The sequence below is a fragment of the Hyperoodon ampullatus genome (assembly GCF_949752795.1).
Source record: "Hyperoodon ampullatus genome assembly, chromosome: 15".
NCBI lineage: Eukaryota > Metazoa > Chordata > Mammalia > Artiodactyla > Ziphiidae > Hyperoodon > Hyperoodon ampullatus.
Genome location: NC_136928.1, coordinates 7,259,753 through 7,331,841, shown reverse-complemented (window position 1 = coordinate 7,331,841; position 72,089 = coordinate 7,259,753). Strand labels below are relative to the sequence as shown.

The window sequence follows — 72,089 nt, the reverse complement described above, 5'->3', positions numbered from 1 at the left end:
TTTTTCTTTTCCCCCACAATGTAGGAGATGTAGTTGTTAGATTACTTGAAGTATATTACTCAGGTAACAATATAACAATTGACTTAACATTCAGGACCTTTAAAAATCAAATTAGAAAAACATGACATTATCTTGAGAAGCATGGATCAAAACTCATTTCTATGACTATCACTTGATGATGCTTTCTCATTTATGTCATTATTTGTGGTCCCACATTTATTTTTCATTAGCTACTATATTCAACAAAGCCTCTGTTACATGCAAGCAAATAACATTTCTACATACTAACTCTGTCAGGGTTTTCAATAGTTTTCTAAAAAGTTATAACAATAACTTTTCCATAACCATAAAGTGTAACCCCTTTATGAGACCTCAGGTGATAGGTAGTGATAGCTTGGACTTCTGAAATACATTTCCCCCCACTCCGTGAATAGAGGAGAAAGAAAACTCTTTTTCTTTAGAAGAGACAGGTCCAGAGTGAGCTGTATTTTGATTATTTGTTTTAGTTATAATAACTTTTGTATTTGTCAAGAGTTACAATTGGAATGTTCTGAAGTTTGCACCCTGACTGTAATTGGAAAATAAATTTCAAGTCTTTTTGTTTACCTAGAGATGAGCCTCACATTTTCAAAAACACAAAAGATCTAGATTCAAGGATTCAATGTGAGAGTGTGTGTAGGAATTGAAGCCTCTTACTATCTGTGGACCCTACAAAGGCAAATCCTATGCCTAGATACTGACACTCTTAATTGTGTTAAGAATTTCCCTGTAGGGCTTCCAAGGAGTAAAGACTCCCTCCAGAGTAAGAAATATACAACTTTGGGCTAGTTTGCAATCAAATTAGGATGCATTTTCTTGTTTATTCTGCCATGTTGCATGCGATCTCCTGAGGTACATAGCAAGAAGACTGTGATGGTTTTATTGTCCCAATTGACCCTGGCTCATTCCGTTATCTCAAAAGAACCTGTTTTTCTTTCATCATCACCCACCACTTGTGCTACACTGTCCTGGTTTACATTGGTAAACAAGCAGAGATTATTTCAAGCACAGGGCCCTTTCCCTTGCTGTTTCCTCTGTTTGGGATGTTCATTTAAAGGTGTACATACGTTTGGTTTCCTCTCATAAATGTGGCACAACCTCCATGCCATCTCCCCAGAGAGGCCTTCCCTGACCACATTTTCTAATTTTGGCTTTGTAGGCAATATCCTATTACCTCGGGTTATTATATTTGTTTACTATATATATTTGTTTATTTGATGCCCAGACAATAATGGAAGCTTCTTTAACCATGACCTTGCCTATTCTTAGAATGTACAGTATTACTTTTCTCATGGTGGTATTAATAAAAGCTAACTCATAGCAATCCTTATTATTTTCTAGACTCTGTTCTTATCACATAACTCATATGATGCTCAAAACAACACCGTAAGTTATTTAACTCATTTTCCTCCTTCGAGAGATGCAGAAACTGAGGCACAAGGAAGTTTTTTACACACATACCTATCATCAAGGCATTTAGGACCCAGAGGCTGTGGTCTCAAATGCTAACTACTTTTCTTGAGTTGACACTCAAAAATGTTTATTGTTGCATGAATCAGCACAGAATTCATGAAAGGCTAAGAATAAACATGATTTGCAGCTATTTTCTAAATATATGATAAAGCATAAATCTATACCATACAGGGAATATATAATTCTAACTCAATTCAGAACCATATTATTACAGACGTTTTCTTATCTAGAATGGTTCAGTTTAGAGTTGTTTTGTTGAATTTTTTCAGTTATAGTTCAGAATCATTAAATATTGATGCAAATTTATCTTAAATATTAACTTAAACACCAATGCATGCAGTCTGTGCTGGAAAACCCAAGAGGGATGTGGTGGCTGATTGGAGGCAGGCAGCGGCAATTTCATGCGTTCCCTGCACCTGTTGAAAGTATTGCAGGCGCTGGCTGAGAGACAAGACTTAAATACTTCAATATTAATGTATATTAATATAGAATATTTAATTATTTATATAATAATGTTATTTTTTTTTACATGCAATGCATGTGGAAAATCAGCGAAGAAAGTGCAAATGGGTAATACATGTGGTTTTTTGGATGCAGGCTCAAAGTTTTTAGTTTGAGTACCTTCCCACTAATTTGAAATCTCCATCATCTTTCTTGGGTAAATCACATCCAAAAATGAATTCTAAACAATTTCAGAGTCAAGTTGTTTTAAAAGAGAGAGCGAAATAAAAACTGTTTGCAAAGTCATCTTAGTGCAAAATGCTGTTATTTTTTTCTATAATATCTTCAGTCTTTTTCAGCTTTCGTGCGCTCACTTAATTAGCAAATTTTTAGTGACTTGCCTGGTTGTACTTGAAAGCATTCAACTAATTTTTATGGAAACAACTCTTTTCTGACAATCATAATTGGATTGATGCAATATTTAATTAAATTATGTAAATATAATAACTGATATAGCTGGAATGAATAGGCTTGGAAACAGCAAAATCAATCTTAATGAACATAATATTCAGCTTGTGGGAGCAAATATTCATGAGCTTTTTAGAGAGTAATCTACCAACTGCATGTGTTTATCAAACTTTGGGCTAAGTTAAATTCTTGAGCTGAAGAGTAGAACGTAGATTAATCCTGGAAAAAGTTAAGTGGGCTTTATTTAAAATAAATTCCTCAGTCATAATGGTCAGTCACAGGTATCTGACGACTGTTTATTATGTTGTTCATAACTGTATGTAACTCACATGTGGAGTACCTCCCCCTGCACTGGCCTCTGAAGGGCAGCAGAATATGCCACCCCAAAATATGCTACTTTGACATAAGGTTTATTTTGAGCTAAAATCACTTAAAAAACAGCAGACACGGGAAGAGCATTTCAATCTTCCCTGTCTTCCTGAAGATAGGACGTAAAAACTCCCTTATGAAAGATGTACTCCCTGTACCAGGAAAAAATAAACATTCTTCAATAGGAATCATAGCCGAGAGAATTCTGCACAAACAGCCGTTGGTAAAATCATTCTTATCTTCCTTCAGCTTCCTCACATAGTTTAGCAACTTTTTCACATCTACCTTTCTTTGTTAAACCTGGTATAAATATGTTTAGGTTTTGTTACTTCTTTGAATCTTCTTTTCCTTATGAGGGCTCCTATGTCACATAAAACTTATATAAATCTGTATCCTTTCCCCCTGTTAATCTATCTTATGTCAGTTTAATCCTCAGGTCCAGCCAAAAAGCTCTAAGAGGATAGAAGTAAAAACCTGCCACCTCTACAACTCTTAGTTTTATCATGCCAAGTTTAAAAGCAAGATATTTTAGAAAAAAATATATATTGAATTCAAGTCTCAAATTTGCCACTTATTACTGTGTTATTTTTTAGTAAATTTTTTAACCTCTCCACATCTCAGATTCCTCAACGATAAAATGGAAATTATATATATATATATATACACACACACACACACACACACACATATATACATCAGCTTGTTGCTAAAGTAAAATCAGTATACAATGAATTGAATGTAATGCCAGGTAAAAAGTACAGATTAAAGATATGGTAGCTGTAACTATACTCCCAGTCTTCTATAATACCTATAATCTATAATAACTTCTTTTATCAGAGTTATCCTTGTTTCTATATCTTCTACATACCCTTCAGGCTTGGAAAGGTCTAAGATATATAATTTTACCTCTCATACTTTCTCTTGGAAATGTCTTTCTATTAATTCTCTCACTCTGTCCCTCAGTGAGAAATATTTGGTTAATCCAGCTCCTTTCCATTTATTTTGCCAATGAATATTATCATCTATTAGTTTGTTGAGAAAACTCATCTGAAGTAATTTTCTGACATACCTGTAATTGAATTGGGTGGTAAAAAATCCAACCAACATATTCAATGGAGGAGCAATTGAATATCCTATTTATTATAAGAAAAATCAGAAACTTAATAGAGGGCAAGTGTGAGAGATTATCTTTGAGATATTTAGAGTAATAGTGTAAGAGCAAAGCTAGAAGACAGATAAGTAAAGTTCTGAGACCTGGACGTGTAGTTGTAGAGCCATTGCCACAGAAAAGAGAACTTTCCTGATTATCCAAAAGGCACTCCTTTGCAGGAGGCGTCACATAATCATTATTGTTCAGTTTCTAATTACGAGCACAATCTTCTGCTTTAAGGTGTATATTAGAGGCCCTGATCACATCCTAAACCTGTAAAAAGCCTAATCACTGCATTAAAAGCATACACAGACACCAAAATAAATTTAAGTTTGGTAAATATAGTAGACATATAACAATGATTTTAGTCACTATAGAAATAGGAAAACTAAAAATGTTGTAATTCAAGTCTATAAAATCATAAAAACAACCAGAGACTTGGGAGCATGAAGTGTTTCCCCACATCCCAGAGCATTCATACTAGAGCATACTAGAGCATTTTCTCCTTAAAAACTTGAAAGAGATCATTTCAAGGTAAATAAAACATATTCCACTGTACCTTGAAAGTAAATTCATGAAAATTATTATCCTGAAAAGTAATGAGTCTTAGAGACCAAAAATATAAATTGCATTCTCATGTCAGTTGCTAAGGTTACATGCATAAATTTCTTTAAATTTGCTCTTTCTTCCTTCCTTCTTTCTCTTTCTCTCTCTTTCTTTCTCTCACTCTCTCTTCTCTCTTTCTCATTAGATTTCCCTCATAGATAACTCAATCATTATGATTTTTACTGAAATGTACATAACCAGGAACTTGACTGTAAAAAACAAATCTCTCAATAGGACAAAAAATGCTTTAATGGAAAGGTGTAAAGAAAGACTGAACTACTTCTCAAATTTTATATGTGTTCTCTGAAAACATAGGAACATTGCACTATGACTAATAGAGCTAATGAGTCATTTCCAATACTGATTAGTTGTACGGTCTTGTAAATCTTTCTTTATCTTCAAAATGGAAAAAAAATATTTCTCACGGTTATGTTGGTGAAATAAAGGAGATGATAAACTATGCAACATGTTTCCTACAATTCCTGGTACAGAGGAGGCTTTTGATAAATGGTAAGTAAATTGTTTTGATCAGTATCTACTATTGTACTATAATTTATATGATATAAGGAAGTAAAATTAAGCTGAGTGAATGTTTGACAAGCCAGCTGATTTTGGATTTCCACAAATGACAGGTGCTACAAACTTTACTGTAGTTAGTAATGTCATACTTTGTACCATTTATTCAGATGGAAGCCACTGGACCACCACAGAAAACTCAAGCAAATACTATATGTATGTGTGTGTGTGTATATATATATATATATATATATATATATATATATATATATATATATATATATATATATATACACACATACATATACATATATTCAAGAACTAAACATATGTATTTTTTTTCTAAATCAAACACCATTAGACATTACATTCTAGCCTACAAGGTAGTAGAAAAACCCCAGGAGCTAAATAACAGCTATAGTAAAAAAAAAAAAAATCCTAACCTTATCACATTTCAGGGTCTTCTAAAGCAGCAGCTAGATCTCATTTTCTGTAATATATATGGATACAGATAAAAATACAGAGCTATGTGTGAAGTTTTGTGGACAATATAATAAAGGTATGCCCTTAACGGATGTTTTGGGAAGCTTACAGTCTTTTGAAGAAATAAGAATTTTAGGGGATTAAACAAATAAAAGACTCAGGATAGTATATAATTAATTAGAATATATTATTTAATATATATGATAAGCCATTGAGACAATATCTGGTCTGTTACTAAAAAATGATTAATTCACCTGATGAGTATATAGGACATAAAGCTGTACTTTATTACTTGCAGAGAATAAGACCAAAGCTCATGAATAGACTCAGTTGAATGTTTGACCAAGGCTAATGCTTGCAAGTTCTTCTAATTACACCTACCTGATCTAGAAGACACATTTTCTGTAATTCTCAACCATGATTGACAAGGCACCAAGTAGGCATATGGGAAGAGGAAACTTGTTTATTTGTAATGACTATCACGTACCAGTGTAAGGAACCCATGTTTATTCATTAGAAGTGCAGAGCAAAAGCACTAGGACACCTTTCTCAAGGACTTAATTTCCAAGGAACCTGACTTATCACCCTCACTTGAGAAGCACTGCTGTAAAGAATATTCAGTTCCTGATTTCTCAGATTAAGTGCTCTACAACTTGTCCTATAGTAGAGGAAGTTTATAGAAGTTGTATGCAATTAAAATACTTTGTAAGAGCTTAAAAAATTATACTTCCAAAATATCTGGAGTGGGGTGAGTGAAAAGATGGAATAGAATCGATCTATATTATACCAATGAACAAAACTGGGATTGGTGAATCAAGAAAGCAGACTTCAGTACAGTGTGAACAATTTTCAGGATATATAGAAATGGCCCTCATTCAATGAAGTGTTATTCTATCATGAAAAAGTTCTAGAAGAAGTTGAAATATCAGTGACATATATATGGCTCTCGTGTTCTTCTGCTCTATCAATTATAGTTACAATTAATTGATTATTATACTTTTTTTTTCCTACTGAGCTTGGATGAACTAAGAATGTTTCTGAACACAGCATTGTGGGTAGTGAATAAAATTGATTAAATTTGGCATGCAATATAAAATCTATTTGCTGTACTGGAATTAAATGATTTCTGTCTCTTTAAATCTAAGATTTATGAATCAATATTCAGGATGTTTTAAGAAATATACAATGCATAGTTTTTGTAATTCTAGTGTTTGCCCTTCTGCATATGCATTGTGAAATCCAGAGGGCTTCACCGTAAAGCTATTTCTCCAAAACTGTCAAAATATTCAGAATTACTTTCAAATTTTTCTCAGTAAATATTAATCATATATAGGAGAATAATAGTACAGAATTTCCTAAAATCCAATAGAAATTTATAAAATATTACTTCGTGTGGAAAACATTTAGTGACCTACAATACAGATGCAATTCTAATGGACTTCTTTCAAGTGTAATATATGGGGACATGGAAAATTTTGTTTTAACAAGTGTTATAAAAAAGAAGTGTACTTATGAAAGTCATAATACCCAAAGGATAAGAACTAGAAGACAAAAAATTATTACATCTATTCCAAAATCATATTTAAGATGTTAAAATCATATTATGCTTAGCCATTAAATTCAAATATTGTATTAGTAACATAGGTGATATTGATGTATTAGAAGAGTCATTTGTTAAAACTTTTAGAATGCATCCTGACATTATTTTTACTAGATAATGACAAAATCATTAGTCTTACATTTTTCATGTTCACTAAGCCTATTCTGGTTTAAGTAGCTAAATATTCTGGTTTGAGTTAGTTAATTATTGCTGCATAACAAATTATCCCAGGATAAATATTTTATTATCTCATAACTTCTGTGAGTCAGGAATTCTAGGCACCATTTAGCTGGGTCATCTGATTCAGGTCTCTGACAAGACTTCAATCAAAATGTCAGCTGGGACTATGGTTTCATCTGAAGGGTCAACTGGGGCAATCCACTTCTGAGCTCATCCATATGATTTTCAGCAGGATTCAATTTATTGTGAGCTGTTGAACTGAGTTCTCTGTTCCACATTGGAGCTTCTCACAGGTCTTTATCACATAGATCTTTCCATAGGTCAACTCACACCATATCAACTCTCTTCCTTCAGATTCAGTGAGGGAGAAAATAACAAATGACTTGCAAAAGTATTTTATCAATAGTGCTGGTTACCTAAGTAAAATCTGATGAAGAGCTCATACTTTCCATAGAATTATGGGGAAAAAGTGACTGTTATTAAAGATAACTTTAAATCCTTGCACTTTATTTGGTTTAAAATAGAGTTTAGTTGTAAGAGCAATATGGATCTCCAATGTAAGAAAAGCAGGATATTTCTTTTTGTGCATCTTTTTCCACTAATTATAAGCTGCATTAAGGTATTTGCTCTTCTGATTTTCTATTAACTCAGAACTATATTCTGTTAGGGTTTCACGGAGGCTCCAAGTTGTAAATGACCTTAAAAGTCTTCAAGTTAGATTCCAAGTACACTTAAATGCATGAAAGACTACTCCTTCTATGGGATTGCTATAGCTGAGTACTCCAAGTAATAAAAAAACAAAAAATGAAACCAAAACAAACATAATTTTGAGCTTTTCTACTTGAAAGTTGTCATTATTTAAGTACTGCTTGCCATCATTTCTGTCCTGTGGCTTCAAATAGTAATCTAATATACTTCTATATTAAAATGACTTTTTATCCCTCCGAGTAAATTTTTTTTCCATCAAATGCTGTTGATGATACACAGACTAATGGAAAGAGCATTGCCTTTAAAGTCCGAAGGAACTCAGTTAACATCTAGAATTAATTGGTGTTATTTTCGTGGATGGACTTTAGTAAGTCACTTAAACTCTTTAATCCTACCTTTGTTTATAAGTAAATGGGGTTAATAACATCTCTCAAGATAGATATGATCCTTAATAAGAAAACATTTTAATATTATAGCATTATTCTTGTCATATAGTGGAACAACTATGCATAAAGACCCCTTCCTTCATTTGCTAATTTATGTATTACAATGTGTCATCTGAATATTTAAGGATTTCCCTACAAAATAAACATAGTTAAGGAGAAAATTCTAAGATAAAGTTGATAAGACTGGATACTCAAGTTTCTCAACCTTACTTTCTTAAAGAGCAGCTGTGTTTGTCAGCTCAATGATCAACAGTTGAAAGAGCAGGTTTCTTCCATGTCACACCTATTGTGAATAGTGCTGCAATGAACGTTGGGGTGCATGTAACTTTTTGAATTATGGTTGTCTCCAAATATATGACCAGGAGTGGGATTGTGGGATCATATGCAACCTAAATGTCCATCAACTGATGAACAGATAAAGAAGATGTGGTGTATATATACAATGGAATATCACTCAGCCATAAAAAAGAATGAAATAATGCCATTGCAACAACATAGGTGGACCAAGATATTACATTACTAAGTGAAGTAAGCCAGAAAAAGAAGGACAAATATCATATATCACTTATATGTGGAATAAAAAAATGATACAAGTGAACTTATTTACAAAATAGACATAGATTCACAGACATCGAAAATAAACTTATGGTTACCAAAGGGGAAATTGGAGGGAGGGATAAATTAGTAGTTTGAGGTAAAATATACACACTACTATATATAAACTAGATAACCAACAAGGACCTACTATATCACAGGGAACTATGCTCAATATCTTGTAATAACTTACACTGGAAGAGAATGTAAAAAAGTATATATATATATATATATATATATATATATATATATATGAATATACATATGTATAATGGAATATAAATATGTATAACTTTGCTATATATCTGAAACTAACACAAAATTGTAAATCAACTATATTTCAATAAATGTTTTCATAAAAACGAGTGAAGGAGCAGGGACAATGGAGTATTCATGAGGGTAATGGACACAGTCTCAGCAGTCCATTCTTGTTTTGGAAGCAGTAAGGTGCAAAGTTTCAGTGCTCAGTATCCAGCACTCATGGAATAGTCTAGAGTAAATAGTGATTCTAATCTGCATTATAGTATGTATTTTAGAAAGTCAATACTTTGATTTTCAGAAGATATAAGAAAATCTGTTCTATTTTATTTTTCAGTTAGTTTATTTCAAAACTTCTTTGGCCCCTATCACTTGGGGACCTATTTGCTGCGTTAAATATATTTGTAGTTATCTTATATTTCTTTTAAATGAATGTTTTTCTAAAATGCTTGAGAGTTTCTAAAATGTATTTTTTGTCTAATTTTTTAAAACCCACCATTATCAGTCTTGATCACTCATACTCTTAATAAAGGGAGAGGATAAAAATAAAAAGTATCAGATATCCTACACCCTGTAGTCATTTAGCTGTAATCTATGTTTTACAATATTTTAGTGTAAATATACAGTATTAGAACAAGCATTAAACTTAGAGTCAGATAAGTGGATTCTATTCAGAGTTCTATAACTAACTAGTTGAAGGACTTGAGCATGCAGATTTGGTTATTCTTTCTAGGCTCTATTGATGTTTGTTAAAAATTGGAATAAAAGATTTTCAAGATGATGGAGGAGCAGGAGGATATGGAGTTCATTTCTCTCCACAAATGCATCAAGAATACATCTACAGATTGAACAATTCTCACAGAACAGTGGCTAAACGCTAGCAGAAGTCCTTGGACACCAGAAAGGACAATAAAGCCCTCTGCATAACCAGGTAGGATGAAAGAAAGAAGGGAGAAAGAAGAGGAGAGGAAGTGGGATGGGTCCTGTGCCCCTGTAGGAGAGCTGAAGCAGAGGAGAGGTTCCTGCAACTGGGAAAACCCTCTCACCAATGAGGAAATTGGTTGCAACAGAAGCAAACCATCTGAGGCTGTGGGAGGAGTGTGAAAAGGTCAGTTTGTGGCAGACAGGACTGAGTGAGAACTACACAGATGGTCCGTACCACCACTCTGCACGCCTGGAACTGGGATGTGTTTCTGCTCATGTGCACAGGGGCTGGGAGCTGGAGTGTGAGGATTGGAGAGCAAACCTGGGGAGGAGGACTACTGTTGGCTGTGAGAAGACAGCCTGAGGGGATGGGAGGGAGGAAATCCACAATCTAGAATGCCTGTGGAGGAAACCAAGACTGCCATGGAAGCAAGGCACCACTGTTGAGTTTCATGCAGAGGATAGAGATGCCATTGCAGCCTATCTCTCCTCATGTGCCAGTCTCTGACCCCCAGAACCTAGGAAAGGGCCCTGTCAAGGCTGTCCCTCAGGTGTCTGCCACCGGGCACTAGAAAAGTCTCCCACTAGGGCCGGATATCTTGCATAATTGCCGCAGGTTTCCCAATGCACCTGTCACCTCTGGGGCTCCCATTACCCAGGCAGCTGTGCCAACTCCATGCTCTGTTCTCACTGAGGCAGACACAAGTGCTCCAGGGCAGCTTCAGGAGAAGATTCCTGTGATTGGTCCACAGGCAGAGGTGAGGCTAAAACCACAGTTGTGCCCCAGGAATGGGGCAAATAAGAAAGAAGAATGAAAATATTTCTATCAGCTGAACAAGCTGCAGCTTAAATCCCCATGATTGGCTTGGTAGATCCTACATATATGGAATATCTGAATGGACAATGAGTGTTCCCACAAATGAAACTGGTCTGGCTCTGGCAGCTGTGGAATTTGGGGGCAAGCACACGTGGGAGCTGGGCCAGATCAGAGTCTGAGCTCTCTCCACAGTTCCCATAACGGGTCCAGAGATCAATCTAGAGTCATTGGAGGGTCTTCTGGGGAGGTGGAGGTGAGCTGTGGCTCACAGGGGGGGCAAGGACATTGACAGCCGAGACTCCAGGAAAATATTATAATTACTGTTATTTTTATTATGATTTGATTTGTCCCATTGTTTTTTTTTTTAATTATTATTATTTTTTTTAGTTTTTTTATTCTTTTTTGGTTTGTTTGGGTTTTTCTTTTTTCTTGCTTTATAAATTTTTAAACATTTTTTATTTCTTTGTATTTCTATTTTTACTTTGCTTTTTTTTTGTTGTTGTTCTGTGTTTGTTTCCCTTTTTCCCCTTGTTCTATTTTGGTTTTATCCTGATTTTCTCTTTGTTCTGTCTTGTTTTTATCTTTTTTAAAATAATTCTTGTGTGTTTGTTTTGTTTTCTTTGCTTTATTTTTCAGTTTGCACACTGCTTTGTTTTCTGTTTTGTGTATATGTTAGTTTTGTTTTTAAGTGTTTAATTTCATAATGGGGTACTTTTGTTTGTCTGGTTGTTCTTTTGTGTTTTGTATTCTTTCATTTTTCTTTGGTTTCTTGTGTGTGCGTGTGTTTTGTTTGTTTTCGTTTGTTTGTTTTTGTGGTATGTGGGCCTCTCCTGTTGTGGAGCACAGGCTCCGGATGTGCAGGCTCAGTGGCCATGGCTCACAGGCCCAGTCGCTCGGTGGCATGTGGGATCTTCCCAGACTGGGGCACAAACCCATGTCCCCTGCATCGGCAGGCGGACTCTCAACCACTGTGCCACCAGGGAAGCCTGTTTGTTTGGTTTTGCTTTTACCATTTGTCTGCTGTTTTGTTTGTCTTTTTTATTGTTGCTGTTTGTTTGTTTCTGTCTTTGTTATTTGTCTTGGGTTTTGTTTCTCTGTTTGTTTTTGTTTGTTTTCTTCCCCCATATATTTTTTCCTTTTTTTCCCTCCTTTATTGCCATGACTTGTGGTTTGAGGGGTCTTGGTTTCCCAGCAGAGGGTCAGGCCTGAGCCTCTGTGGTGGGAGCAGTGAGTCCAGGACACTGGACTGCCAGGGAATTCCAGGCCCAGGGAATATTAATCAGCAAGAGCTCTCCCAGAATTCTCCATCTAGAATCCAAGACCTGCATCCACCCATACACCTGCAGCCTCCAGTGCATGATGCCTTATGCCAAACACCAGACAAGGGAGGAACACAAACTCATCCATCATCAGACAGGCTACCTAAAGTCCTACTAGCTCACAGATACCCCAAAACACACAAAATGACACATCCCTGACCATCAGAGGTACAATATCCAGCTCCACTCACAAGAATGCAGGCGCCAGTCCTTCCCACCAGGAAGCTTACACAAGCCACTGGACCAACCTCATCCACCAAGGGCAGACACCAGAAGCAAGAGGAACTATGACCCTGAAGCCTGTGCAAAGAAGACCTTAAACACAGTAACTTAGACAAAATGAGGTGACAGAGAATTATGTTGCAAACTAAGGAGCAACGTAAAAGTACACAAGACCAAATAAATGAGGAGGAAACAGGCAACCTACCTGTAAAAGAATACAAAATAATGATAGTAAAGATGATGCAAAATCTTGGAAATAGAATGGAGGCATGGATAGAAGAAATACAACTGTTTAACAAGGACCTAGAAGAACTAAAGAACAAAGAGTGATGGACAACACAGTAACTGAAATGAAGAATACACTAGAAGGAATCAATAGCAGAATAAGAGGCAGATGGACAGATACGTGACCTGGAAGATAGAATGATGGAAATAACTGCTGCAGAACAGAATAAAGAAAAGAGAATGAAAATAAATGAGGACAATATCAGAGACCTCTGGGACAACATTAAACAGAACAACATTCAAATTATAGATGTCCCAGAAGAAGAGAAAGGGAAAATGTCTGAGAAAATATTTGAAGAGATTATACCTGAAAACTTCCTTAACATGGGAAAAGAAATAGTCAATCAGGTCCAGAAAGTGCAGAGAGTCCCGTACTGGAGAAACCCAAGGAGAAACAAGCTTAAACATATATTAACCAAACTAGCAAAAATTAAACACAGAAAATATATTGAAAGAAGTAAGGGGAAAGCAATAAATAACATACAAAGGAATCCACGTAAGGTTAACAGCTAATTTTTCAGCATAAACTCTGCAGGAAGAAGGGAGTGACACAATATATTTAAAATGATGAAAGGGAAACACCTACAACCAAGATGACTATATCCAGCAAGGATCTCATTCAAGTTTGACAAAGAAATCAAAAGCTTTACAGACAAGTAAAAGCTAAGAGAATTCACACGACCAAAACAGCTTTACACCAAATGCTAAAAGAACTTATCTGGGCAAGAAACACAATTAAGAAAAAGACCTACAGAAAGAAACTCAGAACAATTAAGAAAATGGTAATAGGAACACACATATCAATAATTATGTTAAATGTAAATGGATTAAATGCTCCAATAAAAAAGGCACAGACTAGCTGAATGGATACAAAAATAAGACCCATATATATGCTGTCTTTGAGACCCACTTGAGACATAGGGACACATACAGACTGAAAGTGAAGGGTTGGAAAAAGATATTCCATGCAAATGGAAATCAAAAGAAAACTGGAGTATCAATACTCCTATCAGATAAAATAGACTTTAAAATAAAGACTGTTACAAGAGAGGCAGGAAACTACATAATGATAAAGGGATCAATCCAAGAAGAAGATATAACAGCTGTAAATATTTATGCCCCCAACATAGGAGCACCTCAATATATATGGAAACTGCCTACAGCCATAAAAGGGGAAATCAAAACTAACACAATAATAGTGAGGGACTTTAACAATACACTTACACCAACAGGTAGATCATGCTGAAGAAAAGTAATAAGGAAACCCAAGACTTAAATGACACTTTAGACCAGATAAACTTAATAATAAGACATTCCATCCAAAAGAAGTAGAATGCTCTTTCTTCTCAAGTGCACATGGAACATTGGTCAGGACAGATCACATTTTGCATCACAAGGCAAGCCTTACTAAATTTTAAAAAAAAATGAAATTGTATCAAGCTTCTTTTCCAACCATGACACTATGAGATTAGAAATAAATTACAGGGAAACAATCATAAAAAACACAAACACATGGAGACTAAACAATATGCTACTAAATAACCAAGAGGTCACTGAAGAAATCAAAGAAGATATAAAAAAATACCTAGAAACAAATGATAATGAAAAAACGACAATCCAAAACCTATGCAATGCAGCAAAAGCAATTCTAAGAGGGAAGTTTATAGCAACACAATTTTACCTCAAGAAACAAGAAAAATCTCAAGTAAACAACCTAACTTTACACCTAAAGCAACTACAGAAAGAAGTACAAATAAAACCCAAAGTGAGTAAAAGGAAAGAAATCATAAAGATAAAAGCAGAAATAAATAAAATGGAAATGAAGAAAATGATAACAAAGAACAATAAAACTAAAAGCTGGCTCTTTGAGAAGGTAAACAAAATTGATAAACCTTCAGCTAGATTCATCACGAAAAAAAGGGAGAGTACTCAAATCAATAAAGTTATAAAGGAAAAAGGAGAAGTTACAACTGACACCACAGAAATACAAAGGATCATAAGAGACTACTATAAGCAAATATGCCAAGGTACAACGGCAAAAGACTGAACCAGGAAGAAATAGAAAATATGAATAGACAAGTCACAAATAATGAACTTGAAACTGTGATTAAAAATATTCCAACAAACAAAAGTCCAGGACAAGATGGCTTCACAGGTGAATTCTATCAAACATTTAAAGAAGAGCTAACATCCATCCTTCTCAAACTCTTCCAAAATTAGCAGAGTGAGGAACACTCATAAACTCATTCTATGAGTCCACCATCAACCTGATATGAAAACCAGACAAAAATATCACAAAAAAAGAAAATTACAGGCCAATATCACTGATGAAGTACTATCTAACAGAATCCAGCAAGACATTAAAATGATCATACACCAAGATCAAGTGGGATTTATCCCAGGGATGCAAGGATTCTTTAATATATACAACTCAATAAATGTGATACACCATATTGACAAACTGAAGTATAAAAAACATATGATCATCACAAAAGGTGCAGAAAAACTTTTGACAACATTCAACACCCAGTTATGATAAAAAAATCTCCAGAAACTGATCATAGAAGGAGACTACCTCATTATAATAAAGGCCATATATGACAAACCCACAGCAAACATCATTCTCAATGGTGAAACACTGAAAGCATGTCCTCTAAGATCAGGAAAAGACAAAAATATCTACTCTGTCCACTTTTATTCAATATAATTTTGGAAGTCCTAGTCATGGCAATCAGAGAAGAAAAAGAAATAAAAGGAATACAAATTGGAAAAGAAGAACTAAAACTGTCACTGTTTGCAGATGACATGGTACTATACACAGAAAAACCTAAAGGTATCACCAGAAAACTACTAGAGCTAATCAATGAATTTGATAAAGTTGCAGGATAAAAAACTAATACACAGAAATATTTTGCATTCCTATACACTAACAATGAAAGATCAGAAAGAGAAATTAAGGAAACTATCCCATTCACCACTGCAACAAAAAGAATAAAATACCTAGGAATGAACCTATCTAAGGAGGCAAAAAACTGTACACAGAAAACTATAAGATACTGATGAAAGAAATCAAAGATGACACAAGCAGATGGAGAGGTAGAACATGCTCTTGGATTGGAAGAATCAATATTGTGAAAATGACTATACTACCAAAAGCAATCTACAGATTCAATGCAATCCCTATCAAATTACCAATAGCATTTTTCACAGAACTAGAACAAAATTTTACAATTTGTATGGAAACACAAAAGACCCTGAATAGCCGAAGCAATCTTGAGAAAAAAAACGGAGATGGAGGAATCAGACTCGCTGACTTCAGACTATACTACAAAGCTACAGTCATCAAAAAAGTATGGTACTGGCAGAAAAACAGAAATATAGATCAATGGAACAGGATAGAAAGCCCAAGGATAAACTCATGCACTTACGGTTACCTCATTTTTGACAAAGGAGGCAAGAAAAGAGAATTGAGAAAAGATAGTCTCTTCAATAAGTGATGCTGGGAAAACTGGACAGCTACATGTAAAAGAATGAAATTAGAACAGTTCCTAACATCATACACAAAAATAAACTCAAAATGGATAAAAGATTAAAATGTAAGGCCAGACAATATAAAATTCTTAGAGGAAAACATAGGCAGAACACTCTTGATGTAAATCACAGCAAGATCTTTTTTGACCAACTTCCTAGAGTAATTAAATTTAAAAAAATGTAAACAAAAGGGACCTAATGAAACTTAAAAGCTTTTGCACAGCAATGGAAACCATAAACAAGATGGAAATACATCCCTCAGAATGGGAGAAAATATTTGCAAAAGAAACAACTGACAAAGGATTAATCTCCAAAATATACAAACAAATCATGCATCTCAATATCAAAAACACAAACAATGCAATCAAAAAAAAAAAAGGGCAATACACCTAAATAGACATTTTCCAAAGAAGACATACAGATGGCAAAGAGGCACATGAAAAGAGGCTAAACATCATTAATTATTAGAGAAATGGTAATCAAAACTACAATGAGGTATCACCTCACACCGGTCAGAATGGCCATCATCCTAATATCTACAAACAATAAATGCTGGAGAGGGTGTGGAGAAAAGGGAACCCTCTTGCAGTGTTGGTGGGAATGCAAATTGATACAGCCACTATGGAGAACAGTATGGAGTTTCCTTAAAAAACTAAAAATAGAACTACAATATGACCCAGCAATCCCACTGCTGGGCATATACCCTGAGAAAATAATAATTCAAAAAGACACATGCACCCCAATATTCATCGTGACACTATTTACAATAGCCTGGCATGTAAGCAACCTAATATCTAAATATCTCTCAACAGGCCAATGGATGAAGAAGATGTGGTATGTATGTGGTATGTATGTGTGTGTATATATATATATATATATATATATATATATATATATATATATTTAATATTGAATATTAAAGTCATTTATTACTAGAAAGTGTTTCTTATTAAATAATGTAACAGCTACCACTGCTGAGTTCACTACAGGTATGCTCACCTGAATAAGTATTCAGATGATTAAAGTATTTGAAATAATTTTCAAAAATGGTACCGCAAATTCATAAGATATGTAAAATGTATTGTCTCCAGCGTCTCTACATGTAATATGGAATATATTTTTTTCTTAGTAGTTAATATGTCAGTCAACTTCAAACAGTCACATTGAATTTTGCTGCTTTACCCAGTGAAAGACTGAACATTCCTGTTTTATAGCTATATCTATACTTATACCTCTATCTATCTATCTATCTATCCATTTATCTTTTTATTAGGTAAGTAGGGAATTTGGTAAGAAATATAGTTGGTGGTATGGGCCTCCACTCAAGCATGAAAAGCCTCCCACATCATCTTTGAGAATAAGGAAAACAAAACCCTTATTTTTCTTATGTTAGGCAGCCTTCTAAAATAATCTCAATGATCCACATCCTTGTGCAGTCCTCTCTTCTTGAGTGTTAGATAAACGTAGTAATTTGCCTCTAATAAATATTAAGTTGAAAAAGTGATAGACCATCATTTTCAAATTTAGACAAAAAACACCATGACTTCCTTCTTTCTCATTCTCTGTCTCTTACCTTCTTATGTTCTCTGCATTTCTCTCTCATCATCATCTTGCTTGCTTGCTCTGATGAAGCAAACTGACATGTTGTGAGCTTCCCAATAGAGAGACCCATGTGACAAGGAACTGAGAGCAGTCTCTTGTCAAAATTATTGAGAAATTGTGGCCTTAGTTTGACAGCCCATGAAGAATGGAAACACGCCAAACACAATGTGAGTGAACTTGGAACTGAATTCTTCCCCAATCTAGCTTTCAGTTGAGGTTGCAGCCCCAACAGACTTGTGACAGCATGCAGTCTTATAAAAGACCCTTACCCAAAAAACCCAGTTAAGCTATACTAAGATTCCTAGCCCACAAAGACTGTGAGATAACACATGTTTTGAGCAGTTAAGTTTTGTCAGATTTTACTAGGTTATAATAGATAATTAATACATCCCTCCTGCAATATTGACTTCTGGTGGGTAAAGCTATATTATTCTTTTCTGTGTTACTCTATGATCATTCTTACTTTTTTTTACAGTTCTGTTAATTCAGACTGGAGTGTACAGATAATAAATAGGCTTGAATATTCATATTTCATATACATACATGTAATGTGTGTATATATATATATATATATATATATATATATATATATATGCAGTCACTGTACACAAATCCTGAAATATTAGTGAATAGAAATTTAAATCTGAATTTTCAGTTTGAAGATGTAAATGTCTATGCAATATCTCTTGTACTGATACAACAAAGCAACTGAGATTTTGAGTTCTACAAGGAAATGACATGACTCACCTATTATTAACATTTGTGTTTGTCTTATTCAAATTCTCATCTCAAAAGATATGAAAGGTTTTTTCGAATTTAACCTTAGTCTCCTCATAGTCTTGCCTCAGCCCTTCATATTTCCTCTGATATTTTGTGTGTTTTTTAATCCTTAGCTTTCATTGCCTCTAAAAGTGACAAGTTTCTGAAAGTCTTTGAATTGAATTATCTATTAAAATCTGCTTGAAATATTTACTACTGACTAGAGAACAAGGCTGATAGGGTTTAATCTTTCAATTCAAGTGATAAATATAACATGATCCAGGGATCAGATTAAGTGGAAGTGACTGCATTATGTAGCCTAATGCTGGTAAATGTTTAGGTAAGTAATTTAAAGGTGCTAAATAGGAGGTTCCTGAAAAGGAAGGGAACCCTTCCGATTAGCTCACTGTGAAAAGGTCAGCTTTGAAACTTAGAGTTAGCAAATTTATCTTTGTGGCCTGACAATTATCCAAATGTCACAAAGTAATTTTATCCTTAGCTAACACACTAAGCTGACAGTTACCCCAGGATGGTAATTTTGATATGTGCAGTTGCATTCCATTAGCAACTGGGTTAACACTTTCTGTTACATGGTCAGAACTCTATAAGAAATGGATGCAAATAGAAAAGCAAATGTGAAAGACAAAGACCTAAGTTTCCCTTACCATGAGAAAATGGTGGTGATAACCCAGGTTTGGGATGTCTCCTCAAGTAATAAGGGACTTACTTCTTATTTCATACATTAAAAAAGTGGCATTAATTGACAAGTTTGTGTAAAAGAAGGTTGAAAATACCGAGCTATCTGTATATTCCTTAACATCCCATGGCTAACTCAAAAGAAGCCAAACCTTTCACAAAAGTACTAGGAAAAAAAGAAAAAGGAGGATCCAATTGATTTATATTTAGAATGTCATTCTAAATATCGGCAATCAGCGGGATAAATTTTTCATACAGATTTTTCAATAACATGTGTATAGTAAGTTTCAGTATTTGGAGAATTGACAAATATATTTTATTATTTGATCCTGATAATAACATCATCAGAAAAGTAAGATGAGACTTTTGAATTTCATTGCCATTTAAAACTGAAGAAAGAAAAAAAAAATCCAGAGAAGTTATAAGACTTACTGAAGGGAACACAGCTAGAAAAAGGTAGCCCTGGTGTTTATAACCAAACAGTCTGACCCTAGCTCCTTCTGTTCTATTTTTTTTTAATTAATTGTATTGCAAACACACATTGTATGTGTGAGTGTTTATTTATATGTACACATCCAATAAATTCTGGCACATGAGTTTATTCTTTTGCTAGGAATTTTCTTTTTTCCTTTTTTATTTTCTTTTTTTTTGTACTAGTGTCTCTTTTGGAGGGGGATAAAGGTAATTGGCTGTATGAATTACATTGAATTACTTGAGCAGGTATGAATAAACACCTGTCTGAGCAATGATGCAAGGAAGTATAACCTTTTCCCCTGCAACCTACATACTTTTTACTTGAAACCCATGTCAAAAAGATAATCTCATTAAGCAAGGTATAAAACGCATTATGTCACTCATAAAAAAAATGTTATTTTGTTTTAACTCCAAGAAAGTTAATAAGAACTAACCATCTTAAAGCAAAGAGTTTTAAGAGATTTATAGAACCATGGAATTAGCAAATGGGATCTCAGATGATTTTATTTTGTTGCTTTTTACTAGAAGTAGTTTTATCAAACTAAGAACATCTTTAGGCAAGGCAGACAATACAAAACTGGAAAGTTAGCTGACATATCTGATTTGAAAGAACTAAAGGAAAACTATTTACTAATTCTAAAAATAATAACTGGTAATCAATAATGTCTGATGAAAGTGCCCAATGGAACAAAGGAGTTAGAAATAAAGCTTGTGGTTTAAGAAAAATAAAGTTCATAACAGTTTGAGTCATATCTAGTCTATAAATGCTGGAAGCCCTGATGAAACTCTTCCCATGACCAGGTTCTTGGGTAGTATATGTCATTAAGAAATATGGTTCTAGTGACTAAATATTTGTGCCCTCCAAAATCCATATGTTAAATCCTAACATTTAGTGTGATGGTATTTGGAAATGGGGGCCTTTGGGAGGTGATTAGGTCATGAAGATGGACCCATCACAAATGAGATTAGTGCTCTTAAAAAAGGGCACTAGAGAACTTCCTCAACCCCTGCAGCCATGTGAACACAGAGAAAGATGGTCATCTATGAACCAGGAAGGGAGCTCTCACCAGACACCAAATTGGCCAGCACTTTGACCTTGGACTTCCTGGCTTCCAGAATCATGAGAAAAAAATTTCTGTTGTTCATAAGCCACCCAGTCTATGGCATTCTGTTATAGCAGGATAAATGGACTAAGACACTTGACAAAGATAAAATTTGTGGTGGTACTGGTGGTGATATTGTGTATTTATATGTAAATGTTTGAACTGAGAAGTTGAAGAGAGTTTTGTTCCTCAAGACCATATAATTTAGGGCCAAACTCATGAATTATATAGGATTAGGACTCAGAAAAAGTGATGCAAAGAACCAAGAAAAAATTTACTTAAAATTGCTTCCTTAGATAGAATCTAAGCTGTCTTTTTCACTGAAACATATAGAAAAACTTTTGTATGTCTCATATTTCCTGAAAATAATTTGCTACCTTTCATCACTCCTCAAATGGGGGCAGGAAAAAGAAGAGAACAGAATGGCTTTTCTTGGGGAGAGAAAAGAGCTATGACCAGAAATACCCTTCAAACAGCTCTGAGGAAATGTTAATAATTATTCCCCTAGGAAAGAAGGCATTTTGTGTCTACATAAGACCCAAATCAGCATTATGCCAGTTCATTGGAAGGAAAGAGAAAAGATTTGGCAGCTACAAAGATTGATGGCCAGTTAAACAAGTCATTAGGTGGTTGGGTCATGTTTTGAAAAATAGATTTTGCTCCCCCTCCCTTGATTAATGCACAAGTCAAAGTAGAAATTTTATTCGTAAGTCATTCTGAAAGGCAAAGTGTTCACATAACTAAAAATTTTATTGAGGGGAAAGACATTTGTGCAACCATATAATGATATCCTTTTTATTGGACTATCATTAAAGAATTATATCTTATTCAGTATTGCAAATCATTCCCATAAACACTGTAATGGGAGTGAAATGTTGTTTGGCCATAGAGGAGATCTCCAGTAATATTAATATTAAATTTATTTAATGCTTGATGTGCCATCATCTGCATTTCAAAAAGATCTTTTGCTAAGTTAAAAGCATTGTTAAAGGAGCACAAACATAATAATGAAGCTGAGTTACAGCACAGTGCTCATAAAGGCCATGTAGGACTACATTTTAAAAGTACATTAAATTAGGCTTAGAGAAATAATAAACATTTTTGGAAAAGAAACACTGTTTCCTTATTCAGTCTAAGATAAAAGGCTTGTCATCTGAAAGACATGATTTGGTGAGGAAAGGACAGATAAATGAGTTAAGAAAAAAATTAATCTAGCTAATGGTTATCTTGAAAAGTTAGAATTAGGAAGAACCTTGCAGTTGATATTGTCCTTAAGTCATGGTCACTGGAGCACAGGAATCATAGAACTAATGTAGCCTCACAGATACCTAGGATTCTGCCAGTCACATTTAATACTAAGTAAAGTTCTTACACTGACAGGGTCACGGTGCTAAAACAGACTTTGGTTTCAAGCAAGAAAAGGAACAGGCATTTCCAGATAAGTATTTTAAGACTGGGCTCCTGAAAATCTGCAGACATTACCTTTCATGAGTGTACAAGAAACAGAGATAAATCTCTCCTCCTCTGCTTTATTTCTGCTCTCAGTGGCTTCCCATTGTTATCCCTGTCCAACTTAGCACCAGAAAGTTGGGAGAGTGGCAAACTATGAATCAGGAAAAAGTCTAATTCAAAATGTCAGATCATCTTTTGTAAACATAATTTCATGAGATAAATAGATGGTGTGGGAATTCTGAACTGCTGACTGAGAAGAGGATTTTCCACTCAGGGCTCATGACTTTGATAAAGACTCTGGTCTCTAATTCCTGCTTTGGGTCTGAGGTTATCAAAATGGCCATAAAAATTATGGGAAAATGGGAATTGAATATTTTATAGAAGAATAGTTTTCTCTTTTCTTTGCTTAATAGAAGGTAATATCAACTGGTGGTATCCACTTGATTCATGCTTGTCAGAAGGTTAGAAGAGATAAGTTCAAGATGGGATTTTAGGAACAAAAAGATTTTGTCTAACAACCAAAACCTGACACTGGCTCTAAGTCCATTGTAATTATTCTTTTAGTGCAAAAATTAAATGACTAAAAGTTATCTTTAGAAGATACAAATGTGTGTATTGATATTAATTGATTATGATTCATTAACATGTTGGCATTCTTGAATTAACCATATTTGCTGACAAATCATTTAGATTATATAAGATGTAAAGGGAACCTAAGAAGAATAGGCACTAGACAGCTAAGATCTGGTTTCAGTCGTTTGCAAGAATGATCAGAAAATATTCAGGATACCTGAAGATAAGTAACACTCAAAAATAAGAAGAATGTATTGGATAAGAGGTTAATGAAGCACAAAATAATCTTAATCTGTGTAACAACTTCCCTAACATTCCATTAATCTTATCAGCTTTAAATACCTTATCTTTAGATTCTTTTAGAAGATGGGATATATAATAAAATACTAAATTACATGGTTTTGGATTTATGAGCTTTAAAAAAGGATGGTGGAGGAGTTATAAATTAAGGGGCTTTGTTATAAATATATATATTTTTTTCTAAAGTGTTCTGTATCATATAATTATGAATCATTGGTAAATCCTGAAAATAAAAGATTATTTAACAACAGATTTGCAAGACTTCCCAGTGCAAAAATCCCAGAACAAATCTCCCTAAGAGAAAATCTATGTTCTTCAATTAAAATCTTCAAGGAAAGAAAAATCCTGATATCCAAGGGTGGTCTAGTTATTTGGAAATTTTGATTATTAGAACTGTCTTACTCAGAGCAAAGTGACATCCTTTTCCTTATATATTTAAACTCTTGGTCCAAAAACTCTGTGGCCATGAAGATGAAGGTGTAATCTTTCTTCCAAGTAATAGAATTTAGATGATATAAAAAGAAATTTCCCCACGAATATTCTTTAGTCAATGAAAACTATTTTTCATATGTGTTGTACTGATTTACTTTTCATGATGATTACTTTACCTGGACACATTGCAGTTTGTCAATGTCACAGTTTAAATTGTGATGCCTAGATTCAGTCAAAAGGAGTCATTTCATGATGGAGGTGGCTGGAAAAGCCTGAACTTACTTCCTATCATTAACATAACAAATATACAGTGACATATAGATCAATTTCCTCCAAAAGGGACCTGAGAACTAGGTGAATACCTTCTCCACAACAAAGGGACCATATCGAGATGCATTTCAACACGCCCTCAACAACAGGAACATATATCAAGAATGACTCAGGTGGTATAGACAACCACAAAGATTCTACAGACAACGAAGATCTAGGGTAGAGTTGAAGCAGAAAGATCATCCTCTAAACATGGCCACTCCTTCAAGACTGATAGAGTTAAGTTTGGTCTAATATACAGAAACATACACAGAGAGACACACAAAATGAGGAAACAATGAAATATTTCAAAATGAAAGAACAAGACAAAACTCAAAAACAGATGTTAATGATATAGAGATAAGTAATCTACCTGATAAAGAATTCAAAGTAGTGATCATAAAGATGCTCACAAAACTCAAGAGAAGAATGGATGAACATAATAAGTGCTTCAACAAAAAGAAAATATAAGAGAGAAACATTCAGAGCTGAAGAATACAGTAACTGAAAAGAAAACTATGCTAGAGGGAATCAACAGCAATTTAGATGATAAAGAGGAACAGATCAGGGATCTGGAAGACAGGTTAGTAGAAATCACTGAATCAGAGCAGCCAAAGGGAAAAATATTTTTTTTTATGAGAATTGTTTGAGGAACCTCTCTAACAACATCAAGCATACCAATATTCACATTGTAGCAGCCACAGAGAAATAAGAAGAAAACCTATTTGAAGAAATAATGACAGAAAACTTCCCTAACCTGGGAAAGAAAACAGACATCCAGATCATGGAATCAAAGAGATTTTCAAAAAAGAGGAACCCAAAGAAATCTACACCAAGACACATTATAATTAAAATATCAAAAGTTAAATATAAAGAAAGAATTTAAAAGCAGCAAGAAGAAAAAAATATGTTACATATATAAGTGAACCCCCCATAAGTCTATTAGCAAATTTCTTAGCAGAAACTGTGTGGGCCAAAAGGGAGTAGAATGATGTATTCAAAGTGCTGAAGGAAAAAGAAAAAAAAAAAAAAAAAAAAAAAAAAAACACTTACAACCAAGAATACAATATCTGGCAAAGTTATCATTCAGAATTGAAGGAGAGATAAAGCATTTCCCAGACAAGCAAAAACCAAATGCCTTCATCATCACTAAACCAGCATGACAAGAAATGTTAAAAGAACTGCTTTAAGTGGGGGAACATGTCATAACTAGAAATACGAAAATATATGAAAGAAAAAAAATCTCACTAGTAAAAACAAATATATGCTAAAGGAAGTAGAAAAACAGCTCATAAAGTTAGAATGAAGAGTTAAAGAAAAACTGTAGTAAAATAACTAAAACTACAATAAGTAGTTAAGGGATGCACAAAATTAAAAAAAATGATATAACTTATAATGTAAAATAATTAAATGTGGGGGGTAGTAAAAATTTAGTGTTTTAGAATGCATTTGAACTTAAGTGAGGATCAACTTAAAATACTCTGCTTTATATATAGATTGTTATATATGAACCTCATAGTAACCACAAAACCAAAGCCTATAATACATACACAAAAAGTAATGACAAAAAAATCCAAAGATAACAGTAAAGAAAATCATCAAACCCAAAGTGAAGAGACTAAAAGAAAAATAAATGAACAGAGAAGAACCACAAAAATAACCAGAAAAAGATTAACAACATGCGATAAGTATGTCCCTATCAATAATCACTTTAAATGAAATGGATTAATGCTCCAATCAAAAGACATAGGGTGACTTAATGCATAAAAAAAAAAAAGATAAAAAAAACAAAAACCAGGATCTCTCTATATGCTTTCCACAAGAGACTCACTTCAGATCTAAAGACACATGCAGGCTGAATGTAAAGGGATGCAAAAGAGATATTTCATGCAAATGGAAGCAAAATGAAATCTGGGGTATTAATATTTATATCAAATAAAATAGACTTTAAAACAACGATTGTAACAAAACACAAAGAAGGGTGTCACATATGATAAATTGGTCAATCCAACAAGAGGATATAACATAAATACTTATGTATCCATCATAGGAGCATCTAAATATATAAAGTAAATATCAACAGAAATAGAGGGAGAAAAAGACAGCATTGCAATAATAGCATTGAGATATAATTGCATTAAGTAAAGCCATATTATGCAATTGTTTTATTTAATAACAACAGGACTAATTATTTTTCCCATTAAATTTATACTTAGATGTTCCATTCACCATTCCAATTTGCCCAGATCCTTCTGGAGTCTACATACCATTCACGTTATTAACAAACTCTCTTATCTTTCTCTTATTGAAAGACTTGACAAAGTAAAGCATCAGGTTGAGGATTTGAACTCAGACATCTGAAATAAAATTAAATATTAATATCTTAATTATTATGTAACCTGAGCTTTTGTGATTCAACTTCTTTATCTGTACAATGGGGAAAGATCTGCTTGAGTGTTTAAGTTTTTTGCATTAGCACTCTCATTTGCATTACACTAGTCCAGGTCCTAATTTTCTTTAATTGCAACCTAACCCAGATTAGATCAATGAAAATCAGGTGTGAAACTTTCTCTTGAACAATTTGAGGTGAACCTATGGAGTACCTAAATCAGTAGGACATAAGCCAAGAAATAATGACCCTATATCTGCCAAAACAAATAGTAGGCCTGAGAATTAAGCCACCACAGCAGAAATAGAGTGTGAATAAGAAGGACTCCCTAGAAATATGTTTTAAGCTCCTAGATACAGGTGTATAAAGTGATTTTAATGCCTTATTTATTTATTGTTCTAGATAACATTGGCCAAGAAATTCTGTTTGTTATCTTAGCCAATTAAATTTCCTCTACTGTCAACCAAGATTTTACTTTGTGATTCATTCCACCCACTAAACTATCAGAAGTTATCATCTTCTATTCATCTCATAGAAAACTGCTTTCTCTTTATAAATATTATTTGTTTGGGAAATTTATTTTAGATTTTGAAAAGTGTATGTGTATACATACAGATACAGTTGAAATCTAATAATAAACATGCTCCTATGGAAACCACATGGAGATTAAGAATTGGAACCTCACCAATTCCTTTGCAGAATCCTCTCTACTGTATCTGTCTTATTCCTCTTCTCAAATAAACCTTATTTATAATTTAGTAATAGGTTTTTATCACTAAACAATACATTATTTACTTTTATTGAATAATTTATAGCTAAACTTTCTAGAGTTTTTGAGTTAAAATTTACATATAATAAAATTCACTCATGTTAAAATATGGTTCTGAGTTTAGATAAGTAAATCAAGTTACATCACAGTGATCACAATCAAGATTTAGAATAATTCTACCACCCCCAACATGTTTCCTCAAACTCCTCTGTAGTACACTACTCTCCATACACTCAGCCCATTGCAAACACAGAATATTCACCATCACTGTAGTTTACACTTTACAGACTTTTACATAAATAGAATTATATCATATTAAACTTTGAGTCTGGTTTATTTCTTATAGCATAAAGTGTGTGATATCCATAGTCACTACTGTAGTTGTATCATGAGTCTTGGAATTAGGTAATGTGAGTCTTTCAACAACCTTCTAATTGTTCTTTGCCAAAATTGTATTGTAATTATATTAACTTTGCAATTTCATATAAATTTTAGAATCATATGGTCTATTTCCATTAATTAAAATATTCTGGAACTTTGAGCTTGCTTTAAATGAATAGATACATTTGGGAGAATTGATTTCTTAACAATATTGAACTATCCAAGTCATAAACCTGATTTATCTCTCCATTTATTTATGTCTTCTTTGATTATGTTCAACAGTATTTTGTAGTTATTAGAATGATGACCTTGCACACACTTTGCCAAACTTATCATTAAGTATTTTTGGGTATTTGGTTCTAATTATAATGGTTCTATTAACAATAACTGTTCTATTATGGTTATTAATCTATTAATTTATTTTTATTGCAAATATACAGAAATACAATTAAATCTCATATTTAATTGTATATCAAAATTGTGTTCTACAGTCTTGCAGTAATCCTTGGTAGTTCCAATATATATTTTTTAGATATTTTGGGGGATTTACTTTGAAGACAATTATGCCATCTTCAAATAGATATAGTTTTTTCTTCTTTTCCAATCTATATGTTTTCATGTTACTTTCTTTCCTTATTGCTCTGGTTAAGACTTCTAGTGTGACAATGAATAGGCATGGTAACAACAAACGCTTTTGCCTTCTTATATACTGGGGAAAAACATTGAACTTTTTACCCATAACAAAAGGTAAAATGCAGTTTTTTTTTCCTGTTGATGTTTCTCCTCAGGTTGAAGATGTTCCCTTCTATTCCAATTTTGCCAAGAGTCTTACCATGAATGTGCCTTGAATTTGTCAAATGTTTATTTGCAGCTATTGCAGTAATATATATATATATATTCTTGTTCAGACAACTGATATGGCAAATTGTCTTAAGTATTTTCAAATGTGAAACCAACCTTACATTCCTGGAATAAACTCCACTTAGTCATGATGTAGCTGGCTCTCCATATATGTGGATTCCACATCCACTGATTCAACCAAGCTTGAATTGATACTATTCAAAAAAATCCCAGAAGTTCCAAAGAGCAAAACTTGAATTTGTTGAATGCCAGTAACTATTTACATAGCATTTTCATTGTATTAGTTATTATAAATAATCTAGAGTGATTGATACAGGGAACATATTGGTGATTGCCAGAGTTGGGGAGTGAATGGTTGGATGAAATGGGTAAAGGGGGTCAAAAGGTATAAAATTCCACACACACACTACTACATATAAAATAGACAACCAACAAGGATCTACTGTATAGCACAGGGAACTATACTCAATATTTTATAATAACTTATAAAGGAAAATAATCTGAATAATTGAATCACTGTGCTATACACCTGAAACTAACATGACATTGAAATTCAACTATACTTCAATAAAATAAAATTTTAAAAAAGGTATAAACTTCCAGTTGTAAGTCATGGGGGTGCAATGCATAGAAAGGTGGCTATCATTAATAATACTATATTATTGCAAGTATTATTATTCAAGTATTGCGTATTTGAAAGTTGCTAAGAAAGTAGATCTTAAAAGTTTTCATCATGAGTAAAAATGTGTAACCATGTGAGGTGACAGATGTTAATACTGTAGTAATCATTTTGCAACTTATACAAATATCAAATCATTACGTTGTATATCTGAAACTGGTAAGTTGTATGTTAATTATATCTCAATTAAAATTTTTGAAAAAACAAAATGGTAACTATAAGAAGTGATGGATATAATTTGCTTGATTGTGGTGATTATTTCACAAGGTGTACATATATCAAAACATCAAGTTGTACAACTTACATATAATTTTTGTCAATTAAACCTTAATAAAGCTGGAAAAAAGAAAACTGCTTCAGGATTTATATGGTAATGAAATGGAACAAAATAACCAAGAGAATGTTGAATATGATCACACATTATCTGTGTATTTTAGTTTAAGAAATGATGTATTAATGCAAAAGAGTGAAAATAATAGAGAAAACAGACTGACACATAAGTATTCACCTAATTATAATAAATATGAAACTTTGCTGCAAGGTAAGGGTACATTTTTCAGGAATGGGTGCTTGTCCATATAGAAACAAGTATTGATCTTGAGCATCCATACCTCACTTCATACAGCATAAAAATTCCAGATGTGTAGTACGTCTAAATATAATAGGTAAAAATTATTCTGAATATAAAATAAAAATTATGAAGCTTTTAGAGAATTATGTTAATAAACTTAGACTAGGAGATGGTTCCTTAAGTAGGACAATCATAAAAGAAACTATAGAATTACACATTAGAGAAAACCAAATTACTTTATCAAACTACATCAAAATTAAGAACTTCTATTTAATTAAGAACACCATTAAGACTATGAAAAGCCGAGTGGAGAAGATATCTGCAAAATATATCTGAAATACATAACCACTATTTCACCAGAATAGTGAAAACCTTTTTTTTTTCTTGATCAGACCCTTTATTTTGGGACTGTTGCCAAGGCTAATTTGGGTCGCAGGCACGTCACGGAGTACCGGGGAAAGCGAGCCAGTAGGACCCAGTGGGGCTGCCTGCAGCCGCCACCTTCTCAAGGGGAGCTGAGCTGGCCGCAGAAGAGAAGCCCGCTGGTCTTGCTGTGCTGGATAAAGATGAGGAAAGGGTGGTCTGCACAGAATCTGAGGGTGATTCTGGCACAGCGCAGCATCAGGACTGTGGTGGTGGCCACGGCCGCCTCCATGCCCTCCTCGTCGACCTCCACAAAGGTCTTGTGCACGACCAGGGACAGGCGCAGGTCCCTCTCGGCCAACATCGTGGAGAAATACGCCCTGGTGTGCTCGAAGGCGTCAGTCACGCCCAGGGTGCAGAGGACGCCCTCCATGTCATAGCTCTCCCCCAGCTTAAACCTGGGAAGGGACACCTCAACCTCCTCCTCCATCAGATCCAGCCTCGTCCACTTGATGAATTTCTCATAAGCAAGTTCCTTTTCCACCGTTTTCAAATCGCGTTTTCATCGAGAAGCATGATGAGCATATTGAGCTCCCTGCCGACGTAGGGAAGCAGCAGAATCTTCGTGAATATCTCTCTGATGTAGGTCATTTTAAAGGGGGATTTCTTGAAGATTATTTGCACAGGTTTCTCCATATTATTGCAGACTTTGAACATCCTTTCCTTGGTGTGCTGTTTGTTAAACTGATTCTCCCAGTTTCCTTTGAAGTAGATGGTGTTCACGAGAACCAGACAAGTCATGGGGTCCACTGAATTTGGAAACAGCAGGTCTGTAATTTTTCCTTCTGTCCTTTGGGCTACCCAGGTGTTTATGTGTTTCCTGGATTCCTTCGCAGCACTGATAAAGTCCAGCTCTTCCATCTCTGCTTGGTAGAATTTGAGGCAGGAATCTTTGAAAGATGGGAGGAAACCATAAGTCTTCTCTCCAATGAGCCTGTTGACGGTTCGGAGCAAGTACTGTGTGCCGGTCCTGTTAACTTCTGTGAGAAGGTTCTGAAAACCCTGGTGGAAGTATCCACCTCTGCCACTGCTTTTGCTTAGAGAAAGTGCCTGGGACATTTGGGCCACGGTGTTTCCCTTTGCCCCCATGAAGACCATGGCCAGGGCAGAGGGGATGCTTATGGGTGAGAAAAACATTTTTCGAGTTGTCTTCACCCAGATGTTCAGAAGACATGAACCAAAAACTTAAACAAGTAATTCATACACACACACAAAGTTGGCATATGATGAATTTTCATTTTCCTACATTTATATATTTTTTCTAACAAGTGTTTTCTACTATTACAATCTTATTTGACCTAAAATATAATTATTTCCACTGTGTATAGTATAATTATCTATACTAAAATATAATTATTTTTTCTTGGCTCCTTCTCTTCCCAGTTTAATATTAGGTCTATGCTATCTTCCTCAAGTGAACTGTGGAGATTTCCTCAATCCGTGCTTTAGAATAGAATGTGTAGTATTAAAATTTTGTTAACACTTGCTAAATAAAGCCACCTAGGTTTGAATTTTTTTTAGAAAAAATTGCCTCTTTACTCAGTCTTTATTATGAAACAATTAAGATATTCTATTTTTTCTTTGCACCAAGTTCAATTTTTTTCACCTGAGTTGTCCCTAAATTTGTCTCACTATTCTTTATCTTCTTTAGTTTATGTAATTAGTAATTCTTTCTCATTTTGGTGTGTTTATGAGTGTGGGAACATACCTTCTCTTCTCTTCCCTCTTTCTGTCCTCAGTCTTGCCAGAAATTTGTCAATGCATTAGTCTTTCAAAAGTCCAACTTTAATTTTATTGATCTACTCCTCTTCATTTTATGTTGATTTTTCTTTTCTTTTCTTTTCTTTTTTTTTATGGTACTCAGGCCTCTCTTGTTGTGAAGCACAGGCTCCGGATGCGCAGGCCCAGTGGCCATGGCTCACAGGCCCAGCTGCTCCGCGGCATGTGGGATCCTCCCAGACCAGGGCATGAACCCATGTCCCCTGCATCGGCGGTCAGACTCCCAACCACTGGGCCACCAGGGAAGCCCCCTGATGTTTTATTTAATTAAATTGGACTCATTTTATTTCTCTTCGAGTTTTAAAAAATTATTTTAGGCCAAATTACCTCATTAACTTTCATCATTTTTTTCTTTTAAGATATATGCATTTAAGGCTTTGCATATCCTTCTTAGCATCACTTTAGTTCTATCCCAAAGGTTTTGATGTGTTATAAATGTTTTCTAATTTCCACTATTTTATACAAATATATATATATATATATATATATATATATATATATATATATATATATATATATAGTTTCTACCCAAAGGCCATTTAAGTGGAAGACATTAATTTTCAAAAACATGGGGATTTTTATGTTAAATATTTTCATTTCTAGCTTAGTGCACTGCAATCAGAATGCAGATAGGGGTCAAATATCCTTGAATTCCTTGTACACAATCCATTTTATAAATGTTCTTGTGCTTGGAAAAATTAAATTCTCCAGTTTCTGAGCTCAGTCTTCTCTATATAGATATCAGGTTAAGTTTTAAAATTTGTTAAATCTATGACTCTTATTTAATGTTAGACAATTTTTTCTATTAATTACCCCAAAAAGTGTCAAGTAAAATATCTAGTACTCTGTCTTTTGCTTTCTCTGTCTTGAGGGTAAATTATTATGAGAATGGTCTTTTAGAACACTTATGTAGTCATGGTTATTGGATTTTTATCATTGGAGTGACTAAAATTTTTGGCTACTAATTATTTGTGCCTTAACTTCTATGTTTTTCTGTTATTAATATAGCTATACCAGCTCCTTTGGTTTGAATTTACGTAGTAATTCCTTTTCATGTTTTACAATCGACTATTTTGATAATTTATGACATAGCTGTGTCTCTTGTAAACAAAAGAGGTTGGATCATATATCTAAAGCATGATGACAATTTTTACCCCTGAGGAATCTAATCAATTTTGGTAACAAAAATTAATGCTATATATGGACCTGTTTTTCACTTGACATTCTATCTATTTTATGCTTTTTTTTTCTTTTCTCTTGGACTTTAGCTTCCATTTGAACTTATTATTTGTTCTTTCTGTTTTTATTCCTCTACTAGTTTGAAGTTACACTTTCTATTTCTACCTTATATTGCGTTTTCTAACCATTATAAGTTGCACACTTGATATGTCACTCTAAATTTAATCAGTATATTTTAAGTTGTCCCCCACAATGCTAATATTTTAGAACATTTTAACTTCATTCTTATATATCAAAAATTACATACAAATATGTGTGCATGTTATTTTTTTTATTTAATGATTATTATTGTTTTATGCAATCAACATACATTTAGTATTACATATATATATACATATATATATTATATATATATATATATATATATATATATATACACACACACACCACAACACATTGTACGTTATTTTTTTCTTTCTTGGTACTCAAATCCTCCATCAGCACAACATTTAAATTTTTCTGTAGAGAGTATCTGTAGGTGGCATCCATGTCAATTTTTGTTAGAAAATGTCTTTATATCACTTTCATTTTGAAAGACGCCTTCACTGGTTATAATGGTTTAGGCTGACAGTTATTCTCTCTCAGCACATTGACATTGTCATATTTCTGTCTTCTGACATCCATTGTGACAGAAGTCATCTGTCAAGCTGTTATCCCTTTCAATGTAAACCTTTAGTTCTGGCATCTTATAAAATCTATATCTCATCTTTGTTTTTCATCATTATCACCACAATGCAAATTTCATTTCCTTTATCCTGCTTGTAAATTTTGTGAATCTTCGGGTTTCTTAAATCTTTCATAAGTTCTATCACTTGTGTCTCCTCAGTTCTAGATAGTCTCAGAATCATATCTTCAAGTATTTTCTTTGATACACTCTTCCTCTGGAATCAGCAAAAAGAATTAATTTAGGAATATAACCCACAATACTAGTGGAAATGCAAGTATTCTTCACCACTTTCTATGTAACACTATAGTTATTTGATTTTTTTTCGGGGGGTACGTGGGCCTCTCACTGTTGTGTCCTCTCCTGTTGTGGAGCACAGGCTCTGGACACGCAGGCTCAGTGGCCATGGCTCACGGGCCTAGCCACTCCGCAGCATGTGGGATCTTCCCAGTCCAGGGCACGAACCTGTGTCCCCTGCATTGGCAGGTGGACTCTCAACAACTGTGCCACCAGGGAAGCCCCCTGATCATGTTTTTAAAGAAAATTATTAGAATCTATGTAGCTTGAGGAGAGAGAACACTTATTATGTATCCACATATTTCTTGTAGTCCTGACCATGATAACCAGTTAATATTTGGTGATTATATTTAACAATTCATTATTTTTCCTAAATAGAATTGACAATAGAAACCAGTATTGAAACAGGCCAATAGCTATGTCAGTGATTTATGTGATATTGAAACAGGGCTTTGAAGAATTTTGATGCTTTTTTCCCTCTAGTTTTTTAAGACATTTTGTCATGGTGATAAGTATTAAGAAATGTTATTGTCTATAGACATTATAATATAGGAACTGTAAACATTTGAAGGTTGTGTCACTGAGCGTGGATAAATAAAGTGAGACAGCCACTTGAGATTAATATTTCTCTTTTTAACCTATAGTCTGTCTTAAATATTATGGGCATTTCAAGTAAATGAAAGTGTAGAACCAGAAGTGAAAGCATTCTTTAAGGTGGGAAAAATTATGGGTTTAAATGTGATTAATTTAGAGATCTGAGAACACACTGTCCTAGGTGAAGTACTCTACCTGTTCTTTGTTAGAATTTTTTTTTAAGTTTAAAACATTAGAGACAATTAAGAAACCTTGATTCTGTTCCTAATACTTTCTTGGATTATTTGACATTGAGGAAGAGGTTTAACTGTTCACAACTAGGTGTGCTCATCTAAAAAAAATTAGTTGATTGGAATTGTCTTTGTAGCAGAACCCACAGAGTAATAGATTGTGTACCATGACAAAACCAGTAAGTCACAGGTACTTATTGAAACATTTATTAAGTTGATTAAGAATAAACTTGCAATAATTTGCATATATAAGAAACCAAAGGGGATAAATGTATTTTCACTCAATGTCCACAGATGTGCACATAGCCACAGTACCTGGTAACAGTGTTACCTAACCTGGATTTGGGTCCACTGACCAGACATGCAGCAAAGCCAATCTACTGACACTTGGCTGCAGTGAAGGGAAGTGCAATATTTGTTGCAGGGCATCAAGAAAGGAGAACAAGCAGCTAGTGCTCACAAGACCTGAACTCCCTGATGTCTTCAGGGAAGGGTTTTTAAAGGCAATGTTAGGATTGTGGATTGCAGGATACCTGATCAGCTCGTGGATATTTTTCTGATTGGTTGGTGATGAGGTAACAGGGTGATGTTTTGTAAGTCAAAATCATCAACCTTCTGGTCCCAGCTGGTCTGGGGTGTTCATGTTTCTGGTTAGCTGTTTTCATCTGTTGGGGTTCTGGTTTCTGTAAAAACAACTTAGGAATGTGTGTCAGTCCTCTTATCTATATCCTTCAGAGAATGATGAGTTCAGTGACTCTGCTATGTGGCTGATTTATAGTCTAAATTGTTACCAGTTTCCTGGCCCAAAAAGTTTCCATTGTTTCTGCATTTTTACATTTCCTAATCATTAACTCTCAAGCCAGTCTTCTAAGACTCAGGAGAGGCCTGGGAGAATAAAGCAAAAGTATTTTTCTTCAAAAGATAGGGACACGGGTTCTTGCAAGACATAGGTCTTGCAGTTCACATGAAGTGAGTTTGTCCATTTAGGAGTAGCAAAAGCAGACACACAACTTGCTTTCTTATAGCCTGATCTACCTAGAATTGTGTGACACAACCAGGAGGATGGTTTAACCTGGGTTCAACCTTTCAATGGAGGATTCTCAAGTAACAAAGCATGTACTTGTTTCTCTTTCTTCAACAAACTTAAATACACACATGTGTACACAGGCATGTACACAGAAAACATATATAAAAATCATATTCATCTTAATTTGATAGTTAAATTGTACTGGAAATTCTATATTGCAGACATCCCTGTTATGTGAATAACTGGAGAGTAATCCAGGAAATTATGTCATCTATTGGGTACTTCCAGTGAATAAATGCATATTCTTCCACATATTCCATCTAGAAACAGAGGGAGCTATTGTTGACCTAAAACAAATAGCCTGCCAGATATTTCTCCAGCAAAGATGAGTTTATTGCAGATCACTGGAGAATTGCAAATTCAGGGTCTGCAACCACGGCAAGCCTTGGACAAGTCCCTGTAGGGCAAGGGAAGAAAAATTATTTTATAGAGGGGAAAAGGACATTGGGAGAGCTGTAGTAAACAAAAACTCCATGGTTTTTCATTGACTGAGTACTCACTAGGAAAGAAGAGGTGTAAACCTCTTGTTGGGCTCTGCTATCATTGCAGGGCCTGAGAGCTTCCCTTTCTGGTCTCCCAGCTCTATTTAGTTTCTATTTTTTAATTTCTTACACTGTGTAAGCTCTCTAATGTCACTGATACCTTAACTGGAAATCAGAAATATGCTATTTTTTCCTTTTTTGGGGAGATACATATAAGTGACAGGCGTTCATGATCAACTCAGCAATTTATGTTTTTGTTTCACTTTGTTTTTAATTGTGAATGATTTTACTGAGGTGAAAACTACTTACATTGTATTTTATAATCCTGATAACATTGTGAAGGATCTCCCTCAAGGTGTTATTTTTGTTTGTTGTTTGTTTTTTTCAATACCTTTACGGATAAAATGTGAGAGATAAAAATGAAAGAGGAACAAAGAATATATGTACACATGGGGTTAACGGTTTAGGAATTTGTGATTCAGACTGACTTCTACATGTTCATATTTCTCAGTGCTGTCTATTCCACCTTTTCCTTTTTTCTCCTCCTTCCTCTCTCCTGATCCCGTCTCTCCTTTTCCTTCCCTCTCTTCCTCCCCTCACCCTCTCCTTTCCTCTCTATTTCCTACCCTTCCTCTTCTTCTCTCTCCATCTCCTCATCCTCCTTCTTTGTCTGCCTGTTTCTGTCTCTCCCTAATAGCTTGTCATGAGATAAAAATCAAAGGCAAAACTGAGTGTAGCAGAATTCTTTAGTGATGGCACATTCTGCCTGACTACAAGAATTACTGGGGAATTTCTTCTTGATCATGGCTTATGAAATTGTTTAGCTGAAAAATACTGTAAGATACACATTGTACATTGCAGCCTAGAATACATGTATAAACTCTGGAAAACAGAGTCTCCTTAGCAATGCTATATGTGGTACACACATGTTCTACTATATTTTAATTTAAATTATTTTTTATAATACTTATGTCTACACAGTTGTTGTTATATAACTAATTTGTTATATAACTTACAGTTTAAAAGTTAATCATGAAGGGACATTCATGGTCTTAATGACAGAGGACTTTCATTCAGAGACCAGTGTCCTAAACTAGAATTGAGGATACAGGTACAGATTATAGGTTGAATATGAGGTAACCCTTGAATTATATTTTTTAATATCAATTTATAATAAGGCTTATTTTCTTTGTCATTTGTCTCTTGTTTATAAATGTCAATCAGAGCTAAAAATAAAATTCAAAATAGAAGGTTTTGGTTAATTAGGTTCTAGCTAATCATATTGTAACCTTTTAAGCTATAGAGATTTTGTTCTATTAAATTAGGAACTAATTAAATGGAAAATTACATATAAAATGCCCAATAATTCATTTATTTATTTAAATATTCATCTATATCTTATACTATGAAAAAAAATTAAAGACAACTTCAAGCACTGCTGTTTTCCTGTAGAAGCCTTTATATTGTTTTAGAAAAAACAAAAGGCATAAAATTGGGTAATAGATTGGTTCCTTAGGTTACGGGATTTTTGAAGTGGCAGGCTAATCAGGGAATATCCTATGCCAAGTTAAAAACTGTTTACTGTGATAGGTAAACTCCCTTAGGTTTATTTAATCATAATGATGCTCTCTCCAATACTTTTTTCTGATATTCTGTGTCCATAGTGTGAATCTTCAAATTCTATTTAACAACACACATCTTTTGATTTAATTCAGATTAATTTTACAATACAAATGATGTTTTTTGTTGATATAAAAAGAGTAGGACATATTTTTGTAGTAAGCCCCTCCCTCAAAGTTATTCAAATTCTTATGACCCAAGGCAATATTTCAATGTTTTAACATATACTTTACATTTATTATAGTTGTGATCACATCCTTTCATTTGTGATTTCTGTACAATAATTTACTGTATGAATTAATGAGATGCTGTAACGTTTCTCTATATGAGTACTTACAAGTACATTAAAATACATTTTTGTTCAACAAGTATGGTATTTGCCAAGACGTATTGAAATAATCAATATTTCATTTTTCTTAAACTTTCTGTATGTATTGGTTAGAAACAGGTGTTGTAACAATAGTTCTCTGTCTCGGCTGCATGTTAGAATCAATGGCAGAAGTTTAAAAATGTCAACTCCTATGTTGTTTACTAGAATAATGAATTGGAAGCTCTGGGGGTGAGACACAGATCACAGTGTTTTTAAGCTTCTTAGGTTATTTCAAATGTTTAGCTAAGGTGGAAAAGCACTGCAAATAAAGAGTAATAGCTGAGATTAATAGACTGGATAAATCTTGTTGAAGCATTACTGTTACTCTTCCCAAAATTTACTCTTCTTTTTGAGATTCAAAGAAGTGAAATGCAAATCAGTTTGCAAATATAATTTTTCTTTTGATGAAATTCAAGCATCATAATCAAATTTTCAGCTATTCATCATGCAAAATTGTAATGACCTATGTGATATGTCATGTTTTTGAAGAAGTTCAAATATTGAGTGTTTTGCTGTTACCAATGTACTTTTATTTTATATTTTTTTTAATTTTTCTTGGAGTATATTTGATTTACAACGTTGTGTTAGTTTTAGGTGTACCGCAAAGAGAATCAGTTATATATATACATATATCCACTCTTTTTTTAGATATTTTTTCCCATACAGGCTGTTACAAAATATTGAGTAGAATTCCCTGTGCTATAAGGTAGGTTCTTATTAGTTATCTATTTTATGCATAGTAGTGTGTATATGTCAGTCCCAATCTCCCAATTTATTCCTCGCCACACTTATCCACTGGTAACCATAACTTTGTTTTCAACATCTGTGACTCTACTTCTGTTTTGTAAATAAGTTCATTTGTACCATTTTTTTGATTCCACATATAAGTGATATCATATGGTATTTGTCTTTCTGTATTTGACTTACTTCACTCTGTATGACAGTCTCTATGTCCATCTATGTTGCTGCAAATGGAATTATTTTGTTCTTTTTTATGGCTAATATCCCATTGTATATATGTACCACATCTTCTTTATCCATTCATCTGTCATTAGACATTTAGGTTGTTTCCATGTCGTTGCTATTGTAAATAGTGCTGCAATGAACATTGGGGTGCGTGTATCTTTTCAAATTATGGTTTTCTCTGGGTGTATGCCTAGGAGTGGGATTGTGGGTCCTATGGTAGTTCTATTTTTAGTTTTTTTAAGGAACCTCCATACCGTTCTCCATTGTGGCTGTACCAATTTACATTCCCACCAGCAGGGTAGGAGGGTTGCCTTTTCTCACTCTTTCCTGTAGCTTTAAAAAAATGGGAATCAAATTTTTTTTTTTTTTTTTTTTTTTTTTTTTTTTTGCGGTAGGCGGGCCTCTCACTGTTGTGGCCTCTCCCCTTGCGGAGCACAGGCTCCGGAGCACAGGCTCAGTGGCCATGGCTCACGGGCCCAGCCGCTCCGCGGCATGTGGGATCTTCCCAGACCGGGGCACGAACCCGTGTCCCCTGCATCGGCAGGCGGACTCTCAACCACTGCGCCACCAGGGAAGCCCCGGGAATCAAATTTATGTTAAGTTTTGCCTCATTCTACCATAACCTAATCATCTAAGAACATATCACTTACAGATATGCTAAATAAAATCTAACATTTTACATTTAATATTATTTTCAAAATGTGTACTCTATACTAATTAAATACAAAAAATATTTGGGGGATATGGAACTGTATTATTGTAGGAAATTATTTATATAATATTTATATATACATATATATTACAATATTATGTTACAATAATGTTTTATACAATATATGTACACATATACACATAAATTATACATACATTTAACCATAGGTATATCAATGTACATATTTTTGTTGCCAAGTAGTATATCAGTGATTAAAAAAAAACTTTCAAACATAGAAATATATTAAATTAGTGTAATATTTGTGGAATAAGTGGAGTAAAAATATATAAGAACCAGGGGCTTCACTGGTGGTGCAGTGGTTAAGAATCCACCTGCCAATGCAGAGGACATGGGTTCAATCCCTGGTCTGGGAAGATCCCACATAACACGGAGCAACTAAGCCTGTGTGCCACAACTACTGAGCCTGTACTGTAGAGCCCACAAGCTACAACTACTAAGCCTATGCGACACAACTACTGAACCCCACGTGTCCTAGAGCCTGCATACCACAGCTACTGAGCCCATGCACCACAACTATTGAAGCTCGCATGCTCTAGGGCCCGTGTGCCACAACTACTGAGCTCACATGCTGCAACTACTGAAGCCTGTGCACCTAGAGCCCATGCTCTGCAACAGGAGAAACCTGTGCACCACAACGAAGAGTAACCCCCACTCACCACAAATAGAGAAAGCCTGTACGCAGAAATTAAGACCCAATGCAGCCAAAAAATAAAAATTAAAAAAATTAAAAAATTAATATTAAAAATATAAGTACCAGAAGGAAAAATGCATTGCATAAAATTTTTCTATACTTTTAAAAATTTTAATAGAGAAAATTTTAAATCCCTATGGAATTCAGATTCATTTAGTTGTGTTTAATACAGTGGCTTCACCATTTTATTGTAAAATATTTACATTTGTAATGTCAGAAATTAAATTATTATAACTATAAAATTTGATGAAGTAATTTATAAATGAATTTTAACACAGGAAGGATATAGTTATTCAAAATTGTTTTAGTATTGCTTCAAACAAACAATAGTTTGTTAAAGCTATTGTTCCCCTTTGCATTTTTTAGTTTCCTTTAATTATAATTTTTAGCACTCTCTGAAATAAACTTTGGAATAATATTTTATTCCCCCAATATAATTAAAATTTTTATCAGAATTATAGTAATTTTAAACATAATTGAAAATACTAGATATTGTTTTGTTGTTCATGCTTTTATCATAGTAATAGATTAATTTACATTTATTGGTATTTTGGGTTTACATTTGTGTAATCTCTTAATCTAATAGCTGTACGTTTTATAGTGTTTATTTCTAAGTAGTTTGTTTTTAACTTTTATTGTGTTAGAGATTTCTTTTCTTGGTCTTCTCAATTTATTTACTGGCATATAGAATAGCTATTGTATTTTATACATTGATTTAAAACATTTGCCAACATGTGTATATCTTTTATGATTCTATCATTGTTTGTTGATTGTGTTAGGTTTTCTAATCTAAGGTAACATACATTTTAGGAAAATACTAATAAATAAATTCATCTTTTAAAATTTATTTATTTTATCTCTTAATCTTATAGCTTATGGTTAGAGATTCTAAGCTAATATTAAAAGATTATTGCAGTTTTTATCTTGCTACTGATAGAAATTTCTCTATTATCCTTTTATATTTTTACTGAGTATTTTAAAATTGAGAATAAATGTAGACTTCTATTAGAATCACTGTGAGCATTAATTTACTCATAACTTTCCTCAACGTGTTTATGGTTTAAATTATAGTAATATATTTCCTAATAGTAAATCAGGTCTTCATTTTTAGTATCCTGCTTGTTCTGAGTGAATGGTTACCCTGTCACACTGCTTTACTAATACTCTGCTTAAAACTCTGGACTCTAAATTGAAACTGAAGTTGTTCTGAATATATTGTGCATTGTGGTCTCTGATTTTGGTTCATTTAATAAAATAAGTTGTGAAACCAATTTAAATGATTTTGAATTATCATTCTCTCCAATATTTGAGATAAATTATTTGTAAAAACACAAGTATATAGATCCTCTTTAGGGGTCAAATAGGTTAATAGATTTTCTGATTCTCTTTACTTCTGACATCTTACTTTTATTAATCTTTTCAAAGAAAGTGTTTTTGGACATATTTGTAAATATTTTCCATCTTATCTAATTTAATATAGTTTTGCTTCAAATTTAATCATTTCTACCCTTAGCCTTTAGATATTTTTATAGCATAACTTATTTACCTGTATTTGGTTGATTTTTTTATTTGTTTTATATATTTTTCTTAATTAGGAAAACATGTTGTGGTTTCCCTATGACTCAAGAGTTGACTGTATTCGCTCATCTTTTATCTTTAATTTCTAAATTAAAACAGAAATGGAAATAATAATGGGATGCATTTTGTAATGAAATAAGAAGCAATTCTGGAAATTTGAGTATCTCTTCTTTTCATTCATAAAAGATGTGGTGATTTTGCTCTAGGAAGACCTACACATTTGGGGTGCACAACAGATATTATTAATCATCTTTCTTTTTGTCCCATGTATTTCTGTAATACTGACTTGATATTTCATATTAGCCCTTCAGCATTCTTATTTACACTCCTACTTTTTTCTTTTCTTAATGTCCAAATAAGGGGATGATGATGATACTAATTGAATGTTAAATTTTATTGTTCTATTGAATTTCTTTTGAGTTTCCAGAGAAAGTTTAGATAAAATATTTAATATCTGCTTTCTCATTTTCAATTCATAACAACTCTACTGAGAGTTATATTAATTTTCTCATTTTGTTCCCATAATACTGTGGAAGGAGAGCTATTTTTATCCCCATTTTACAAAAGAGGAATTAGGCTTATAAGAGACAAGAAAAAAATTAGAGTTTGAATCCACAAGTACCTAACTTTAAAAGTTAAGCATTCATATGTAGCATCTCACAGTAGACATTTTTCTTTTTTAAACATCTTTATTGGAGTATAATTGCTTTACAATTGTGTGTTAGTTTCTGCTTTATAACAAAGTGAATCAGCTATACATATACATATATCCCCATATCTCTTCCCTCTTGCGTCTCCCTCCCTCCCCCCCTCCCTATCCCACCCCTCTAGACATTTAATTAGAGGCAAATGAAACAAAAGAAGAAACTTCTGAATAATTAGTAGAATGTCATGCTTTAATCAAGGGATAAAAGTAAAGTAGGGAAATTGTGAAGGAAAATAACCAGAGACTAATCAATGTATCTAAAATCATGAACACATCAATTTTAAGTGGGGCCTAATACAATTATGACTGAAGATTAAGCAAGAGAGTTTATCAATGACCCACAGTAGTTCAATATAGAGTTTTATGAGATAGGCTTCGAGAAACAGTCTTTTCTCTCTGGAAATTCTGATTCCAAAACAAAAAATGTTAAATAATCTAAAAAGAGTAGAGCTGCAGATATGTGATACAACCACAAGATTGACTTGATTTGGTGCCCAAGCAAAATTGCCAATGTTTAGTAAGTTGAAGCACATATTCCAGGATATATGAAAATCCTACGAATGATGCCTGAATCCTCTGGCTTTGAAATGTTTACTTCAGAGCTATCTTGTTATCTGGAAGAAAGAAAAACAACCATAAACCCATTCAACATAATTTATTGACAGCAAAGCTTATTTATGCTTCTATTTTGATAAATAGATGAAATAGCAACTTGAAGCACATAAGCCTTTTGAAACTCATTCCATGCTTAAAAATAAGGGGAAATACATGTGGTAACACACATTTGGAAATTTAGCAAACCTCAGACTTTTATTGTGAGATATTTGATGAACTCAAACACAGCTGTGTACACTTTTACCAATTGCATATGGCATTTTCCCTCAAAAACAGCAAATACCTCTTCATACTATCAGCCTACTTATCATGACACCATCCTGATTAAAAAACAGCTTTGTTCCTCCAGAGGATATTTATAAAGGAGAAAGGCTTGTTTTTGCCCCATGTACAGGCTGAAATTCAATGAGGAAAATACTGTTTCTAGAATAATTTAATATCCTGAAGATGCCCTAAATGTTATTAAAAACAAACCAGTTTGATTAAATGAGACATGAATGACCTTTGAGCAGATGAGTGGAAAGTCTACTGGCATGATTTGTATGGCAGGTTAAAATAAAAATAATAGAGTTTTCCACCTTATAATTTGATACCATGTATTTTATCATTGGTTGAATAAATTTATTTTAAAGATTTTTTTGCATGGTGTGGGTAAAAACAACCTGAAAATAGGGAAAAAATAAAATATTGGACTTGAAATAGTCTTTGTCACACAATGAAACGTTGTTTATGTATACTTTCCTCAAAAGGTAGCGAAAATGTCAACATAATAATGCAACAAAAAATAAGATACTAAAAGCAAAAGCAGAAGCAAGCAACATTGTGGATAGTATATAGATTCATATATGAAATTCATATAATTTATTCCCATATGTACAGCTGTAGAGCTCTTATATTTATCATTAGCTTCATGACTGTTAGTTTCCTCTCAGCTAAATAACAGAATAACAGTCTTTATGAGAGTTCAGATCAATTATCAAAAAATTTGTACATATATATAAATATACATACAATAATTTTTTATAATATATATACATATATAAATATATGTATATATATATATACATATGTGTGTGTATATGTATATATCTATCCCTCTCTCTGTCTCTCTGTCTCTGTCTCTCTCTCTCTCTCTATATATATATATATATATTTTTAAAGTCGGTGAAAAAATATCAAATATATAAGTGTTCAATTGTAATCTTAACAGGAAAGGAGGGTGAGAATATGGCAGAATGGAATATTTGAAAAAATAATTGTATGATCCATGAATCCCATTCCTGGGCATATATCCAGAGAAAAATATGGTTCAAAAGGTTACATGCACCCCAATGTTCATTGCAGCACTATTTACAATAACCAGGACTTGGAAGCCACCTAAATGTGCATTGACAGGTGAATGGATAAAGAAGATGTGGTATGTGTATATATATATATATATATATATATATATAATGGAATATTACTCAGCTATTAAAAAGAATGAAATAATGCCCTTTACAGAAACATGGATGGACCTTGAGATGATCATACTAAGTGAAGTAAGTCAGATAGAGAAAGACAAATATTATATGATATCGCATATATGCAGAACCTAAAAAAAAATAAATAAAAATAACTTATTTACAAAACAGAAAGAGACTCACAGACTTAGAGAACAAACATGGTTACTGTAGGGGAAAGATGGGGATGAGGGATAGATTGGGAGTTTGGGATTAACATGTTCACACTGCTGTATTTAAAATAGATAACCAACAAGGACCTACTGTACAGCACAGGGAACTCTGATCAATATTCTGTAATAACTTAAAAGGGAGAAGAATTTGAAAAATAATAGATAATTGTATATATATAACTGAATCATTTTGCTGTACACCTGAAACTAACACAATATTTTTGTTATTATTTTTATTTATTTATTATTATTATTATTATTTGTGTGTGTGTGGTACGTGGGCCTCTCACTGTTTTGGCCTCTCCTGTTGCAGAGCACAGGCTCTAGATGCGCAGGCTCAGCAGCCATGGCTCATGGACCTAGCCGCTCCGTGACATGTGGGATCCTCCCAGTTCAGGGCACAAACCCATGTCCCCTGCATTGGCAGGCGGATTCTCAACCACTGTGCCACCAGGGAAGCCCTAACACAATATTTTTAATCAACTGTACTCCAATATAAAATGAAAAATTTTAAAACAATTTAAAAAAGAAAAAATAATGGGTAAAAAATTCCCTATTTGGTGAAATACAAAAGAAATATAAACAGCTCAGCAAATAAAAACAGAATAAATACAGAGAAAATTACATCTACACATATATCTAAACTGCTGAAAACCGAAAATGAAGAGAAAACCTCAAAAGCAGCTAAAATAGTACAACATATAGGGTAACGATATCTTAGATAACCATTGACCTCTCATCTGAAACTGAAACCAAGAAGATAATAGATTCATTAAGAACAGTGAGGAGAAATAAAATGACATATCAAAATTTGAAATCCAGTTTCAATGTCTTTGAGAATTAAGGCAAAATATATTTTTACATAAAAGGAAACTAAAAAATATATATAGTAAACAGTCCTGCCCTACAAGAAATTCTAAACAAAATTCTATCAAGAGCAGAAATGTAATACTCAAGTTTCAGGAAGGGATGAAGAATACCAAAATTAATATTTATCTTGGTAAATATAAAAGACTTTCTTTCTTAATATACACTTTTGTTATGTATAATCAATATTTTATGTAGGCACTAGCCAGTACAAGAAGATAAGAAAAATACTTTAAAGCATATAAAAGATAGAAAGGAAAAAATAAAAGTGTTTATATTTTAATATTATATAATTGGCTTGTAGAAATCCTAAGATATATACAAAACTAATTTTAGAACTAAAAATTGAATTTTGTAATGTCACAGTGTTCAAGGTTAATATTATTGAAAGCCATATTTCAGATACTAGTAACAAACAATTGGAAACAGTAAAGGCCAATTCCATTATCAGTAGTATTAAAAATAAAAATAGCTAGGAATAAATTTACCAAAAGTTGTCCAAGAATTCTACACTGAATAATATAAAATATGGCTAAGAGTAAAATAGGAAAAAGCAAAAAAATTGGAACAAATTACATAATTATGGAATGGAATAATCGATGCTGTTAAGATATTAATTTTTCCAATTGATTTATGGATTCAATACAGTCACAATCATACAGGCATACCTAGGAGATACAGCAGGTTTATTTCCAGACTACCACTAAAAAGCCAATATTGCAATTAAGAGAGTCACAATTATTTTTTTGCTCCCAGTGCATATAAAAGTTATGTTTACATTATATTGTACTATAGTCTATTAAGTATTCAATAGAATTATACCCGAAAAAACAAAGTACCTACCTTAATTTAAAAATACTTTATTGTTAAAAATACCAACCACCATCTGAGCCTTCAGTGAGTTGAAATATTTTTGCTGGTGGAGGGTCTTGCCTCACTGTTGATGGCTGCTGACTGATCAGGGTGGTGGTTGCTAATGGTTGGGGTACTTGTGGCAATGTCTTAAATAAGACAAAAATCAAGATTTCCCCATCTATGAAAACTTCCTTTCATGAACAATTTCTCTGTAGTACTTAATGCTTGTTGATAGCATGTTACCCACAGTAGAACTTCTTTCAAAACTGGAGTCAATCCTCTCAAACCATGCCACTACTACATCGACTCAGTTTATGTAATATTCTAAATACTTTGTTGTCATTTTAACAGTCTTCACAGCATCTTCAACAGGATTAGTTTTCATCTCAAGAAACTACTTTATTTGCTCATCCATAAGAAGCAACTCCTCATTCCTTAAAAGTTTATCATGAGATTGCAGAAGTTCAGTTAGATCTTCAGACTCCACTTCTAATTCTAGCTCTCTTGCCATTTCCACAAAATATTAGTGACTTCCTCCAATGAAGTCTTGAACTTCTCAAAGTCATCCATGAGGGTTGGAGTCAACTTCTCCTAAACTCCTGTTAGTGTTGATATTTTGACCTCTTCTCATGAAACAAATGTTCTTCAAGGGATCTGGAATGATGAATCCTTTCCAGAGGTTTCAATTGACTTTGCCCAGATACAAAGGAGGGATCATTATCAGTGGCAGCCATAGTCTTACAAAATATATTTTTAAAATAAAAACACTTGAAAGTTGAAATTACTCCTTGACCCATGGGCTGCAGAATGGATGTTTTGTTTTAAGGCATGAAAACAGCACTAATGTCATTGTACATCTCCATCAGAGCTCTTAAGTGACCAGTTTCATTGTCAGTGAGCAGTCATATTTTGAAAGAAACCATTTTTTTCTGAGTAGTAGGTCTTAACAGTGAGCTCAAAATATTCAGTAAACCATGTTGTAAACAGGTGTGCAGTGATCTAGGCTTTGTCGTTCCAATTATAGAGCATACATCAAGTAGATTTAGCATACTTGTTCAGGACTCTATGATTTTCAGAATGGTAAATGGACACTGGTTTCAACTTAAAGTCACCAGCTACGTTAGCCCTAACCAGAGTGGTGGCATGACCTTTGAAGTTTTGAAGCCAGGCACTGACTTCTGTCTACCTATGAAAGTCCTAGGTGGCATCTTCTTCCAATAGAGGGTTGTTTCATCTACATTGACAATTTGTAGTTTAGTGTAGCCACCTTCATTAATTATCTCAGCTAGATCTTCCAGATAACTTGCTGCAGCTTCTACATCACCACCTGCTTCTTCACCTTGCACTTTTATGTTATGGAGATGGCTTCTTCCCTTGAACCTCATGAGTCACCTGCTAACTTCAAATTTTTATTCTTCAACTTCCTCACCTCTCCCAGCCTTCATGGAACTGAAAACAGTTAAGGCCTTTCTCTGGATTAGGCTTCGGCTTAAGGGAACATTGTGGCTAGTTTGACCTTCTATCCAGACAGTTACAGCTTTCTCTATACCAATGATAAGGCTGTTCCACTTTCTTATCATTTTTGTGTTCACTAAAGTACCACTTTTAATTTCCTTCAAGAACTTTTCCTTGGCACTGATAACTTGGCTAACTGTTTGGTGCAAGAGGCCTATATTTCAGCTTATCTCAACTTCTGACATACCTTTCTCAGTGTTTAATTATTTCTAGCTTTTGTTTTAAACTGAGAAATATGTAACTCTTTCTTTCACTTGAACACTTAGAGACCATTTTAAGGTTACTAAATATTGGCCTAATTTCAATATTTTTGTGCCTTAGGAAATAGGGAAGCCTGAGGAGAGGGAGAGAGACTGGGGAACAGGTGGTCTGACAACATTTGTCAATTAAGTTCACCTTTATGTATGGGCATGGTTTTTGGCACCTCAAAAGGATTATAATATTAACATCAAAGATTATATGTTATAAATCATCATAAAATATAATAATAATGAAAATGTTTGAAAGCTTGCAAAAATTATTGGAATGTGACACAGAGATAGAAAGTGAGCAAATGTGGTTGTGAAAATGGCACCTATAGACTTGTTAGACACAGGGTTGCCACAAACCTCCAGTATGTAAAAACAAAGTAACTGCAAAGTACAGTAAAAAAAGTGCAATAAAATGAGGTATGCCTATAATTGAAGTAAGCTTTTCTTTAGTAGAAAATTACAAATAGAATCTAAAATTTTAAATGGAAACACAAAGGATGCAGAATATCCAAAGTAATCTTGAGAAATATAAATGTAGTTGTGGGAACTAGTCTATCTGATTTCAAGTCAATGTGTTACTGGCATAGGATCAAAAAAAATCAATGGAAATAAAAGAAATTCCAGAAATAGATCACAACTTTGTGATTACTTCATTTTTTTTTTTACAAAGAAGAGCTGAATATTAAAATGAAGCCTGTATTCCTACCTCACATCATATACAATATTAATTCAGACTTATAATGTATCTAAATATAAAGTAAAAAATCAGAAATATTTTAGTGGAATTGTAGAATAATCTTCATGATTTAGTGGTAGGCAAAGTTTTCTTAGACCATGTAAAGAAATAACTTATACTTTTTAAAAATAGGCTTCATCAAAATGAAAACTACTGCTCATCAAAAGACAGAATTAATCAGTGAATAATTAAGCCACAGACAAGGGGGACATATTTATAAATCATATATTTGAAAAAGATGATAACTATTGTATATAATTTCTATAAACTAATAAAGATAAAGACAATTTATGAATACTTAATGTGGGCCCATTTTGCTCAACATTATTAATAATTAGAGAAATACAAATTAGAACCACATGAGATACTACATGTCGACCAAAATGGCTCATATAAATATTAGAGAGAAATAAAAAGAGGGAGGCATCATCAAACACTGGTAAGTTTGTTGAAATGGAAAACTCATTGTTTATGGGAAGTTAAAATGGTAAAACTATTTTGAAAACTTACTAATGGTTTCTTACAAAACTAAATATACACCTACCCAATGACCTAGTCATTCTACCACTATGTATTCACCCAAGAGAAATAACAATCTTTTTTAAACTTAAATAAAATATTATATAATTTAACTACTATTAATAACATCCTAAACATCATGAATGACTCTCAAAAACATTATTCCATATTATGAAAAAACATTTCCAAAAATACATCATGTACAATTTTATTAATATGAAATCCTGGAAGAGGGAAAACTATTATATGGGAATACAAAAGGACAAAATGATTGTCTCACAGGGATAGGAGCAAAAAAATAACCAGGGAACTGCATAGGGAGATTTCTGAGCAAAGGTAAACCTCTGTAACTAGCTAGTATTTTGGGTTACACAGGTGAATACTTTTTTCTAGACTTTTTGAATGTATACTTATGAATTTTATATTTAATTGTATGTAAATTCTACATTAAAATTAAAATCCTACAGATATCAAACTCAAATTAATGATATGCATGCTTCGAGAATCAGGAAAATTTTACTTCAAAATTTATTAAAAATAACATGGATTACTGGTTGTGTAGAGAAGTGGGTCAGATATATGATAGAGCAAGAATAATAAAATATTAATCTACAAAATATGATTATAGGTATTCTCTGTTAAATTATTTTAAATTTTTAGTATGATTGGTAATCTTAACAAGAAATTGGGAAAAACAATATTTGTCTTCTGGAATTTTACATTTTGTTTTTCTTTTGAAGCCCCTTTAACCCACTACTAATTTTACAGCAATCATGCTCATCATTCAGAAAGCATGGGAACCTAAATGTTAAGAAAATGTCATTGAATCACCAGCCAGAGAATCTTTACCAATTAATGAAGCATCCATATTTCTAACACAAGTTTCACTAGGTGATCCTGGTCAATTTCCTCCTATGTTCCACACCTCAGGTCCATGTCTAAGAATAATCACTGAGTTTCCTCTCAGCCCAATTATTTTAGGTTTAAGAATCTGAGTCTATATTCTCATAATCAAAGGCAGTATTGGAATATCCAGTGGGTATGAGATCTAGTTGAAATGGTACAGGCTTTGGAACTATGTGGACTAGGATTTAAATCCCAGCTTCCATATTTTTGTAGAAGAAAAGTAGCATAGGTTCCTTAAGATTACATTAGCTAAAAGATGTGCTTCCTTATGATGCACTTCACACTCATTAAAGTTAATTCACCTTTTCCTTTAAATGTGCCTATAAATAGCCAAGTTATGGGTACTTTCAAATGAATGGAATTTACACAATTGGAATAATTCTAAAATTCACAAATTGGAAATATTTTAAAACATTATATACAACTGTAGATGAATTGTATTCAATATCATAGTTCAAAAATTAATGAGAATAGGAATGGCTGAAAATTGACGGTATCAGACTGGGTACTTCTTGGTCAGTGGAGAAAATTCAACACATTCTTTTTTTTTTTTTTTTTTTGTGGTATGTGGGTCTCTCATTGTTGTGGCCTCTCCCGTTGCAAAGCACAGGCTCCGGACGCGCAGGCTCAGCAGCCATGGCTCACAGGCCCAGCCGCTCTGCGGCATGTGGCATCTTCCCAGACCGGGGCACGAACCCGTGTCCCCTGCATCGGCAGGCAGACTCTCAACCACTGCTCCACCAGGGAAGCCCTTCCCCTCAACACATTCTTGAATGGAATTATTTTTTATCACCTCGAAAATGTTTTTCAAAAATGTATAGTTCATTTCCTTCAATGTGTCCAATCCTTTGGCAAATACGTAGATTCTGGGTCTTGAAAAGTTACTTAAAACAAAATTTAGATATAGAGTTTGAAGAAGAAATATGAAATATTAAAATATGCTTAAATATTTATTTTCTTATGTGTAAGGCTGGTTAGATAATAAATACCAGTATACTCTATTGCTGACAGGGAAAAATATATCCCTATTTTATTAACTATGGGTACTATGAATCAAGTCTATCCTAAATTACAGTCATTTTAAGTTGCATTACATACTATTTTGCATATATAAAAAGGTATATAATCTATATAGGAAGTAAGTATGAACCAAAAAGAAATAGACTTCTATAAGCTCAGCTGGATCATTAACAACACTTCTGCCTGTACCTTGGTGCTTCTTCCCCATTCTTTATCCTGCTTTCCTCACTAAACACCTGAAATATACATTGGCTATAATCTCTTTGCTTTATATATTTTTAATTAAGGTTTTATTTTTAAAAGCAGTTTTAGAATCACAGCAAAATTGAGAAGAAAGTACAAAAATTTTCCATATACTCCCATCTTCATACATGCTTAGCCTCCCCCATTATCAACATCTTTTCTACTTAAGCCATTAGAACCTTTAGCATATTCATCATTGTTATTTGCAATTCCCGGTTTGATAATTCCATCATCCCTGCATGTCTCATTCTGAAGTTTGCTCTGTCTCTTCAAATTGTGCCTTTAGTCTTTTGTTATGTCTCATAATGCTTGATAGTTGGACATGAAGTACTTGGCAAAAGGAATCGCTGTAAATAGGTTTTTAACGATGCAGTGGTGATGCGGCGGGAGGGAAGGAAAATTTTTATACTCCTATGACTGGGTCTCAGTCTTTTAGTGAGGCTATACCTCTGAACTGTTGACTTCACAAGAGTTCCTCAGGCTTCTTCTCTCCTCTTAGGTGGAACAGTATGATTAGAACTAGCTGGTATTTCCATTCCCCAGTTCATTTAGGCTCTGATAATACTCCCGCAGGTTAGACTCTGGTTAACTAGTTTTCCTGTGGCCAGACCTTGTTAATAAGAACAGAGCGCTTTGGCATATTGCAAAATTGTTCCTTTTCCCCTTCCCCTGTTAGAAGCTCATGGGGATTTTTCTCTGATAGTTACTGTGGAAATCTGGTCAAGTTCCTGGAAATAAATCTCACAACATTGAGGGGGACCCCATATGACTGGGGTCCCCTGGATTTTTTAACACTCAGACTTTTTCACATTGAGCCTCCAGCAATTCATCAATTACAGTTCAGATTTTCCTGCCCCTGCACTGGTTTGCTGGGTGGTTCTCACTCTTGCAAATCTCTGTTCCACTAAGCAGCAACTCCCTGTATTTCCCTGTCTCTCCAATCTTGGAGACTGTAGTTTGCCTTATATTTTTCCACCTATTATGAATCAGAGAAGAGTTGTTGATTTTTTGTCTGTTCAGCTTTTTACTTGTTAATACTGAATGGCAACTTCCAAGCTCCTTACATGCAGAACTAGAACCAGAAGTGAAAATCATGAAACTTTAGAGGAAATAATGCATCAGGCACTAACTGGGACCTAAAGATAGTGCAAAAGAGTAGGGTTTGTTCTAAAATTGTAATGATGCTTTACGTTTTTATGGACTTACATAGTCTGCTATGCGTTTTTCCTATATACCGTCTTTATAAATTCTCACAGGGACACTTATTGGCAGGTTAGACTTAAAAGTGGCAATTTCATCATTAGTGACCAGCCCATGAGAAAAGCTATCCTTGGGTATAGGCTAAATAGATTAAAACCCTTATGTTGCACTCTGAAGAGCATTTTTCTCCAATGGTTTCCATACAACTAGTAGGTTATTTCCACCATCTTTAGCTCCACCCATTATCATATATAGAAAGTTGTGGATATGCAGGTTCAGCAAACAGATGTTGACATATTAAGCAAGTAAACAGACCATGTCAATGATAGCAACATCTTTACATTTGGGTGTTTGACCTGGAGTATATCATATAAGGGATAGCTGACAATTGTATGATTGTGTTTTGAAAGTTTAATAGCAGAAATGAGCTGATTTTTCCTAACCTCAAGGAACATGTTCAAAAGAGATGCAGAAGACTTCAATTAAAAAGCATCTAAAAACTATTTTTCCTAAATGATCCTGCAGTGTCAATTTTCTGTAATGTATATTGTATTTCTCTTTTGATCCTTTTATATCTTTTACGTATTGAGTGTTTTTGTGTCAGCAGTTTCTTATCCTCAACTTAAAACATCATTTACAAAACAGATTTGCTGCATATACTTTTTAAATGGGCTATGTACATCGTATTTATTTCCAAAGGTTTCAATTTGATTTTTTTAACCTCTTTATTTTATTGTGCCAAAAAAACACATAAGATTAAGTTTAGCATCATCATTTTAAGTATACAATTCAGTAGTGTTAAGTATACTCACATTGCTATGCAAAAAAACCTCTAGAACTTTTACCATCTTGCAAAATTGAAACTCTATATCCAAAAAATGAATTTCACTTCCACCCCAGCCCTTAGGAACCACCTTTATAAATTCTGTTTCTATGATTTTGAGTACTTTAGATATGTCACATGAGTGGAATTATATAGTATTAGTCTTTATGTAAGTGGCTTATTGTACTTAGTATAATGTCCTCAAGGTTCATCTGTGTTGTAACAAGTGACAGTTTTTCCTTGTATTTTTAAGGCTGAATATATAATACACATTTTCTTTATCCATTTGACATTGAACACTTGGGTTACTTCCACCTCTTTTCACTTGTGCATAATGCTGTTACAAACATGGTGTTTAAATATCCCTTCAAGACCCTGCTTTACATTCTTTTGGATATATACTCAGAGGTAGGATTACTGGATCATATGGTAATTCTATTTTTAATTTTTTTGAAATTAATCTCCATACTGTTTTCCATAATGCCTCTACCATTTTATACTCCCATCAATAGTGTTCGAATTTCTTTGTTTCCTCGCCAATGCTTGTTATTTTCTGCTCTTTTGATAGCAATCATCCTGATGGGTATGAGGTGATATCTCACTGTAGTTTTGATTTACATTTCTCTTACAATTAGTGATGTTGAGTACATTTTCATACGCTTGTAGGCCATTTGTATATCTTCTTGGGAGAATTGTATATTCAAATTCTTTCACAATGGTTTTAAATCAGGTTACTTGATTTTTCATTTTTGAGTTGTAGAAGTTCCTTATATATTTTGGATATTAACCCCTTACCAACTACATAATTTGCATATATTTTCTCCCATATGTAGTCCTATTTGTCTATTTTTTGCCTATTTTATTATTTAACTTATCTATTTTTGTTTTTACTGCCTAAGTTTTGGTGTTATGTTCATTAAATTATTGTCAAATCCGATGTTCTGAAGATTTTTCCCCTACTTTTTTATTCTAGAATTTTTTTATTTTAGGTTTTATTTTTAGGTGTTTGTTTAATAATTTTGAGTTAATTTTCATGTATGTTGTAAAGTAAGGTTTCAACTTTGATTTTTTCTGTTTTGGATGTTCACTTTCCCCAGTACCTTTGGTTGAAGAAACTGTCCTTTTCCCATTGTGTTGTCTCGACACCTTGATAAAAATCATGTGTTTATATACACAAGGGTTTATTTCTGTTCCACTGCTCTATATATGTCTTTATGCCAGTACTGCACTGTCTTCTTGATTACTATTACTTTGTAGTTGTTTTTTGATTTTTGTTTTTTGCAGTACGCAGCCTCTCACTGTTGTGGCCTCTCCCGTTGTGGAGCACAGGCTCTGGACGCGCAGGCTCAGTGGCCATGGCTCAAGGGCCCAGACTTTCCGTGGCATGTGGGATCTTCCCAGACTGGGGCACGGACTCATGTCCCCTGCATCGGTAGGCGGACTCTCAACCACTGCGCCACCAGGAAAGCCCTGTAGTATGTTTTGAAATCAGGAAGTATGAGGCTTCTAACATTTTAAGATTATTTTTGCTATTCAGAATCCTTTGAGATTCCATATGAATTTTAGGAAGTCTTTTTCTATTTCTGCAAAAATGCCATTGGGATTTTGATAGAAATTTCACTGACTGTGTAAATCACTTTGCATAGTATGCATATTTTAACAATTTAAGTCTTCCAATCCATGAGTATGGGGTGGTATTTATTTTATACCCCAATTTTCTTTGAATGTTCTGTTCAAATGTTGAGGTTCAAATATAGGCTGTGACATACAGATTTTAAAAAATAAAATTGAACTCTGTTTTGGAACCAAACACTTGTGGAATTAAATCACTTTAGAGGGGAGAGGATCTCAGCCACAGCCCTCAATGACACAATGATGAGAGCTGTTGTTAGTCTTCTTTGCTACAAAAGAAATTACCAAAAACATAATGAGTTAAAACAGCATACATTTATTATTTCAGATTCCCTAGGTTAGAAAGTTAGACATAGGTTAACTGTCATCTGCTCATGGTCTCAGAAGCCTGAAAAAAAATTGCATTGGCTTTGTTGCAATTTCACTTGATATTCTTTTATACCCACATGTTTGTGATAGATTTCAGAACTTTGAGGTTGTAGGACAGAGACCCTCAGCTCTTAGAGGCTATCTGACATTCCCTGCTATATAGCCCTCTCCATATCTTTGCAGTTGGCTTATGCAAGACCAATAGGACATCTCCTGATGTTTCTTGTCTCTAACTTCGAGGTCTTCTTTTAAGGGCTCACCTGAATAGGTCTAGCCCATTTGGGTTTGCAATTAATTCAAAGTCAACTTATTAAAGACCTTAATTATTTCTCCAATATCTCTTTATTTTCGCTATATGATGTAACCTAATCATAGGAGTGATCTTGAATCATACTTACACTTCCTCCACACTCAAAGGGAGAAGATTATATGGGACACAAACACCGAAGGGCAGAATTGTGTCTACCACAGAGTCCATGGCCAAATTTGTTGCAAAGCCTCCCAGAGAATCACATTTTCTGATTTCAAGGCAGGTTCTTACTCAGATTTTTCTGAAACATACATACATTTGTTTTAATCAGAAAATATCTGTAATAAGGGTTGGGTCTTTTTAATTAGATAGATACATGTCACCAATCTTGATTATATTTATGCTTAATTGGAAAAAAAAATTCTGAAAATCCTGGAATATAAAATAATTTTGAACTTTCTGTGATTTACATGAAAACTCATCCTTAATTTCCACCCATATTAGAATTTTATCAGAATAAATAAATATTGATATCAGCAAAGTGCACACTAACTGTGAGGCAATCCCTGGTGGATGATGTCCTTTCTTTTGAAAAGTTTTACCTTTTGGAAAGTCTCACGTTTTGAGCTATTTAATTTGAAATAAGGATTTTCCATAGGTGGCATAATAGAATGTTCAGAGATTGAGGCTTTTTAATATATTGCAAACATTTTCTTTATTAACATCTATATTTTATTAGTAGTATGAAATAATTCAGATTTTTTCATGATTTTTCTATCTCTCTGTTATAATCTGAATATTTATGTCTTCTCAAAACTCCTAAGCCTCAAAGTTGATGGTAGGCTTTTGAAAGGTGATTATTTGTGAAAGATCTGCTCTCATGAATAGGATTAGTGCCTTTATGAAAGAGACTCCACAGAGATCCCTTGCACCTTCTACCATGTAAAAACACAGCAAGAAGACTAATGGATTGAGACATTCCCTAATCCTCTGCTAACTCTAGGAGTAATAACTTTGTAAAGGAGATAAAATGAGTCTCATTTGTAACTTCTGGACTAACTTTTAATCATTAAATTGTACGGAATATATATATATATATATATATATATATATATATATATCCATTAACATAGTTAAAACAATTATTATCTTGTGCAAGAATAAAACCTGAGGCATCACACTTCCTGACTTCAATTTATACAAAGCTATAGTAATCAAAACTGTATGACACTGGCAAAAGCAAAACCCCAGAAACATTAGACTAATGGAATAGACTACAGAGCCCAGTTATAACACACATAAAGTTTAGGCCAACTAACCTTTGACAAAGGTGGCACTAATACACTCTGTGAAAAGGACAGTCTCTTCAATAAATGGTGCTGAAAGAAGAATGTGAGTGTACCTTCTCTTTCACTACACACAAAAATGAACACAAAATGTATTAAAGACTTCAGCAGAAGTTGCAAAGGTGAATTTTTCCCAGATCATTACATTGCTGAGTATTTTATCTTTCAAGGCAATATATATTTCTGTCACTGTGTTTGATCAAAGGTAAAATGAAATATTTTAATTATAAGATAGCTGTTTGGACAACATAATATTTAAGGTACATTCCTAATCAATAATCTAATACATTATAAGTCTGAATGAGTGATGTGATATCTGCCTGAGTATCATTAGCATACTCAGATGGGAGATGGTATCACAGAGGGGCTGGGATGAAATATGTATCAATGCAGGATTTCAATTTAGAGATTATATTTAAGAAATGGTGAAATAAATACAAAAACATTAGTGTTCTCATTTTAAAATAACTCTAGTAAGACATTTTAGTGATTGAGTGTTAAATATGGTGATAGGATTATAGACAAATATATCTGTATATATTTTTATTGATCCATTTTTTTGCATTTTAAAGGTGTTAAGTAAACCTCAGTATACTTGTATGCACAAGAAATGAAAATCTATATTAAATTTTGTAGCTTTCTCGCTGTGTTAGAAAACTACTATATATATATAGTAGTTTATATATATATATATATATATATATATAGAGAGAGAGAGAGAGAGAGAGAGAGAGAGAGACAGAGAGACAGAGAGACAGAGAAAATGGGAAGGTTGGTCAGATTTTCTATTTCAAACCTGTTCTGCCTGATGGTACTGTAAAATTGAGTTTCTTTATAATAGTTTTATATGGAAATCATATATATTTATAGATTTATGTGTGACTTTAATTGAAACTTTGCCATAAGATTTATTAATCTCCTCTGATTTTTTATGTCTAAAGTGAATTTTGATCAGTTACAATTTCCTAAAGTGTCTATTGAAATTTCAAACTTATTAGAATAGAACAATATATAATTTTCCCCAGTTTTTTATTATCTTCCTTATCTGTGTTTTACTTTATTTTCACAGCTAGCTTTTAAATGTAGTCATTATAACTACTCTGTTTTCCTTTATAGTTTCAAATTAGTGTACATTTACATATACTTATATTTGTTTTCTCTTTTTTGAAAACATTGGGTTGAAGCCACTCTGAAAAGGCTACATACACTATGATTCTGAACATATGACATTCTGGAAAGGGTTTTCTATGGAGACAGTTGAAATATCAGTGGTTGCCAGGGATTGAGAGGGAGAGATTAATAGGCAGAGCACAGAGGATTTTTAGGGCAGTGAAAATACTATATGATACTATAATGGTGGATACATGTCATTATATATTTGTCCAAAACAATAGAATGTACAACTCCAAGAGTAAACTCTAACATAAATTATGGACTTTTGGTGATAATGATGTGGCAGTATAGGTTTATCAAGTATTACAAATGTACCACTCTTTTTGCTGGTGTCATTGAGAGGGGAGGCTAAGCATGTGTGGAAGCAGGCAGTATATAGGAAATCTCTACACCTTCCTCTCAATTGTGCTCTGAGCCTCAAACTTCGCTGAAAATAAATAAATAAATAAATAAATAAAGAAAGTCTTAAAGATTGTGTCAAAACTGCAATTAATTTCATTTTAAATAAAGGTATGTAGTGCTATATGTTTGCCTCTAAATATGACTTCTATAAGGTTTCATATTTTCAATTGATAATCTTATACTTATTATTTCTAAGTAATTTTCAATTATAGTTTGTAATTTTCTGGCCCACGAGTTATAAGGAGTTTTTTTTTTTAAATTACCATTTCTAAATTCTCAGAATTTTTGTTTGTAGTTTTGTTATGTATTTGAGCATTGTATAGTGTGCCCAGAGACTGTGACACACCAAAATGAAATTCTTTGTCCTTGGCCTAACACAATCGCATTTTGTAAAAGTTGCAAAGGATCAAAACTGTGTTAAACACACATGTGGGGGAAGGCAGCAATATCAAAAAATGCACCCATTTCCTACCTTCATGCTACACTGAAATTCATTTACCTTATAATATTTATAGATGAAAATGATGCAAGAACTCTTGTAACACTGCATGTGATAATTCACTGATTTAGTGTTATCATAGATAGTAGAAGTTGGAAAGTCAATACAGAATGTAACTACAGATAATTTGGCCCAGTGTCTTTATTTGCAGATGAACAAACGTGGATTTGGGATCTTTAAAACCACTTGTCCAGTGCCACATAGGAAATTAGTGGATTAAGAGATGTGGACTCCACGACTTTTACCATCATTTAGGATCTTCTCTGCTGCCAAAAACCTTTGAAGATCACCTCATTACTGACCATGAATAGAAAATATAACATAAAATAAGATATAATTTATGTTTCAAATTCAGAGAGCAGAAATCCTTCAAGAAGCAGGCTCAATATTATATATACACAAATTAAACAGTTTCTTTTGTGGTTTGAGAAGAATGGCATTAGAAAAGACTTTTGTATCCACCAATATATCTCCCTGACCTCCTGGCCACAATTAACTTTATCACTCATAAGTCATTCTTTGGGTTTAGACAGAGGTCTCCTTACTTCTAACTTTTAAATGCAAATGTTTCCGTTGCATATTAAAGGCTTTCACCTTAAGTGTCTGATTTTTATCACACCCTTTTTAGGAGAAAAAAGAAGAACCATGAAAGCGGAAAAATGATAATCCTAAGTGAGACCTGATGAAGAAATCTGCCATTCATTTTAAATTGTGGACTGCACAGGCTGTGTTCTGGAATTAGAAAACTAGTGCAGATTTACATGTGAAGTTTCTCGTATGTTGTGCTTACTGATGCAGTGTTTTAATCAGCATTTGATGTAAGCTTTCCTGTTTACCTCCAATGGAAACAATATTGGACCCTCTGGCATTTTATAAGAAGACAATTTTCCCTTTGCTCACAGATATGGAGTACAAAGAGATATAAAATAAATCTTCAGAGGACTTCTCTTTACTGTTTTAACAGCCTTGTCTTCAAGCATCAGATCACGAAGAGATACAGAGAGAAACTTTTCTTTTATTTCAGTACATACCATTCTTGATTTTTTTAAAAAATGGTTAATATTATCCTGCTTGATCAATAAATTTTAATATCTGGCTTCTCAGAAATCAAAATCTGCTACTTCAATCTATTATTTCTTAATGACACTGAGAGGTTAATTAGTATGGTCAGTGCCATGGGGTGACTCATCTACTAAGTCCTGTCTAAGAAAACTAGAACTGTGAATTACTACCCCATGTTCAACAACAAAAAACACTGCCTTTTAAAGAAAGCACAACTGCTTTTTTATGGGAACTTCTGAATCCTTTGTCATCAAGATTCCAAACTTGATATTTTTTATAAATTGTTTGTATTCTGAGATAGTCTGATATCTATTTAGATGTTATGAATTCCTCAAACCTTTGAGAAGAAAAGAATTATTAAAGTAAAGCCTTGAATATAAGTAAAGAAAGTGATCCTCTCAGTTGTTTAAAATGGAAAATTAACATGGTTCTGAAGAACCTAGGGTCAGGACAGGAATAAAGACACAGATGTAGAGAATGGACTTGAGGACATGGGGAGGGGGAAGGGTAAGCTGGGACAAAGTGAGAGAGTGACATTGACATATATACACTACCATATGTAAAATAGATAGCTAGTGGGAAGAAGCCATATAGCACAGGGAGATCAGCTCGGTGCTTTGTGACCACCTAGAGGGTGGGAGAGGGAGGGTGGGAGGGAGATGCAAGAGGGAGTAGATATTGGGATATATGTATATGTATAGATAATTCAAATTGTTATAAAGCAGAAACTAACATACAATTGTAAAGCGATTATAATCCAATAAAGAGGTTAAAAAAAAAAAAAGAAATGAGAAGGCCTCTGCTTTCCAAAAAAAAAAAGGAAAACTTTTATGGAGTTAGCACTTGAAATCGAACTTTTCTGGATCATAACTGGGTCTTTGGGTACATTCTTAGAGTTCAAAAATGTATTGATTAGTCAACTATCCAGTTCTGAATCTATGTAATTTTAATCAGGAAATGACTTCAACTATTAGAATGTAGAACAAGAGAGAGTACTATTGGGATGTCCAATGTTAGTAGGGGTTTGAAGTACAACAGCACGTTTCTGCAGGATTTTATTCTCTATTGTGTCTTTGTTTCTATTACTTCTAAAATTTTAATAGGCAGATTCTAAATCATTGAGTTTTGATTTGGGCCTGAGATTCTGAATTTTTAACAGACTCTCATGCTATTCTAAAGCAACAGCAGAAACTTGAAGTTTGTTGCACAGTGCTTCTTGGACCAGCAAATATAACATGAACCAGTTATTTTTGCAATAACTGGAAACCTTTTAAAAATACCTGTTAGAATCTGCGGTGGGTCCCAGGCTTTGGTATTTTTTGTAAAGCTCCTGAAGAGATGTTAATTGAGTGTAAGGATTGGAAATCTCCAGTATTGGAATTTATATTATTCTTCAAAACCCAAGTTAGTCTCCACCTCCACTAGCCTTTCCTTGATAAGTCTCTCCTGTTAATTCTACTCTTCACTTTTCTCCCATTGTCCTGATGATTTGAAACACTTTCTAGGGACTTCCTTAGAGGTCCAGTGGTTAAGACTCTGTACTTCCACTGCACGAGGAACAGGTTTGATCCCTGGTCAGGGAACTAAGATACTACATGCCACGTGGTGTGGCCCCCCAAAAAAATAAGTTAAAAAAAAAGAAACACTTTCTGGTCAAAGTGACTTATTATTAAGACTTATGTATCCTACCCTCTAAATGGAAGTCTCCTGGATCTACTTTTTAATTTCCCAAGGGCATTTAAATCATTATCCCCATCTTCCATGCACTGACCTCTGGACTTTGACTTTTTGTAATTAAAGGTATTAACAGACACACCTTGATATCTGTAAGATAATACCCTTCATTTTTGTTTGTTTATTTTAGCAATAATCATATAGTATTTACTTTAAAAAAATTCAGGAAGAAGTACATGTTACCTTTTGTAGGCTGAGAATTTAACCAGTTCAGGACAGCCATTGAAGTTTCTAAATTTGGTCTTTAACACTATTTTAAGGAAAGCTAGATATTCTTATGCCAATATTTAGGCCTAACAGTGGAACATTTAACTTTACCAGGGACAACATAATCTTATGTTAGGGCTCATTTCTCCTTTTGTAGTTACTGAAAAAATAGCCCACTAGCATAGTCAATTCATCTATATTTTTGCAGTAATATCATAGGTAACATGATGCAACCTCATTTTCATTTAATATTATAAAGATTTTTGGCTTGCTACATTGTTATTTCATTCTTTTTTACCTTCACTTTACCACAAAAAACATTTTTCTGTGCTTATGCTATCCCATATAACACACACACACAGCATTAAAATTATTATGAGTTTATTAAAGTGCCCTTAAGTTTCAAATCCTTATGGTCAGTTGTATAAGTCAGTTCAGGCAGCCATAATAAAATATCATAGTCTGGGTAGTTTAAACAACAGAACTGTATTTTGTCTCAGTTCTGGATGCTGAAAGTCAAAGATCAGGATGCCAGCACAGTAGAGTTCTGGTGAGAGCTCTATTCCTGGCTTGCAGATGGCCACCTTCTTGCTGTGTCATGACACAGCAGAGAGAGATAATTTCTCTCTCTTCTTTTTCCTGTAAGGTCACCAATCCCATAGGATTAACTGCTTACTCCTATGACCTCATTTAACCTTAAATACCTCCTAAAATCCCTGTTTGCAAATGCAGGCACTTTGGTCGTTAGGATTTCAACATATGAATTGGGGGTAGGGCACAATTCAGTTCATAGCAGTTGTCCAGTGGGTTACATGGAACTGAGCCTCCATAAACCCATCTTACCTATGTGATAACTATACAGATTTTCATAAATTTTACATGTTATAAATGTCAGTAACCTTGTATCAATCCCACAATAGCACCATTGAGCCCTTGACAATTGCAGAAATCAATAGTAAGGGCAGAATTCTGAGGGAACCAAACAATGAACCTTGGTTCCTGCTTTACAATATCAAAAAGTCTACTGCATTTCTTTATGTAGACCAAGTTTGGTAAACATTATCAATATATAATTTAAAAGTTTGAGCTTGTAAAATTTAGTACTAAATCTCCAATTTCATTTATTGGCCTGAAATTGAATTAATCTTTTAAAATTCTTGAAATATGTGTATATATAAATTATTAACTAAAATTAGGAATGACTTTATATTTGAATTTTGTACAAAGAGAAAAAAATAACTATGCCTAATACAGACTTTGATCTCTGACTTTGCAGATAAAGAGAATAATTTCAAGGTAGAATCCGAAATTCACCACTTCCTCTTTGCAAATTATGACCTAAATCAAATTGTTTAAACATAACTTTTAATGAAATTGACTTCAGAAGAGTGAGTTTTACATTATGTTACATTTTTATCCCCTTATGCACTTAGATATCTAATGTAGGAGGAGTAATAATACCAGGAAGAGAAAAAAATAACTTTCTACTATCTTTTTATACCTGGTTTTCATGAAATGTATCACATATTGTTACATAAAGGGAGGCTTAATAAATATGTATTGAAAAAATTGTCTCAATTAGGGACAAATTAATTATATAAAGTGTCCACTACACTTGAATGTCTTTAGGAAAGAGAATAATGTGTAAAATATAATTTCTTCTCTTAAGAAAATTAGAAAAACAAGACTATTACAGGAGAAAAAATAACAAACTATATCACAATATACAATCAACAAAGTGCAGTATAGATTTTAATTCATGGAAGGCTTGATGTGAAATTAGTAACTTTAGATTACTATCAAATGACAAGGAGAATTTGTATAGAAGAGTATAAAGAGATATAGGGGAAATAGAAAGATTAAAGCAGCCAGAATTAAATAGTTAAGAAATCAGGTTGAAGAGAGGGATCACACTGGTATACAGTGAGACTAGATAAAATAAACAGGATCTAACGTGATACATTTGGTTGTTATGTTTTTGCTTCTCAATCAATATTCTGCATGGATATTTTGTATAAGTTCTAAGGCTGGCTTGTCTGACCCTTATTGAAATTCCTGTGTCATAGACACATTTTGGCAGTTCTGACTAGCTTATCACAAATCTTTTCTCTGAATTTTTGGTCCTCTTCCTTAGGGTTGCCTGCTCTCTCAGTTCACAAACTAGATTTCTACTATTTCTTCACGTCTGTCCATTTACTTGGACAAGGAGTGGACACAGGGTCCAGATTTGTTACTAAAATAAGAAATTGGGATTCAAAGATAACTAATGATCCATGTTGGTTAATCTGAAAAACAGTTAAAATTCAGAAGTTTTGAGATAGTTATATATTGTGGAAAGAGAAGTCTTACAAAATTGAATGCTTTGCAGTCCATATTATCCTCCCCTCCCCCCTCCTTTCTTTCCTTGCTTCTTTCCTTCCTTGCTTATTTCCTCCCTTCCTTTCTTCCTCCTTTCCTTTCTTCCTTCCTTCCACTTCATTAGCTAATTTCGTTAGTTTCTGTAACATGCATCTAGAAGTAAAACATGGATGAGACTGCTGATGTTATGATATAATAAATTTTAGTAGTAGTGTGTTTCCTTTGATTATCCCACTATCAGCCCAAATCAAATATGATGTAATACTAGCAATCATATAATATACTAACTCAGTCAAATACCAGAAATGTAAGGAGAACTAGGGAAAGTTAAGTATCATAAAAAATATAGAAAATCAATTTGATTGGGAATATCATCCTAGTCATACACTGTGATTCCTTGTAGTATCTACAACAATAACAATAAGTAGGAAAACCAATTGATTTAAAGGTTCCTTTTTGGTGGGGGGTGGAGGGTACGCAGGCCTCTCACTGTTGTGGCCTCACCCATTGCTGAGCACAGGCTCTGGACGCGCAGGCTCAGCGGTCATGGCTCACAGGCCCATCCACTCCGCGGCATGTGGCATCTTCCCGGACTGGGACATGAACCTGTGTCCCCTGCATCGGCAGGGGGACTCTCAACCACTGCACCACCAGGGAAGCCCTAAAGGTTATTTTATGTCATATAAATTTTCAGGGTGAAATGTCTTCAGTTTGACATCCTCTAACTAAAATTTGTATTGTTGGGCTGCTGAGCAAAAATTACATATGTTTAATAGAGAAAATTACTATTATTGTTCAAGCTTTCCAAAGCCTAAATAAGTTTATAAAAGAAGCAACAATCCTCTGAGACTTAAAGAACTGTCCTCATTTATGAAATTAATTTTAATGTTTAATTAAGCCCAGCTGTTTGATGATGGTTGAGACAGTGAATAAAATTTAAATCTTCTACATGTTATTTGAAGCAAAGAATTGACTTTGCAAAGAATTGACTCTGTAAATGAGTGTTAAATTATTTTGAAAGAGAATATGGTTAAGGGTATTTTTCCTATTTTAAGTTATTGTTATAGAATGTTAGGAGTGCAGAGGAGATCTGTAAGTTTGAACAGGGACAAAACCATTGGGAATAGAGAAGTGAGAGAAAATATTATCTTAGGCAAACATCAGTGCAGGATGGCTTTAATGACTTCTTCCAGAATGTAACTGGCTTTGTCAATATCTCTACAGAGTTTACATAGGCTCCAGAAGTATTTGTAGTAGAATTACTATAGGGAGGAGATAAAATGAAGAAATAGTAGATGCCCTCTAAAAGCAGAGGGGACTGTGTACATGAGTATACATGAGATGCTCCAGGGCACTCTGAGAAATAATTGTGTGTGTAAGGAGGGGAGGAGGTGGTGAGGGAAGTGACATAGAAAGAAAAAGAATAGCAGTGCTATGTGAGCAAAATATAAAATTATTCAGCCTCCATTTTTAACCACAGGCGGGTATGACTTTGGAAGCCAGCCTACTTTTAAAGCAAAAGTTATTCTAGGTTAGAGATTTTCACATTGTTAATGTTCAAAATATATATTCTTTTTAAAAAATAGAATAAGTGTGAATAGTCTCAAAACAATTAATTGGGTTTACAAATTAAACATCGTGATACCAAAAATGTAGATGGGGGAAATATACTGTACTATCCTTTCTAATTTAACATCAAACAAATCCTTTTGTCTTAGTCTTTCAGAAAGGATTCATTTATATATTTCTAAAACTTTGAAATCTGCATAGAATCTAAGTTCCACACTAATATACGTATAAAATGTATGCTATTCTTTTATGAACCACAGGATCAGAAATGACCCCCATCTAACTTCTTTGAAGTTTTGAAGCAAATTATTTTTCTGATATAGATTAAAGTAGTCATTTTAGGAAATCAAATAATTATAGAAACATTGAATTTTCAAAGATACATTCTCTTTAAATAGACTTCTCCATTTATGACTCTTTTGGAATATATTCCTAAATAATATGATTGTTTTTGGTGCAGTGAAGCTATCCCCTTTCATTTCACACTGGAGTGCATTTTCTCAATAAGTTTTATTGAGAGCATTGTGTTTTCCATTCCTTTGACTATATTTCAAAATAAAGATTAAGATAGAAAATGATACTGTGTGTATATTTGTATATTTTAGGCTTATTATTGTTTCCAACATCAATATATTTTATGTAAAAGTTGATCATCCAGAGACTATTGACAAGAAGGCTTCTTTGTGGGAACTGCCTATGTAACTGAGGCAGAAGCACAGATAAAATTGCAGAATTTTATCTCAACTATAGAGAAAACACATACAAAGGAGTTTGATAATCTTGTTTCCACTTACATTTTCCATTGATGATGTAGCAATTATTATGGGTTGCTAAGTTATTTATTTATTTTTTTTTACTTTCTATATTGATCCATTGGAACATCAACTTCTGACAAAGGTGGAGAATAACTGGCTGAATTTGAATACCTGCCTTAAACCATTACTGAACCAGAAAAATATATACGAAACAGCAGTTTTCAGACATTAGTCAGGTAGCACTGGAGAGGTTACCTGAAAAGAAAAGGAACAAACAAAATAGCCGTATAATTATCCCAATTATTATTACTACATTGTATGGAGGGGACACGCATATTCAGCCTTGTATTGAGGAAACAGAATTGAAAATTTGGTAAGCCAGATAGAAAGTTCAGGCAGAGTGAAGGAGAGGAGAGAGCTGCATGTAAAGAAGAGAGTTGTGCAGAGAAGTCTGAAGAAATGCTTCCCTTCAAGTCTGGAGCTGAGTACTGATCAGCCCAAGGACATTATGCATGCATATGAAAAAAGTACTCAAGATTGGAGTAAGACCAATAAAAGAAAAAAAAAAAAAAAACAAGCAAACAAAACCAAAAAAAAAAAAATTCTCAGACCTCAAAAAGACCTACAAATAGTTTGTATTCCTATCTGCCAAAATGCAAAAACCTTAAAATAGACTGAAGAGTGGATAGAATATTCAGTAAGGTTTTGCTTGAGAAGTGCCAAGAAATTGACCCTAGACTATCAGCTGCTCTGCTTCTTCTGAAAATAAGATTAAATGTGAGATTTAAAAATATCAAACTGGGCCTCCCTGGTGGCACAGTGGTTGAGTGTCTGTCTGCCGATGCAGGGGATATGGGTTCATGCCCCGGTCCAGGAAGATCCCACATGTCACGGAGCGGCTGGGCCCATGAGCCATGGCCGTTGAGCCTGAGCGTATGGAGCCTGTGCTCCACAATGGGAGAGGCCACAACAGTGAGAGGCCTGTGTACAGCAAAAAATAAATAAATAAATAAAACAAACCATTTTCAGTGACTTAACTGTGTCTCAAAACAAAGCTCAGGGATATTTATAGAAATATACAAATATCTAGCACAAAACAGGATAAAATTTACAATATCTGTTATCCAATAAAAATGTTGTTAGGCATACAAAAAAAGCAGGAAAATATGACTCATGATAAATAAAAAAATCAACAGAAAGATACAGGTCCAGAAATAAGACAGATGTTAGAATTAGTAGACGAGTACATGAAAACAGTTGTTAACTATATTCCATATATTTCAGAATGTAGAGAAAATCATGAGTTTGTCGAAGAGAGAAATTAAAAATAAAAAAGATCCAAACTGACTATCAAGAAATGAAAAAAAAGTCTGAGATGAAAAGTACCCTGCATAGAATTAACAATACAGTAGACACTGCTGAATAGATTAGCAAGTTTGTAGTGATAACAATAATTCAAAATAAAACTTAGAAAAAAAGAATAAATTAATTAATAGTGTATCAGTGAACTATGGAACATCTTCAAGTGGCTTCATATACATGTAATTGGAGATGCCAAAGGAGAGAAGAGGTGGGGAGAGGTGTGTTGGGGAAATAATGGCCCAAATTTTTCTACTTTGATGAAAAATATCAACTCAAAAATCCAAGACATTCAACAAACCAAACTTCAAACACAAGAAGCATGAAAAAACTACACTAGGGAATATCAAATCAAATTACACAAAACCCATGATAAATAGACAATTTTAAAAGTAGCCAGAAATGACACATTACATCTAGAGGAACAAAAATAATGACAGTAGACTGTTGTCATAAACAAATGTAAGTCAGAAGACAGTGGAACAACATCTTTAGAATATTAGAAAGATAAAAGTGTCAACTTAGAATTTTACACCTATCAAAAATATCTTTCAAAAGTAAAGGTAGGGCTTCCCTGGTGGCGCAATGGTTGAGAGTCTGCCTGCCGATGCAGGGGATGCGGGTTCATGCCTCAGTCCAGGAAGATCCCACATGCTGCGGAGAGGCTGGGCCCATGAGCCATGGCCACTGAGCCTGCACGTCCGGAGCCTGTGCTCTGCAACAGGAGAGGCCACAACAGTGAGAGGCCCGTGTACTGAAAAAAAAAAAAAAAAAAAAAAAAGTAAAGGTAAAATAAATACTCTCTCTGAAATACAACACCTGGAAGAATTGATCACTTCACTCCAGAAAGAGAATACCCAATGGAAATCTGGATCTACACAAATAATTAAGAAGAGTAGAAATGGTAACTATGTGGGTAAAGAAAACAAAATAAAAACATCTTATTATTTTTAACATATCTATTAAAGACAATTGATGGTTTTAACAAAGTTAACAAAATTTTTGAGTGTCCTGCATGCTCCATATATTGACTGGGATGGAAGGCACATGAGTGTCAAATATTTCTCAAGTTTCATTGAATTGTAAACTAAGATCTGTACAATATTTTTGTCTAAATTAAATTAAAAAAATGATTGATAAGCAAACTATTAGGGATATTGAAGTTATATTTTATACTTTTTCATATATTTACAGCTTAACTGTATTACTTTTGTGTTGATAATTATTTGAATCTCCTAATTTTGTTTCATAAAATGTTCTTTAGTGGGTGAAAATCATTCATTCCAGCTACTATAATAACATGTTAAGTTTAAGGTGGAGAATCAGTCAACAACTAAAGAAGTACGTGTAGACAGTATAGACTGCCAAAATATGCCAGTGGTGACTTTGTTTTAAAGATGCCTATTTAGATTTGTCTAACTGATGGTTTCATCATTACTCCCAATTTATCTGTTTTACCTTTAACATAGAAACCAGGATTATCTGGTGTCTAAGTAAGTTAATGTATTTATTGTCTTGTCTCTAAATTATACACGTTATGTACAGTAAAAGCCAAGGAAGAAAACCTCCAAATGTACTAGTAAAGATTTACATAATATGAATGAAAGAATTTATCCTAGATTAAATTTTACATGGGACTATGGCATGTAGTTATAGAAGATCCTTCCATGAGGATTTTTTTAAAGAGCATTTTAAAGAAATTTAGTGCCTTCTCTCCTGAAAACTGCAGATTCCTCAGAACTCTACCATCTGTGTAGGCATATAACATATTTTTAGCGCTGTGCAATTACTTCAACCAATCCAAGTAGAATTACTCAAATCCCATTATTTAAATGAATTTTCCATAATAGGAGGAATCATTGTTGGGATTTGATTCTAAGTATCTTAACCATAAGGGTCAATTATTTTTATGGAAATTACTGTATACCCCATCAATGTCCTTGATCTTGATGATTTTTATTCCTAGATTGATAAAGACATAGAATGGAGATTGTAATTTATTTTTAAACATATACTAAATTACAACTCCTTTTTTCAAAACTGTAACATGATATATAGGTGTTATGTTTAGCCTGGCCTCAAATTCTCAGAGACACAAAGCTTTATTATTAGAAACTGTCAGTTGAGTTATTCCATAACTGTCAGATACACTGCTATTAGGGAATCTAGGCAACCATGTCCTTTTTGCCATATTCAGCATATTGACATTTTCTTTTAAATCAGGGTGACAAGCCAAGTATAGATTTGGCAGTTAGCTAAGGGGTTTAATTAGTGGCAGCTGGATATACTGAACTTCCACTACTCAGACTAGAAAAGCGATTGCATTTCCACCCTCTTTTTGAGAATAATGCTAGCCTTTACCTTGAGATCTTCTCCTTATCTCCAAATTACTCTTCCTTACTATTGCAGACCATGAGCCTATTTAAACACCTGAATCAAGGAATGGAATCATGCTAATGTGGATTATTGCTACCAAATATATTTTTGCTCTACTGCTAAGACATTTTTTTCCATGTGGCATCTGCTTTTTTTACCCTTTATTTTAGTCCAGTGGTTTTAGATCACTAGACCAACTACATCAGTATTACCTGAGAACATGTTAGAAATGAAAATATTCAGTCCAGTCACGTATTTAAAAAATTAAAAAGAAAATCTGGTGGTGGGGAAAAAAATCTGTCTTTTAGAAAGTTTGATAATCACTCCTCTGCATATAGCATTGCTGTATCCTTTCATCAGTATTTACTTCTTCAACACCCTCCTTTAACCTCAAGAAATACCTTTTGCTTTCCTAAGCTTTAAAAGTACTATTATTTAAATATGTAACCTCAGGAAATGGATGAAGTTTTGCCTGATTTTCTTGGTTTCAAATCCAAAATCCTCAGGGCCGAGTCTTAAATGGCAAAATTTGGGT

At 33.6% G+C, this 72,089-nt stretch overlaps 1 pseudogene across 1 annotated transcript; it reads right to left on the bottom strand.

Annotated features, from left to right (window-relative positions):
• Positions 1-30,284: 30,284 nt before the first annotated feature.
• LOC307064840 (serpin B6-like) lies at positions 30,285-31,376 on the bottom strand (annotated as a pseudogene). Its single transcript has one exon. The product of its transcript is annotated as a serpin B6-like (transcript).
• Positions 31,377-72,089: the final 40,713 nt, after the last annotated feature.